Source organism: Anser anser (genome assembly GCF_964211835.1).
Source record: "Anser anser genome assembly, chromosome: 1".
Taxonomy (NCBI): domain Eukaryota; kingdom Metazoa; phylum Chordata; class Aves; order Anseriformes; family Anatidae; genus Anser; species Anser anser.
The window spans coordinates 177,640,344-177,712,432 of record NC_139720.1 but is presented as its reverse complement, the minus strand read 5'-3'; the positions used below and the strand labels follow the sequence as shown (position 1 = coordinate 177,712,432).

General features: G+C 36.1%; 2 long non-coding RNA genes across 2 annotated transcripts; one reads left to right on the top strand and one right to left on the bottom strand.

Annotated features, from left to right (window-relative positions):
• Positions 1-15,491: 15,491 nt before the first annotated feature.
• Positions 15,492-21,944, bottom strand: LOC310892828. The gene is made up of 4 exons (XR_014578500.1): positions 21,866-21,944; positions 20,827-20,913; positions 17,964-18,004; positions 15,492-15,953 (listed from the first exon to the last, which is right to left on the bottom strand). It is a non-coding gene; the product is annotated as an uncharacterized lncRNA (long non-coding RNA).
• A 15,512-nt stretch (positions 21,945-37,456) lies between these two features.
• LOC310892736 lies at positions 37,457-55,977 on the top strand. Its single transcript, XR_014578351.1, has 4 exons — positions 37,457-38,465; positions 38,823-39,048; positions 42,876-42,952; positions 52,787-55,977. It is a non-coding gene; the product is annotated as an uncharacterized lncRNA (long non-coding RNA).
• Positions 55,978-72,089: the final 16,112 nt, after the last annotated feature.

Sequence of the window (72,089 nt, the reverse complement as noted above, 5' to 3'; positions counted from 1 at the left end):
CCTTCCATCCATATAGCATCTTTTTCCTAGATCCATACCTTTACCCATTTACAGGCGGCTTTTGTCAGAGTCAGGACTCTAGAGTAAGTGTTTTGTTTTGTTTTGTTTTTCTCTTTATTGTCTAGCTTAGAAAGAGGTTTCAGTTTAGGAAAAGACTTTCTATAGAAAGATGATTTGCTAGAAGGTACATCAGGAGATATGACTGTAATGTAAGTTACTTTAAGTCTTATTATTGCAATAAATTTCTGCTTAGCTTCCCAAGTGGGTGCTTTGTTCCTGAATATTCCTTCCTGTTCCCTTTTATTCATAGAACAACAGAAGTGAATGAGTAAGTCAACAGAAGATCCTAAAGTGACAGGCTTAGTCATTGATGTTAGCCTTTATGAACCCTATAGACTCCTGTTTAAATAACAGTTCCTTAAGGAGACATGAGCCAAAGTTATGATCACTTTTAGAAGGGGCTATTTACTACAGATATTGGAACAGAAGAGCATTTTTCTTCAGTGTCTGGGAATGTTTCATGTAATACTTACATGTAAAACTTAGGCTGGTAGAAAAATAAACACATTCATTAATTTTATTGTCAAGTATGTCAACCTGGGTTGTTGGAGATAGTTATTTTAAATATGTATATAAATAAAGAATTCATTACTGCAATTCTTTTTTTAATTCCTTTTTTTTTTTTTGATGACCATTTATGCATGTAGAATATTCAGACTGGTGTGCTTATGTGTAGATAGCATGGATCCAGATTTCAGTCCATCACAAATACAGTCTACCTCCATTCATTTTTGTTTATATACCTGCACAATACCTGTGTATTTTTTTCTTGTCAAATACCAAGGACCTTTCTTTTTTAAATGAAAGTACTGTACAGATGGTATAAAACATATTCATAGCCATATAGATGGCAATAAACATGTTCAGAGAATCACATTTACAGTCTAAATCTAAGTTTAAATGTATCAAGCATTACTTAAACCTTAAAGTCAATAAAATAAATTTAATTCATGTGAGTATCCACCTCTAAAGTGGTAAACTATCGCTACTTCTTCATAGTTCATTGGAAGGATGTTTTTTCTCAGTGTGTGACAAGTTTCTTCGCACAAGTGTTGCACATTTGCAATTAATTTAGGTTTTAATGGGACCGTTGAAGATAGTTCATACAAAATTATTCGTGAATTTGAAATATAAACCTCTGAAACTATATATTAAGTTCAAAATCTCTGCCCTGGAGGATCTATAACTGGTGTTCTTCCTTCTGCACAAATTAACTGAACTCCCAGTTATATGTCTTAGTCAGTTCTTGCAGATTTTTTGTTAAACATCTTCATTTGAGGCAGTGACAATTTTCATCCTAGGCCCTCCTTTAAATCATAGAATCATAGAATCAATGAGGTTGAAAAAGACCTCTAAGATCATCTAGTCCAACCTTTAACCTAGCGCTGCAAATCCACCATCAAACCATGTCACTAAGCACTACATCTACATGTTTTTTGAAGACCTCCATGGGTGGTGTCTCAACTACTTCCTAGGCAGCCTGTGCCAATGCCTCACAAGCCTTTCAGTGAAGAAACTTTTCCTAATATCCAACCTAAACCTCCCCTGGCACAACTTAAGACCATTTCCTCTTGTCTTATCACTCAGTGCTTGGGAGAAAAGTCTGATTCCCACCTCACTATAGACTCCTTTAATGAAATTGTAATGCACAATAAAGTATCCCGCGAGCTTCCTTTTCTCCAGGTTAAACAACCCCAGCTCCCTCAGCCACTCCTCATAAGGCTTGTTCTCTAGACCCTTCACCAGCTTCGTTGCCCTACTTTGGACATGCTCCAGCACTTCAGTGTCCTTCTTGTAGTGAGGGGCCCAAACTGAACACAGTATTAAAGGTGTGGCCACACCAGAGCCAAATACAGAGGGACTGTCACTTCCCCGGTATTACTGGAAAAACTGTTTCTGATACCAGCCAGGATGCTGTTGGTCTTCTTGGCCACCTGAACATGCTGCTGACTCATATTCAGACAGCTATTGACCAGGGTCCTTTCCACCAGGCAGTTTTCCAGGCACTCTTTCTCCAACCTGTAGTGCTGCATGGGGTTGTTGCGCCCCAAGTGCAGGATCCAGAACCCAGGCCTTATTGAAGTCATATAGTTGTGCTCAGCCCATTGGTCCAGCCTATCCAGAGCCTTATGTAGAGCCCTCAAGCAGATCAACACTCGCTCCTAACTTGGTGTCATCAGCAAACTTACTGAGGATGCACTCTATCCCCTTGTCCAGAACACTGTTAAAGATATTGAAGAGAAGTTATATATATATTCTTATTTACTTATATATATATATATATATTCTTATATATTTTTCTTCATCACACTTTATTTCTTAGTTAGGGAGGGGGGCAATGCTCTAGGACAAAGTTTATTGTATTTCTGTGAGTAAAAATTTAAAATAAAATAAAATAAAATAAAATAAAATAAAATAAAATAAAATAAAATAAACTGCTACCAATATAACCATTTTCCCTCTTCACTAGAGGAAATTTCATTCAAAAGGATACAGGAGTTCTACCTGTTGACAATAAAGACCAAAGATGATATTAGGTAGAGAAAGCATGTAAAATTTGGCTTAAGATAAAATGAAGATATACAGAAAGAATTACATTCCAGGGGTATATGATCATTTCTATTTCTCCCATTGAACAATCTGTTCAGTTTTCTCAGCCATGAAGGTATTTTCTCCCACCTTTCTCTCACAATAGATAATAAGAAAAAATGTCAGGAAAACTCAAAATTATGGTTCTTTAAAAGAATCTTTAAAATCTTATGCTGTAACGAATCCATATTTGATGTATGCTTCCACTAAAGTTACTCAGGAATAACATCCTTTCCCCCCCACCCCCTTTTGTTCTCTACCTCTTGTTTTCCTATGTTTTGTGACTATATTTAGAAAAGCTAACATCCACTTATTCTTTTAATTACAGCTAGTAAAGGGTCTGCTGTCATTTTAAAAGGTGCTTTGTGCTATAGGAAACGTTCATTGAAAATGTTACATATGATGCAAAGAAATGTTCTAAGAATTATTTTCTATGATTAAATAAATAAATAAATCCATAGCTTCCGTAGCATCCTTTAAAGTCCATTATAAGTGCTATATTCAAATCCTTAAGGAGTGATATGCAACTTGTTGATATTCTTTGACTATCTTCTTTTCTCTGTTCTCCTCATTGCCCCATCAAGATTTACAAAGCAAATAAGAAAGTCAATAATTAAATAGAACAGGTTTCAAAGGCAGATTTCTGCATATTCTAACTGTATTTCTCTTGCAGGAATTTGTATAAAATTAAAATTTTAACCAACACTTTTATGAGCACAGTTAACTTTTAAAATGACATAAACCAGGACTATTTTGTTTCAGCTTCCTCATTTCATTGTGTTTTTCTCCATTCTTTAAATGTAAATATGTTAAAATTATATCGGTTATATGTTTCAATGTCATTGAAGTTTGTGGTTGTTTGTTTGTTCATTTGTTTTGTTTTGTTTTGTTCTCACCTAGGTCCCTGAATACCAGAATATTCTTTACATGAAAATATAGAAATTTCATGAGAAAATTATTCTACACTGATCTTCTTAAAACCATAGAAATTAAAACAGGAAGAGATCCACTGAGATAGATGTGAATTCCCACTACTGGAAAACTCCAGATGAGCTTAAAAAATACATTTGATTCTGCCATCCAGACTACATATTCTGTTTAAACATATTTCACAAAGAATGTGGAAAGTGGATGAAGGCTACTTTGTTCTCGAGCCCTTGCAACAGAGACATTTGCATATCATTCTTAAAGAAGTGATAAGAAAAAGGAAGGCTGGAAACTGTGCAGGTCAATATCTTCAACATGAGACAGTTTGCTCTGTTCCCCTGTACAGTCAGAAAGAACTGAACTTCCAAAAGATTAAAAGTCTTTCCTAAATTCTTTCTGGTACAGCACATGACTGTGCCTAAAGAGTTTAGCATAATCTACTCTTTCAGCTCACCTTAGTCATTACTCAGACAGGCTGTACAGATTTACCTCTTAATCTTCACTTTTAAATCAGTCCCTTCACTGGTTATTTTTTAAAAGCCATCCAGTTTGTCAATATCTTTCTGCTAATGTGGTAGCCAGAAATTAATACAATAACTTTAAATAACTTTCAAATAGCTGTAAGGGGCTTTATTGTTGTTCTTGTTGTTGTTATTTATTCTGACTGCTAGCACTTTATATCGCAAATATATGTCCATAGGGCCAAAATTTTAATATTGGAATTTAATTTGGCATTCACAATCAACTGCAAGATGAATCAGTTGTAGATACAGATGACATATTAATTTTTTAGTGCTGAATTACCTTTACCTAATTACCTGTCAATTATGTAATTAAGTACGCCGATATATGCATTAATTTTATCACAGGCAATCTCACAAGTTTTGTGTTTTGTTTTTGTTTGTTTGTTTGTTTGTTTTTTTGGTTTGGTTTGGTTTGGTTGTTTGTTTGCTTCCAACTCATACTTGTGAGTGCAAACACAAAGACCCAGGCAAAACCATAGAAAAAAGTAGACCATGCATCTATTCTGCAGCAAACTGCAGTCTCCAAGTGTGCCTAGGAATGCAATGCTTGTCCTACACATCCTCTATAAAGCCCTTGAGAATCATTTTAAGACATTTTTTGTATATTCAAGAAAATCATATTCTCATGAGTTACTAGTATATTGCAAAAACATATTCTGTCCTTCTGAAAACTGTTTTTGAAAACTTGATGTGTGGCACCCAAAAGGTTGGTTGAACGCTAGTTGGAAAGGACATTTATAAAATGGTGCTACTGTTACAGCCTTTTATTTCTAAGATTTAAGCAGAAGATTCAGCTGATTAGCTTTCTCCTCTCAGGAACTGTTTGTGGTACTTGTATTCTAACAGTTTGGGAAAGTGTCACAGCACACAGATGGTAAATGGGTAAATACTACATATGAGGGAGAGTCCTACAGGTCAATATGATATACAGCAATTCTCAGCAAACAGTTAGCATGAAAAGTATTGCTATATAAGCACAGCAAACACAGCAACGAAGCTCAACACCACCTAAACTGCTGGATGCTGCAATAAGTCTTGAAAATGTTTCTATGAGCATATAAGCTGACAAATCATGAAGAAAGACTTGTTGTGAGGCAGTGAAGGTATATACTGAATGAGTCTGCAGAATTGAGGTATAAAATAACACTACTTTGTCAGAACAGTAGATATAGGTAGTCTTGGCATTACTAAGCACTAAACAGAGGCCTCAAGATAGAGAACCTTCAAACCATGTTACTACAAAATTAGTGTTAGTTGGAGAGTTTCAAATAGATCATAGTGTGGTTATAGATCCACAAACATTCATGTTTCAGAGGACAAGAAAATTGGTTTGGACATTATTCAATATCACTGATTACTGTAAAGAAATCTCTTTTTTTATTTTTATATTTTTTTTATTAGTAGCGGACAAAACATTTGCAGGACTTTTCAAAATAATTAGTCATAACAGGCAAAAAAAGTTTCTATTTACAGGATGAACACACCCTAATAAACCTTAAAAAATGTTGATTACTGCTTATTTTGTGCAGCAGACCACTCAGAATGCTTGTGCTGCCAAAAGATGTTATTCTTTGAGGAATTCTAGTTTATTTTATATGTTCCTTGGAGACTTACTGAGTAAAGGAAATAGAAGACATTATGTGTCTCGTGATCCTGTAAAGAGAAATCTTTCTTGAAAGATGTGTAGATAGCACATTAGCAAGCTAAAAGCATGGTATGAAGGTTTCATTCGGTTCTTTTTGCAAACAGTTGTAAATCAGAAACACACTTAAAGCTGATGAAGTTAAACACTGATGAAAAAAAAACTAAAACTATTTAATGAGAATCCAGCTGAAAGTGTTGAAATTTTACAGAATGTTTACTGTATGTCAGTATGTAGAAAATATGAACAAATTTAACTGTACTAAACTCAGTGACAGGAGAGCAAGAGCTTATGGAGTGTGTGGTACAAAAAGGTTATGGCATTCCAGTCTGTTGATATAAACTGCAAATAAAACTGAAGTGAGAGCTTTTACAACTGGCATTTTCCTCAGGGTTTAATGCAAATCTGAATCTCAGAGATGAATCAATCAATCAATCAATCAAACAAACATCACTTATCAAGATGTCCATTTCTTCTGAATTTAAACTGATCCCATTCCCAATAATCTAGATCAATGAATATAGATACAGTTCCTGGAATTACAGATGGGGGTTTCAGTGAGCCTTTTCATTGAAAGAACACAGCTGGAAGATTACATGATCTGATATTAATTAATCTGAAATGTAATTAGCATTTACTTGTAATCAAGTGCATATGTCAGCATATGGTTCCAACTTTGATTACTGTACATGAAGAGTTATGATTACATGTGGCTATTTACCATTATTTTCTGATGTGATGCATGAGGAATGTCCATAAAAGAATGTTATCCATAAGCGTATTCCTTCCTGCCCTATAAACTTGCATAAAAAATATGTAGACAAAGCACACAAAGCAAGAATGACTGCATTGACAAAGAAATAGCAATTTAAGATATTTCAGTATGTTGAAATTACCTCACAATCAACTAAGAACTTCTTCCCACACTAGCTACTGATAAGGCTGTTCTTTTTCAGGGTGCCAATATTTGTAAAACAAAAAGATTGTCAAAGTTGTCACAAGCAAGCTTGATGGGGTCAAAATCTGAAGATGTTTATTCTTTTTATTTAATGAATACTTCAAATTTTACTCTTAATTATTCAAAAGTCAAGACAGACACAATTTAACTTGAAGCATGTGAATACTACCTTGGATGTGAGCACATGAAGGTAATCACATGCTCTGGTGGATTAGGTCGTGAATATATATTGACTTCAGTGGATTTCCAGGAAAGGAAAGTCAAAGCCAGGTAGTATAGTCTTATACTGAGTCTTAGTTTTTTGTTGAAATATATATTGCAGATAAACAGTGATGAAACAAGAAAACAGTGACACAGAGGGTAACATTCAAAAATGCGTACATCTCTTCTCAGTTTTGCCAACAGCAAGAATATCTGTAACAACATTAAGAATCATTAAATCATTAAAATGGGCTTAACCAAAGACTTCTGAACGAAGTCTCTGCATGTCAGTGATTTTCTTGTTCTAGATCCACTGTTATTTAAATAAGAGTTTCATATCCTTTTACCTTTGCTTGTGGAATTTAACATCAATCCTCAATAAACCAAATCCATAAGTTAAGTTATACCTCCTTTTAAGTACGACTTAAGGTTAGATGGTATTTAGGACCTTATCATTTTCTGCTGTCTTGTTCTTAAAAATACATCTTTCTGACCCTGTGGTTTGGTTTATAGTGATCTCATCAAAATAATACCTTTGTCTTACCCAAATGCAGCCAAGAGAAAATGATTTCTAAAAACAACCCTATTATTGGATAAACTCATTTACATTTATATGAAAATAGAAGTATAGGATTTTTTTTCCACATTTTATCTACTCATTTTCTTGTCACTCTTTGAAATTTCTCAAGCAATTTATTTTTAAATTTTCTTGTAGTACAAGTCATCTCCTGTACTGTAGTTAAAAAAATGTATATCTCAGGATTAGTATTTGCAGATTTAACAGTTGATAACATGCTAGTACAGTTGTGGAAGTTAAACTTTTAGTCTCAGAGACAAAATCCACAGTGTGGATTTAATCTGTTCCTAGAAAATGATACTTATTTCTCATCTATTTTCCTGTAAATTATGTCACTCATAGAAGAGACCAAACAACAAAAAAGTAAATTTAGTTTCTTAATGTGGTCTGGAGAGTGTTACACCCTATCTATAGTGTCTCCAATGATGTAAAGGAAGGAAGGAAGGAAGGAAGGAAGGAAGGAAGGAAGGAAGGAAGGAAGGAAGGAAGGAAGGAAGGAAGGAAGGAAGGAAAAGAAAGAAAGAAAGAAAGAAAGAAAGAAAGAAAGAAAGAAAGAAAGAAAGAAAGAAAGAAAGAAAGAAAGAAAGAAAGAAAGAAAAAGAAAGAAAGAAAGAAAGAAAGAAAGAAAGAAAGAAAGAAAGAAAGAAAGAAAGAAAGAAAGAAAGAAAGAAAGAAAGAAAGAAAGAAAAGAGAAAGAGAAAGCTTTGTATAAGATTATGAAGAAAGATATCCCAGATGAAGAAGCATGTTGTTGTTCCAATAGAGGAAGAATGAAGCAAGTAGGATTTTTGCTAAACAGTTTAACCAACCAACAAAACAAGCAAAAGCAGTTTTCTTCTTTTACAGTTTTGATCTAATACAGTCTCTGTGGCTTTGTTTTCTTCTGGAAAGAAGCAGACGTTTCTGTGTGCTCCTTCTTTTTGTCATCAGGAAGCAACTGACAGATGAAAGGCTTGGCATTAAAAGCTGAAGTTACACGGTACCTCTGCTTCACAAATAAATATACACATACATAAAAAGAATATATATCCATGTTCATAAACTGGATTTCACTGATAAGTGCAACATTGTTACTGATAGCAGGAAGCTTTGCTGCAAGGAGCTGCACACATTTGTAGAGAGATACAGACAAGATAAGAAAGCCCAGGAGATAAAGAATATACTTGATATGTTTTAAAAGAGAATAGTAAACAAGAAGCAAACAATTTCTAAATTGCACTATGCTGTCCTTTAACGCTTTCTTCTGCCTACAAAGAATTCCAGTCTCTTATGTACAACAACTTGCAGCCAATGGTAAATGGTCATTGCAATGTTTCTTCTTAATCTACCCTTCTTACAGTACTGCAAAGTGCTGCTGAGGTTAGCAAAGTAAAAACTCTGACACTAGATACATCAGTGACATAAGCATAATCCCAGGGAGTAGACTTTCCTGTGGCACATGCCCAGTACAGATAATTATAGATTCATTTGAAGAAAACATGGTGGGTACTTACATAGTCTACCTTTTCCCAACAATTAGAACTGAACTGAACAGAAAACAATAGCTTTCATATAGACTTTTAATTTATTTATTTATTTTAATCTTCCTTTAGAATTTATCATGAACTGCTTACAATCTCTAGGAAGACTGTAACTCCTTATTAATTTCTGTAACTTCTAAATAGATTTCATAAAAAAGTGTACTAAATTGTGTTTAAGTGGTGCCTGCTTTGTCTGCAAATGTGCTCCAAAATATGCACATTTCTGGTACTGTAGTCTAGAGTGAGAAATGACATGAGGTAAAAAGTGTATCAGAATAAGAAACTGGATCAGCTTTTAAAAGCTACACTTTTTGTTATCAAATGATTAATAATTAGCACCAGAAATGTTACATAGTCAGATTGTGTATTGTATAATTTCAGTGCTCCTTCAATCAAGAGATGATATGAGGGATTTTTAAAACAGAAAATTATACAAACACAACTACAAAGTCTGTAGCAGCCCTTATTGACTACTTTCCTCCAAATACACTCTCTGGCCACTCTGGAGAGTGGCATGACCAAGCTAATAGGGACTTATCAGAGTGATTTTTATGTTGCACCTGAAAATGAGAATTCTGGTCCTGTGTGAGAACTCTTACAAAAATTAGCGGTCACCTCTTACACTCCAGAATGGAGTCAGTCTGGGTTTCAGATATAGATATGCTAAGCTGCTAATAAATTTCATGGCCCTCCGCCACCCATATTTGCATTTTTTTTAATTTTTTTTTTTTTTTTTTTTTGCTGTTGTTAAATATGTAGTGACACCCTGCCTATATTTTACTGTGTCTTTCCTATCCTCTGCTGGAAGTCTTTGAAAAAAATTACTCATCGAGAATTTATGTTCTCTCTTACATAGGAAATGGGCTTCAGTGACAAATTAATTACCTAGACACAAGACTTATATTTGCAAATGTTAGGGTTTTTGCTTTGTTTTCTGGAATCATTTCATTAATTATTCTGACTTTATGCTATAGCATGTCAAGAAAGCAAGTAATAAAGGAGGAAGAGATAGAGAAAATAAGATATAGAAGTTTGAACCTTTTAGATGGCTCATTCTAGAGCCTGTTCAGCACTTTTCCTCATAATGAGTGCACCACGTTTGCTTTGGCATATTATGTCTCATCACCTCTGTAATGTTTAGTGCAGTCATTTATTTAAAGGCACTTTTTATATTGGAATTCATATTTGGGTTTCATTTCATATGGCTGACTCATGCGATGTATACTGTGCATGTTTAAAATTGCTGTAGAATATTTCATGTTCAGAGATGGTACTACAAGTCTGTCCTTTTGTATGCTACTTTGAGTTCCTCTTGAAAAGGTCTCCATGGTTCTCTAGAGACCAAATTTTCTACAATGGATTCAGTTTATAATGACAGTTTTGCACTGGCAAATAAGCATATCTGATTTTTCCACCTTTACAAAATTATCCTGTTTTCTAAAATTCATATGATAAAAACACACCTGTAAACTCAAATATTAAATACACATTATTATTGAAGTTGTAAAAATACATGTCATTGCTTGAAGTAAAGGAGCAAATTTTCTAAGAAATGATAAACCATTTCTTCAAAGAAAAAATACATTGAATAGTTTAAAGAGGAAGATCATGGTCCACAAAATTCTATCTGGAAAAGGAGGAAAAAAGAATGGATTTTGTTATAATTAGGCTATATTTTTTAAATTTAACTCTAATTTTTATAGAGCTGTTTCATTAAATTTAGCTCCTACCTTCAGATTAAACACCATAGCAAGCATTTCAATCTTTGTTTTTCATTCTTCAAAAGCTTTAGTCAGTATGTAGAAGTGTGTAGAGCTAATTGAGCTAATTGTAGAGCTAAATGATGAATTACATCAGTTGAGTTTCTTGCCCTTTTTAATTTTGTTGATTATTATTGCTGAGATCGTTTTATTTATATATTTATTTATTTATATATTTATTTTTTATTTATTTTATCTAGAACAGTAGAGCTTATGTGTTGGCAATAACTTAAAGGAGCTACAAAGAGCCTTAGATACTTTGGATTTGTTTTGACGTGATTCTACGTGGGGCTGACTAAGGATTTAAATACCTTTTTTTTACATTTTTTCTGTAGTGGCTGGTCCTGTGATTCAGAAAAAAACTTGATGTTGTAAATATGTAGTAAATATGGCAGTCTTTCATCTGCTCTCAGTATACAATTTATTCTGAAGACTTTAGGCTGACTCTTCCATTATTTATTCATTTATGATTCTTTGACTTTTATTAAATAGAAAAAAAATACAATCATCAAACAAAACAAGCAAGAGAGATGGGAAATAAGAGAAGATAAAGTGGCTTGGAGCATTGAGACTTCACTTCAGGTGAAAACTGCAAAGTGGGTGTTCACCCACCCCTCTGACCCCCAAGACAATGCTACTTCTTACAGCAGCTTACAACCAGGCATAACGTTACAAACCATGTCTTGCAATGTACCTCCTTGTAACCACATTCCCTCCTTCTTTTCCTATTCCTCTTTTCTCTCTCCTTTGATTCAGAATTCACATTCTTATTCCCTTCCCCCTGAACTCTGTGCTGCTGAGCTGTATTACCAAAGAATGGTAGCTCCAGCCATACCCCATGACAATACCAAACTTTGACTTTTTGGAAGTTATGCCTTCCAGTCATTTCTTTTTTCATGTAGTCATTTTCAACAGTTTTTGTTGTTGTTGTTTTCCTATTTATGCTACTTCTCTTTTCTAGAAATATTTCCATCAAAAATAACCATATTTATATAATCTTACTTAAATTAGAAAGTACCTTTTGTATAATTCTAGAAACACTCTCCAATTGTCATATTTCTGTCATATGATTTAAGACGTCTCTCATTCTGTGCTACATTATCGTTCCTATTTCCACAATTTCCTTTTATGGGTCTCAGTAATTCTTGATCTATCCCTCTGTCATCATTTTATAAAAAGGCTAGCACAAGTATTATGAAATTACCTGTGGGTATGCTTATGTTGTAGTTCTCTTACATACTTCTGAAATACATAAGTAGCCTGTATGACAGTATCAGCCACCCACTGTCCAAACTGGCAATCCAGAAGTCTGCATAACTACTTTTCTAATCAATTAATAAATACACAGACAATTTCCTTGTGCCTAAACAGCATCAACAATTCAAATGTTGGTTTCAATCCTAAAGCTAAAGCATTTCCTAAAACGGGAAAAATATTCAGTCATACTCCTGCTTTCACTTGCAGGCGTCTGTGTTGCTCTTTCCTCAGGCAGCTCTTGAAAGCCTTCCATTTCTTTTTTTTCTTCCAACAGACTTTCTAGATTACTTTTTGGGTTGTATTACTCCCTCATGTCACTGCTTCTTTTTCTGGAGAAATAAAAAAAGAAAAAATGGCCATGAGATATTGTAACTTTGAAACTGTTTTTTTGTAACAATAAAGTTGCGTTACATAGAATAATAGTCTCGAGGATCAGTTATAGTACATATGAGTACAAAACAAAAGCACTCTGCTCCCCTTCTCTCTAGAACACATAGACAGGGTAGCAAAAGGCAGACTGCCACATACAGCGTAGCCAGACAAATGATTGACAGTGCTCAGGAGCCTCAACATTTTTAAGCTGATCACCTCAAGCACTAGAGCAAAGCAACATTTTTTTTAATATTATTTTTTTTCCTCTCCTTGCATTCCTCTCCCACAGAGTACTTTGGAAGTAGCATTTGGGGCTTTCCATAAAATCAACCAACAGGAATTTCTGTTCAAACTGTGGCTGCTTATAAGCTTCTCTGAATACTAAAGCAGTTAGCATAGTTTGGATGGCAAATTAGAATAGAGAGCAAAGAGATACCAGCTGCTAACTGAGAAAAGTGCAAGAAGCTGGAACTGGCACTTAATTATCTTTGAGACCTCTACTGCTCTGTCAAATCTAGCTAAAATCAATAGATTCAAAAAGCTACAGGAACAGAGAAGAGACATCCACATGCACAGTCAAATGCACACACGAACCTTGCTTCCATAACAAACATTGCTACAAAGCCAATTTGGCTTGTGTGTGCAAGAGATGTTCCATTCTGGTTAAAGGGACAGCACATACAGCAATGAGTGGCCGCATCTGCGTGAATCCCTAAGGATGCGTACTTGGGTTGCACGAAGTCGTACCTCATTTGTAGTCTGTATGCTGCAACGCTGCTTTGCTGTCCTTCCAGAAGCACACACAGTCACAAAGAGATTAAGGAAACAAAGTCAAAGGTTATTGCATCCAAATGTTCCCCTGTTTATTGGGCTGCTCATAAGGAAATATGGGTCCATAAGGCACACCTACTTTCCCAATACTCAATAGACTGGAACAGATGGATAATACCAATCTCTGCTTGAATCAGAAGGTAGATAATGTCAGTTTGTTCTCTATGATGCCTCTGAGAATGGCATCTCAGCAGGTTATGTTTTGCCTTGGACAGACCTCAGAAAGAAAAAATAAACAACCAACCAAACAAAAAAAAAAGTCAGTGGACTAGATGAAACTGGGAACAAGAAGCAGACATAGAAATGAGTAAGAAGAAGTGAACAATGTAAATTTAATGCATAAGGCAGGAAAGTTACAAAGGCAAATAAAGGGAGAAAGACATATGCTAAGAATCTTTGTCGAACAGTTGACTGAATGCTTGATCAAGAATTGGACTTATACTTCCAGACTTCTTAAATCATATCTAACAGGTCAAAATCTGTCAAATTACCATTCCTCTAGTGAAATCCTTTTCTATCACATCTACATATATATTTATATATGTATGTATGTATGCATGTGTACGTATGCATATTTTGCCAGTTTAAGTTTTGTCAGAGTTTAAAATAATCCTTTTATGGCATTCAACTTTATCTAACTTCATACATAAAGGATTAGATTGACCTGAGTCTAAATCTTCAGAGACTTTTATTTTGCATTTTAACCTACACCAAGGTGAAAGCAAGTACTATTTTCTCTTTCCTGGTGTATTCTCTCATCTATTTATGTTAAAAAGATTTCCCCTCCTGAATATTTATTCCTTGACATTTAAGGAAAAAAGCGTCACTTAAGCATGTCTCACTAACCCCAGCAATGTAATAATAAAGAAATAACTTGATGGATTGTATTTTATTTGTCTGCATGTGTGTCAAAACTGAAATGCTATTTATTATGTGAACATTTATTATTACTGCTACTACTACTATCGTTGTTTTTGTTGTTACAGCATTCTTTCATGCTTATCTCTGTCCATTTTCATGTATGAGAATGGGGTTTCTAGAAAATATCTACAGAGTGTTAAAAAGGCACCTCAAGTCTCATATTCAAAACAAGACTGTATCATGGGCAATGAGCTACTAACATCCATTTTGAGAGTTCATGCAGTAACCACACAATTGATCACTTCAAATTATTTATTTTGAATTACCACCATGACTCCTGACTGTATTTTTGTAAAGCAAGAGTCTTTCATGAGCTTACTCGAGGACAGACTGGCCAATTTGTCTAACTACTCATCCATGGGAAAAATCCTGAAATGAAAAATAAAGTATGTAATATGGCAAAAGAAGCAGAATCTTTGAACTGAGAAAGGCACTGAGGATATTTCAAAGGGCTCTTCAAAAAATGAATTTTTTATTTATAAAAATATTATAAATTATAAAAATATTTATAAAATATTTATATATTTATAAATTATAAAATATTTATAATATTTATAATAATATATATATTATATATATAATAACATTTATAAAAATATTTTTTATTTATCCAAAGACTTCTGCTTAAAATCAAAGTTTGTTTTGGTTTGTTTGTTTGTTTGTTTCCCCTGAATTTTGTATACCCTGCTTTGCTTTCACTGTGACAGATACCATAAGCTAGATGTGGAAGTGTGCAGAGTGATGATAAATGTTCCTAAAAATGCAAAATTTTTCAAGAGATGGCAAGAGACTAAAACTAGGACAAGCTCTAGAGTGAGGGCAACAGACAGAAACAAGGTGATGCCTAAACCTTACCCTGATGCAGCTCTTAAGGGAGTCATGGATCCAACAAAAACCGTCTGGTGACTCTTCATCAAAGCCAAGTGATCTATAGTTGCAAAGAACATATTTTAATAAATAATTTATACACTTATAGATTCACATACATAATGGATTCATATTTCTTTACCTATAACTCTGGGTTCCTGTGGTCCTTAATGTTACTTACTTATTTACTCATTTTGTATTGAAAACCCACTTATGTTCCAGAGGAAGCATTTTTAAGGCAACAGCATACCCTGGAACAGACAGCACAATCTGATGGTCATGAAAATGTGAGTGTCAACATATTTTCTTCATGTAAAAGAAAACATTATTTCAAATGATTATTTCTCAGTGTTGTGACTGTGCACCTTTAGAACAAATAATAAATGTTAAACATTACTTACTAATGTGTGCTTATAAAATGCATGTGTGCACCTCTGTGAGTTACAAGACACTGATGGCCTAGAAAAAAGGAGGCTCAGGGGAGATCTTATTACTCTTTACAACTACTTCAAAGGAGGTTGTAGTGAGGTGGGGGTTGGTCTTTTCTCCTAAGCAACAAGTGATAGGACAAGTGGAAATGATCTCAAGATGCACCAGGGAAGTCAGGCTGGATGTTAGAAAACTTCTTTATTGAAAGTGTTGTGAGGCATTGGATCAGGCTGCCATGGGAAGTAGTTGAGTCACCATCACTGGAGGTACTCAAAAGATATGCAGTGGTGGTGCTTAGGGACATGGTTTAGTGGTAGACTTGGCAGTGCTAGGTTAACAGTTGGACTTGATATCTTGGAGGTCTCTTCCAACCTATGTGATTCTATGATACCTACTTTAACTAGTGTAACTCTATTAATTGCTTGGTTCTGAGATGGTCTGTGATGGTTTAGCCATGGCTAACAACCAAAGTGCCCCCTCTAGCTGCTCACTCCTTCCACACACCTCCAATGGGACACCTGGAGAAAATAAGGACAGGAATGAGAAAGTTCATGAATCAAGAAAAAGACAGAGCAATTGTACTAGTCACAGTTGCAGTCAAAAGAGACTTGACTTGGGAAAAATTAACCTAGTGTATTATGTGTTAAAATAAATATATCATTAGTAATTAATGTAGGGGGAAACAAAAAGACAAACACAAAAACAATACTTTGCCTTCTTCCCCTTTCCCAGGCTCAACTTCAGTTGTTCACTCCACTCTTGTACTCTCAGCCTGAGAGGTGCAGGGGATGGAGAATTTCATTTCTCCTTCCTCCACTTTTCCCCTGTTCTGGCACAAGTCTTTCCCACAGACTATAGACAATCTCTGGTTTGGTGCCCAGATCACCTTCTTCTTCTCTGACCTCAGTGTTTCCTCTGACCCTTATTTCACCACTCCACCCCACAACCTCCCCCCACCCCCAGCCCCCTTCTCCTCCTCTCCAGCATTTTCTACCTTTTCTTTAAGACATTTTCCCCAAGGTGCCACCATCTTGGCTGCTAGGCCCAGCCATGGCCTGTAGTGGAGTTGTTGGAGCCAGCTGGAACCAACTGTGTCCAGCATGGGGCAGCCCTGGCCTCTCCTCACAGAGGAGCCCTGCAGCCACCTGCTGCTGGCACCTTGACAGGTACATAAATGTACTACATAGAATCACTGACTGAATCATAGAATGGTTCGAAGGGATCATCTAGTTCCAACACCCCTGACATGGGCGCAGATGCCATCCACTAGATCAGGTTGTCCAGGGTTTCATCCAGCCTGGTCTTGAACACCTCCAGGGATGGGACATCCACAGCTTCTCTGGGCAACCTGTTCCACTGCCTCACCACTCTCTGAGTGAAGAATCTCCTCCTAACCTCTATTCAAACTCTCTGCACTTTTAGTTTAAAACTATTCCCCCTTGTCCTATCACTATCTGCCTGGGCAAAAAAGTTGCTCTCCATCTTTTTCATAAGCCCTCTTTAAGTATTTAAAAGTTTCAATGAGGTCTAGTGAATAGCATCTATGGCAGCACATAAAATGTTATTTTTTCAGGTCTGACACACATAAAATACAGTCCTCAGAAAGCTCTGTAAATATATGATTTTCACTATAACCTACTCAAGTTTGTTGTTTTTGTTTTGTTTGTTTTGTTTGTTTAAACGGGAAAAATATACTAAAACATGTAAAAGCGTAGTCTTTTGTCTAAGCTCTCTCCTCATAAAGTACACTTTGTTGCTGACAAGATATGCATGCTTATTTTGGTTGTCTACCTTACCACAAACACACCTGATGTGCTGGATGTAACACATCACTTCTGACTACTATGGCGTGGCTGTGCAGTGCCCTGACTGCAGAGTTTCCACTGGCAGCACTTGGCTATTACATATGTATAGTTTTTGAGCTGCTTGGCTAGCCCTAATCATTTCCTGTGTGATCACTGCATTACAAACTGTTTTTCTAGCTACCAGCACGCTATCATTTTTTTGTTTGCCTTTCTTTTACTGTTTATATACTTTTGATGCATGAAGATAAGTAGGTGTGGTTTGATGGAAGGAAGCAGGTGGAGTTGTCATTTCTGAAACATACACTCATAGAATGATTTGGATTGGAAGGAACCTTAAAGATCATGTAGTTCCAACCCCCCTGACATTGGCGGGGACACCTCCCACTAGACCAGGTTGCTCAAAGCCCCATCTAACCTGGCCTTAAGCACTTCCAGGCTCAGGACATCCACAACTTCACTTGGCAACCTGTTCCCATGCCTCACCACCCTCACAGTGAAGAATTTATTCCTTATATCTAATCTAAACCTACCCTCTTTTAGTTTAAAGCCATTACCCCTTGTCCTATCACTCCACTCCCTGACAAAGAGTCCCTCCCCAGCTTTTCTGTAGGCCCCCTTTAGGTACTGGAAGGCCACTATAAGGTCTCGCCAGAGCCTTCTCTTCTCCAGGCTGAACAAGCCCAACTCCCTCAGCCTGTCTTCATAGAAGAGGTGTTCCAGTACCTTTATTGTCTTTCTGGCCCTCCTTCGGACTTGTTCTAATACTTCCATGAGGGGAAAAAAAAAAAAGAGAGAGAGAGAGAAACATGAGATAAGATGCTTGTAAAGATTCTTTTCTGTAGAGACAAGACTTAAACAGGACTATTCAGGATGACAAACCATATCTATCATCATCATGAATTTTTTGTCCAAAGCACTGCTTCAAGCAATTTATGAGGAGGTAGCTTCTCATTTTAACATATTGACATGAGGTTACATAACCAAAACCAAATAATTTAATCTTTGTGTATTTAGGGAACTATTTGAGATAAAAGATGTGAATATTATAGAATATTTATTCTCCTTCTGGAAGGAAGGAAAAAAAAAGAGGAGGAAAAAAGAGAAGGGGAGAAAGAGAGGGTGAGAAAGAGAGGAAAAAGGGAAATTGTAAAACATTGATCTGTTATCATTGCTGAAGGATAATGGCAGTGTAAATACTGTAACTGATTGTTTTTGTAAATAAAATATATCTCCAATAGAAAGTTGTAATTTACCTTTTAGTTGTGTCTGCATTTTTTTTTCAGTTGTGTCATCAAGCAAAAATCCCCAACTAACAAATGTTAGGTACTGAAATTCCAGCATTAGGAATTTAAATGTTGATTTAAATACTTGGTAATAATTGTACATGTCTACATATAGGCAATCTTTAACTTGTCTGTTGTGTACAATATTTCATTGACTCAGCTGCATAATTTTTTTGCCTCAAGAATTTAACAGAAGAAGGAAAAGGTGAAAGGCAGAGGAGAAAAGGGAGAGAAGGAAAGATGTCCTCTACATCTTAGGTATCTAGTTGCAATCCTGTGCAAGCACTAGCCAATCTACATCTATTCAGAAGTACAGATATCTCTAATCCTATATTAACGTGACAGTACTGGCTTCCTTTGCATGGAAGACTCTTTGGCTGATATAAAATCATCAGAACACATTCCTAGAAAAAGATATTTTCCCTCTTTCACCAACCATCAATATAGAGGCACTGTCTGTCAAGCTCAGAGATCCCAACATACTGAGATAAGTTATCACAGTCTTAAGCATGCACACCATTAGGGAGATCAAGCTTTGGTGCACTGTAATTATGTGTATGTTAGCAAGAAGCAAGGACCAATAGAAGACAAGCTCTAAAGCAAGAAAAACAGTGCTGAGAAACTAATAGTTGCATGATGCACATACAGGGTAGCTTTTTGTTTTTTGTTTTCTTTTTTTTTTTTCTGGGGGGGGGGGCAAAGTGTGTGGGACATTTTCCTTCAGTAAACACTAGTTTTAGTCTGCTCTCTGTAATGGAATGCTCATTTGCAGGAGGAAGGCATTAGGTGTGTCTCTGAAGGACATCCTTCAACTGAGTCTCATCTGGAAGAAATCCATCTGTGTGCTCCAACAGTTTACTTGATATAAAACCAAACCATTTCAGTGGGAACCATGGAACGATTAAATGAAAAGCAGACTTCTAATCCAAACTAAAACACTAATGCAGGTTTGGCCTCTTGTCTCGTAAAATAATTCTATTTGCTTGCATTAAATAAAAGTAATTTACTCACCAACAGGCATAATCATGTTATGGTGACTTAAATATTACAAAAACGGGCAAGACAAAAAAAAAAAGTCTGCTTTATAACATTTTATCTAGCTAAAAATTCTATTTCTTTGCAAATTTTGATTATTATTTCTGAGTACATAAACAATTCTTCATTGGTATTAACACTGTCCATTCATGTTAACACTGTGACACTTCTGAAGCCCACTCATATGTATAATGATATCTGGGATATAATCCAAAAATTCTAACCTAATTATTATAATTATGAAAAAGAAAAGAAAAGAAAAGAAAAGAAAAGAAAAGAAAAGAAAAGAAAAGAAAAGAAAAGAAAAGAAAAGAAAAGAAAAGAAAAGAAAAGAAAAGAAAAGAAAAGAAAAGAAAAGAAAAGAAAAGAAAAGAAAAGAAAAGAAAAGAAAAGAAAAGAAAAGAAAAGAAAAGAAAAGAAAAGAAAAGAAAAGAAAAGAAAAGAAAAGAAAAGAAAAGATAAAATGGAGAGAATAATAATTCCTCCCCCCCCCCCCCTTTCCCCCCTTGTCTCCTTGTCTCTCTAGGTTGCTAGTCTTCCAGAGGCTGACACTTTTTGTATCTATGAACTGTAATTACCACAACTGAGCCCTGAGGTCTCTACTTCCATAGTATCAGCAAGAGAAGGTGAGCAGAGGACTTCTATAACACTACTCCTACACTTAAAGTTATGCATGTACTTAAGTGCTTTGCTGATTTTGATGTAGGTGAAGATCTGGGAGGGAACTTGTTACTTGAGCCGTGTACAGTAGTTGTTGAGTATCTGTAAATTCCACCTCATTGATCGGCATTTTTCAAGTAGTCGTATTATCTCACCACTGACTGATTGATATTCATCCTCCAGTGATGGAGAAGAAAGCTTCAGATGCAGTTTTGTTGTTGTTGCTGTCATCAATTTTCACCAATTCTGCTAATAATTCACATTACATTCTAATGTAATAGCTAAATTAAAATAATTGTTGATCAGTCCTCACATTTGACTGATAAACCTTTTTAACTGTTTCCTCCAGCAACTGTATTTCCTGAAGTTTAGTAAATTGGGTGTATATTTAAGACGGCCAACACTCAAACACTTCACTAATAGAGTTGCATGCTTTACTGATCTTAACAGTTGGATGGTATATTTCATTTGTGTTCATTTGCATAATTTGCTGATTAAACTACGTATTTAATCTGTTGACCTTTACTCTGTACTTATCCCACATTTACGGAGATGTAATCAATGTGCAGACTTTACTGAATGCAGCTGACATCTCAAAGTTTACTTACCCGTTGCAAATTCTATTTAAAGCTATCAGCACACTGTCTCATTGGTGTTTGCTGGTGGTCTTTCTCTTCATCCTGAGGGTGCACTGACTGGAAAATCAAAATAGTGCATGTAGATAATAAAGAAATAATACCCATTTATTACCTCACAGAATATATCTACCCCTGGAATTCTCATAGATGAAAGAAGCACATTATGAAAGGGAGATGTGCTGGCTCTTTCCAGTCCACTACAGCATAACTACAAATACATACTACCCTGCACAAACAAGAAGATATTCATAAGTACTTCACCCTTCTTCCCTCTTGATCCTGTCATAATATCCATTTATGTGCAGAAATAGCTGTGGAAATAGTATAATTTCTGCTTTTGATCTAGAACAGCCCAGTTCAGTTTTGGTGCCCAGGTCCTTCTTTGCAATGGTATATGCAGAGCACGTGATCTTAGTCGTATCTTTCCCAGCTCTTCCAGAAACAGACAGCTGTTGTTCCACCTGAGTAATGGTGGAATGTAAACAACAGACTGACAGGCAGACAAACATACAGCTAGTAATATTCAAGGAGCACAGATTTCAAATACTAATTTGATTGTAGTCAGTTTAAATGAAACATCTAAGGAAGTTTATGTTAAGATGATCTGCCCTGATCTGAGTTTAAACTAATGATGAAGGAAACTTTTGGACACCACAAACAATGAAAGGGGAGGAGTGGTTAGCTAACCCTGTCCTTGGCCTAACCTAGCAAAACAGCAGTGGGATAGACTTTCAGATATTGGAAAGAGAAAAAGAAGGAATTCCCCTTAGGGATGTAAAAGACTTACTGTAATCCCAAATTGGTAAGTAATGTTCAAAAATCAGCAAAAATAGACCCAACGAGAAAAGAGTAAACAGTCACAGATTACTTGGGGGAGAATGGGGGGGGGGGGGGGGAAGGAATGGAAGTTAAAACCAATCACATGATCAGGGCTTTTGGAGTAGCTACTGAGCAGACCTTCATCTGATCAAACCAGTCTAGAGCAGGAAAATAAACATGCTGTTCTTACCACACCATGCATGTCTGAATTGCTTCTAGGTCGTGGAGTGCTTCCACTAATATTGAGCAAGTGACATCTTGGAGAGTCTTGGAGTGGATAGGGGTTGCATGAAGTACCCCTTACAATTTATTGGCTGAGAAAGAACTAGACAGGAAACACCTGCAAACTGAGTCCTGGCAGAAAGCCCAGTGTCAATTGCACACACATACACACACACACTCTTCATTTTGGTCTCCATCTGGGACCAAAATACAAGAGTGAGAAATAATTTTTTGGCAAGAGCTATATATAAACCACTGTTTATGGATCAGTCAGTGGGCAACAATTGTTCTAAAATAACTATTCCATCTTCAGCACACTTCATTATCTACATTTGTTATCTTCTCATAATCAAAGTTTGAAGTTTTCAAAAGTCCCCATTCTCCACACCAGAAAAGCCATTTTATTTTTTTTCTATTTGCCACTTATTAGGTTAGGAATCACTTCCTAGTGCTGAAGACCAGGTTAATTCAGAGAGAAAACAGCATGTGGGAACGGCCTGGTGTCTAAGGAGAGAAGTATGAATCACACTCTTTTTACATCTGAGACCAAGCCATATTCTACACATCTCAGAGCAGCTCCAGCTGCAGCTGTAACATCTCTTTAAGGATGTCATTGACTGCCTAAGGACTGAGTCATAGAGCTGGGTCCAAGACAAGATTGTGGTGTCTTCTTCAGAACATCATCTGACAATCTCCTGGCCAATCCTATTCTGCTGCAAGTTGTCTAATGAGATCTTATGTGGGAGTCATAAATTCTGTTTATCTGCCTGCAGCTGGAAAGCCACACCACTTCTACCACATCTACCACTAAGTACAAAATGAAACTTTTTGTCAGTTATGGTGGGCAGCATGATATTGTTGATGACATTTATCCATTTTATTAGTCAATTTGAATCATAGCTTGTCACTGACACTGGTGAGAATTTGTTCTTCTATTTAAGTAGAGGAAAATAAAAGCTTTCAGAAAATGAGGTGGAAATTTTCAAAAGAAGGCCATGGAAAAGGTTTCAATTTTTTCAGCTGGAGAATCCGGTTTGGTTTTGCACATCTGTATTTAATCTGAGAATAAAATTGTGTAGGGAATACTATAAACCAGGATGCAGAAATTGTAAGCCCATCTGAATAAGGCAAGGTGAGCCTGCGGTGATCTTTTTGGGGATTTAGTAAAAGTGAATGTGAAGAGCTTTGAGAGAAGAACATACAGTGTATCGAAGAAAACCTCAAGGAATTCCTATCATTGACAAAACAGCATAACCAGAGGGGAAAAAATGTTTCTGAAATAAATTCAGTCTCAGATGGGCAGCCCAAGGCTGGCCTAGTCAGTAGCCATGCGGATACCCAAAGGCTGCCAACACGGAACACAATGAAGGAACTGCAATTAAAGCTGAAGAAACAGAATCAGCAGGTGGCCCCCAAAATATCTGTAAAATGGAAACCCAGAGGCAGCTAGAATTAGTGACAATGGAGAATGTGCTTGAACTGCTAAAGAGGTAAGACAGTGAACAAGATCCCAGGGATCCCCACCAGCTGCAATGGCCATCTTTGACGATTACACCCACCCTTAAAAAAAGGTTAATATCTAAGGAACACTTACTGAAACTCTGCGGAATTAGCATAAGGCAGTAGGAGATTGCTCTCCTCCAGGCAGAAGGGAAAAGGCCTATAAGTTTACAGTGCTTATTTCCACATGAACTTTTTTTTTTTACTGTTTGCATAGAGATGCTGTATTTAGCAACTTCACTATGAGTCTGGTATTGTACCACTAATAGCTATGAAACTTGCAGAAGTATGGGGGAATAAGCTTTAGGAAAATATCTGTTAATTATATACTTTAATATGATAAAAAAAAAAAAAAACAGTGGTCAACAACATATTACTGAATCTTTCAGCCCTTAGGTACTTCTGTACTATGACAAAAATGAAAGAGAGTTGTTAATGGAACTAACAAAAATTAAGGAAATAAACACAAAGTCTGTTTTACCTATAAGCATATAGAAAATAGGTTTCAGGAATAGAAATCAGGAAAAAAAAAAAAAAACTTCTGTAAGCATAAAGAAAGAGAATAAATCTAAAATTTACCATATACAAGCAGCTTTCATCTCCAAAGTCATATAGTACCCAGAATTTGTGCAGCATTTGTGTGGATTAACAAAGCTTCTGGAGCCATAATGCCCTATGTTGGTAAAAAATGAATCTAAACTTCAGATTGTCCAGTGACATTCACAACAGAAATCACAGTAATTTATGTTTAAGGTGGAGGGAGCCAGATATTTCTTATCAAAAGAGACATAATCCCAGGTGAACCAATAAGAGTGAAAGAAAATAGACTGGGGAAAAAAAAAAAAAAGAGTGAAAGAAATAGAAACTCCAGTACTGACAGCAACACAGTAAGAAAGTATAAGAAGCCCCTTCAAAGTAAGAAAACTGATTGCCAACTAGGAGGTGTGGTTATAGTGAAAACTGTATGAATTTCATAAGCTACAGTGGCAGAAAAATTCAGTTAAAATTTTAGCACTAAGGATAAGGAGGAAATGTTTTATTTTTTGTTTGTTTGTTTTGGTTTGTTAGTTTTATTAAGAAAATAAAATTAAAGAAAAGGTTGATGCATTTCATCCATTTAGGGAGATCATGAGATAAGTGACTGCACCTGATGCATTCCACTTCACTATATTGTTCTTAATAATCAACCTGATAACCTTTGCCAAAAGTATCTTAAAGGAACTCTTCTTTGAAAGCAGGAGTCTGTAGAGGGATATCTGTATGACAATAACCAGATTGCTAGTGCAGATGAGCTGTATATGCTAAATACTGAGCTGAGCTAAAGCACATTCTGCTTTAACTGCCTTCTACAGGATCTCTAGGGTTATAGCAAATTTATGATTAGTTTAAGAAACATTTTCACTAGCCTGACAGGCAAAGTGAAGTAAAGGGCTATTGTAGGTTGTGATGTATTTCAGAAATGGAGAAGGAATGTAAAGCTTTGTTTCTTGTTATTAAGAAACCATTCACTGGAGCTGAAATAGGTATACTTGGTCAGTTCTTAAGTATGATCAAAGCCAGGATCATGTCTGTGATAATACGCTTTGATACTCAACATCCAAAATAAGTTGCACTGTGCAGTCTATGAGATAAAATAGCAGAAGTGTCACTAGCAGTACAGAGGGGTGGACTTCCTAAGGGAAATATTGTCAGAGCAAGGGACAAATTGCAGTTTTGTTGTTGAATGACTTGTGGAAAATGGGGAAGACTGAAGTACTTACAATCTGCTTCACTGTTGTCACCTAGAAGCAATTATTCACAGACACAAAAATATGATTGAGATATTGTCACCATTTTTATTCTGTTTGTACTTGGGTGTCACAGGACTCTTTGGGGTACACTTTCTTGTATCTTCTGCATGGTTAAAAGAGCAAATCACTTTTTGATCTAGCCATGTTTTTGGGAAAGCATAGCTGACAAATGGACTGTATAAGAATGTGTGGGTGACTGCTCCCTGGGCTGGGCAAGCATCCTGTAGGCTGAATAATGGACAAAGATCATAAACTCTTGTAAACTATTCAAAGATGAATTTAATCTAATTACCTCTTTTATCTTTATATATCTCTCTGAAATACTTATTGTCTGTATGTGAACTGTAAGCATTTTTTAATCTCCGTTACATTGTTATTTTCTGATGTTAAAAGTGAGCTGTGAATACATATTCAATTTCTAAGGTGTGTCAGTTCTTAAGATTGAAACCTTAGATCACTGTTGTAGTGCAACACATCCCAATACAGTAGAATTCCGAAGCATGAAAAGGAATTTTCTCCATCAGTGGAATACTTAAGAGAAACCTTTAATACACCCTGGATATTTTAAATAGCTCTTGTAATTTCTGTGCTTAAGAAAGAACTGAAATTCATCTGATAGCTGGAATTATCTACGAAAGATTTAGCAGAGAGCAGAACACTAGAAAGAATGCCAGAATCTAGATGACTCCTAACACATTTGTGACAAAATAATACTCTGTTATCATTGTATTTTCATTGGGGCTAAGAAAATTTGCTTAACCCAAGAAAATTCTGGGTGTACTACACTATATTATGAAAAAAATCCAAGTTTATTTTTAGGGGTTGTTTGGTTGGGTTTGTTTTCTTTTTTTTTTTTTTTGAGTTAATTTCTTCAAACTGATTATCAAAATATTGTAATCAATTTAATTAACATAGAACACAGTGTGATTTCCAATTTTACTGAAAATCAAGAATCCAACTGGATCATCAAAATGTGCAGCTGGATCCATAAAATATCTAATTGGAGCATCAAACTATGTACTGCAGCACATAGGCTATAGTTGTACATTTTGAGGCACTAAAATTTGCAGCTGAATCAATAAATACTGTTTATCAAGAGGGTATATAAAAAAAAAAGAAAGAAGAAAATATGCAACTATACAACTGAATCAGGGAGATGTTAAATGTGAGCCATAAAAAAGGTCAGACATTACATAAACACTGTAAGTACTATGGTGTAAGTAGAGCAACAAAATACATGAAAGCAGAACTAACAACACCTGCAAAATAGTCTTTCATAACACTATTCCAAGCCAAGAATCATCTCACAGGAATTTAACTTTGAATAGCATTTCTTTGCTGAATATCTATGAAGTGTGGCTCCAATGATGTTTTTATAGCTATTGCTGACAAAAATCATAAAAAGGAGATAAAGAAAGGATGACTTTTTTTTTAGTGGAACCTTTGGTGATGCCATGCATTATGATTGTTTTTCACGGCATAGCTCACCTTGTCTTGGCAGCTCATGAGGATAGTCATTATTCAGTTAAATAATGGCTAGAAGCGACAACTGTTTTTGAGTTATCTTCCAACTAGACACTGTTGTTAACTGTCATCACTACATCATCTCTATTTATAATTTCACAAACCAGGATCTGAGGGTAGATCTGAAATTGATATAAGTCATATGTAAGTTAGTCCAGCTTCACTGCACTCATGATTTACACTAGCAGAACATTTATGTCAACTGAGGGTCTGGTCTTCCCAATGTAAGTCTGAGATTTTCCTATGAAGCTTCTTGCTTCGATTTGCATCAGATAAGGGACAGATGTGCCAGAGTGCTCCAACTGCTGTGCAATGATGCAAAATAGTTATAAACCCAGCTTCACCTGCCAGGTTTATGGCTACTTTGGCATGCCAGAAGGGTGCAACACAAAGAGCGTGTATCTGTGAATGTAGACTCAAGCGTCCTACAGCTAAGTCATTCTGATTTAGAGGTGATTACCCATTCATGCCTTCAAGTTTGCTATGTAGATATAGTATGATTTCCTTCTGTCTCCCACAAATCCTTTTTTTTTTTTTTTCTGAACATGTGCAATGACTATAGAGATATCTTTAGATTATAGATGAAGAGAAATCGTACAGGCTTTACGGAATATATTTGTGTAGGAATAACTCTATTAAAGGAATAACTCCATTAAAGTCAATGGATTACAGCAATGAAACTGCAATACAACTACAGAACAGGTACGTAAACATCCGCAGAGAAATAAAAACATCTATCCACAAAACAGGAACTGCACAGACAAAAAAGGAAAGGTACTGAATCTTTTAGAGGGAGATTTACTGCAAATTGGCTGCTTCTATATGGTGGATCAGAATGTATGTTTAAAAATGTTTGTGTTCCCTCTTATATCTAGGTGACTAGAAAACATAAGCTTTATAAAATAAACTTTGGATTAATTGCTTTGGCAGTGTTCTGTCAGCATGCTCTTTTCTCTAAAAAAAAATAATAATAATAACATTTGTCTGGGCATTCTTGTAATTCACAAGATGTACTGTGCTTGATTATTTTTTTCTTGAACTATAATTAAAAGAGATTAAAATAATTTAGAAATATTTGTTTACCATCAAGAGACAGTAGTGTTATTTTTAACATATTTTCAGAATGAAAATTGTTGAAAAGAAAAATAAATGATTTTTTTTAATATATATAGTAATGTATGTAAGAAACGGGTTTATTTATTTCTGTTTTAAAAGTCTACTTAGGATGAAAGAAATCATGCCTTAAAAGCTTTGACTAGCTTCTTTGACTAGCTTCTGACAGGGGAACTAGAGTGACTAGCCATATTTATTATAAAGATCCAAGTTTAGGTGAGATTTGTGCCACTGCCCTAAAAAGACTAAGGTTCTTTCTGCCCTGTGATGTTTTGCTGGGATAGCCATTAAAAGTCTTTTTCTGACCAAGTTTCTATCTCTGAAAATTTTGTTCCCTTTTCCTTTGAGTACATATTTTTGTCCACACAGGTGGTTCATTGACACGAGGATTTCTGTAGGAAAAAGATCTGATGTTCTTACCTGATTGGTGCCTCTGACTACGTCTAGGTAGTGATATGAAGTGTCTTTTTAGAGAATTTTGTCTATCACTCCAAGACCACCTGCAGAAATCATCCTAGTCCACCTCGCAAAGGCATTCCTTGCTTTGTCTTCAACATCCTTCTCCAAAGCTCTATTTGGATAGAGCTTTCACTTAGCTGCATGTCCTAGAGGTACCATCCAGGGGGCTGGCAGTGCGCTGACATCTTGCTGACAAACAAATGTACTACTTGAGGGTTCATATCTCAAACTCATTACATTTTGTAAGTGTTCGGATCTAGCTGGAAACCATGTCAGTTATTAGAGCATGTTTTAGTCTTGTAAACACAAGACTAAATACTCACACTGGAGTAATTTCTCATTTCTAAATTTTTCATACTGGAAAAGTCATTAACTATTAACATTTTGTATTTTTTATGTTTTATGGTTGATGTTTAAGGACAATAGAGTTCCTAAAAAAAAAAAAAAATCTAGTACATTGCCTGTTTAAATCAAGAATAAGTTCTGTTTCACCAGCATCTATTCTTTTCCTGTCTTGACTGGCATGACAGCACTTCCTAGTGGTCACAGCCTCCATACACACCACCAGACTTTCTTAGCTATCCAACTAGAAAGTTTCTTTAACATATGCAGCCCATTACTATTCAAATTCTTTCTGTATCTCATTTATTATGCATCTCCACTTACCTATTTTTCCATTACAACATTCTTCCCACCTTGTCATCATCATACTGGTATTATAACATATATGTCTCATATCACCTCTCCTGTGTTCCCACTCTTAAGTTTTGCCTTTTTCTACTAATTCATAAATTCATGACAGTCCTCTTTCTATTAACTCCTGGATATATATATATATATATATATATATGTGTTTTTTGGTTTTTGGTTTTTTTTCCAGTTGTCTTTTGCTTTCATTCTTCATCCTTAGGAGTCTTCGATATTAATTACTATTTCAGTTGTCTTCCCATTTGATTCACTATTCTTTCAAAACGCTTACTCAGCCACTCCATTTCTATCCCAAACTATCATGGATTCATGGGTGTAATTCTAGCCAGAAAAAAAAAAAAAAAAAAGAGAGATGTTATATTCTGTGATATACATATATCTTAATGCCATGCCATTTTGCTGCAATATGGACTAAATAATGTGTTTGGAAACTGGAAATAATATGATGCTTTCAAAAAGGAAAAAAAAAAACCACAAAAACTCTTTCATGATGACCACTTAAATATCAAAAGGGTATCAAAATTCCAAAGACATGACTGTATCAGATTCAAAATGAAATCTTCAAAGCTCACGTTGTGTATTATTTTGTTAATAAAGTTCCTAAGGTGCCCCAAATATTTATCTGCAGGCATGACCAAAACTGCCTGAGTCTAGGCATAGCTGAGACAGCAGCATACATGCATTGGATGTTCCTGTCTACTTGATAAAGGACTACAAGTATGCCAGAAGCCCAATAACTAATTACTTTATGAAAAATACAACCACTTAAATAGGAATATTTGAGTGGTTGTTCCAAGATGTCTTTTTTAGATTGAGAGCAGTCTCTATGTGCAAAGTAGGATGAGCAAAAAGATGTAGAAGGCATTATTCATACAATAAGATTTTCTACCACAAAGGATTTTCCCATTATCAGAAGATACTGACCTTGACAGTGTTAGGACAACTGTGACCTCCCGTGCCAACTTTTATTTAATGAGAAGAGGGCAGTGTACTTACATTTAGGAGGAAGTTCTTCACTCAGAGGGTGGTGAGGCACTGAAACTGGTTGGCCAGAGAAATTGTGGATGCCCCATCCCTGGAATTGTTCAAGACTGGGTTATACAAGGCTCTGGGCAACCTGACCTGGTGGATGACATCCCTGCCTAAGGCGGGGGGGTTGAACTAAATGATCTTTAAAGTCCCTTCCAATCCAAGCTGCTCTGTGATTTTGTGATACAGGTGTAGGCTAAGAATTCTGAACTGAGGACTTCAGTTATAACCCTGTATTCAAAATTTCCTATCTTGAAAGAAATTGCCTAGTTTGTAAGAAATATTCAGTATTTTTGGATAGAATTTGTGAGCCACCTAGTTCTTTACAGACATGTAAAATTAAGAAAAATGAAAGCTTTAATTCACTAGGAAGTAAGGCATATAAAGCTGAGGCACTGCAACAACTTTAATATTTGGGGAGGAGAGAGAAAAGAATCTACCCTTCAGTCTTGATTTGAAGATTTGCAGATTAAGAGAAACAGAAAGGTATTTTGTTTTACATCAGAAGAAAGCCTTCTTTGTTATAATTAATTAATTGATAACAATAACAGTTTTATTAGTGAGTAAATGAAATTAATGGATAATGAAAAAGAACCTAGTTGCTATATATTTCTAAAATCTTTCACTAACACTTAATTAAAAGAAAAAAAAAAAAAAAAAAAAGATTGCCAGTATCAGTAGGTCTATCTGTACAGCTACTGATGAACTTTCTAAAGGGATATTAGAAAATGTATCCATACCACTAGGAGTGACTAGATCTAGGCACTAGCTCTGGTCCAGTTGTTACTGAAGCTGGTGGCAATACAGTGAAAAGTGCTAGTGATTTAGGTATTTAAAGCTGATGTGTCACCTTTCTGCAGAACCACCAGATTCTTCTGCTATGTTCCTCACTCTTGTGTTGTTTCTGTACCTTAGCTCTGTAATATTTACTGAGCTATCACATATCTTTACTACATCAACAGATTACTGCTCCGTGCATTCACTCGTTTCTGGGAGAAAATAAGTACATAGATCACATCATACTATACCAGGAAACTGAGTGGTGTAGTAGAAAAATATTCAAACAGTCGATGTTGCATAAAAAGAGTGTTTTACAGCAAAGAAATCACAACATGTAAGTGGCTGTCCAGATATGTAATAAAGTGATTTCCCACTTTTTGTTAGCCCAGTGCATGTTGTCTGTCAGCACTCAGCAAACAACACTAAGCAATAAAGCTTATCTGATAAAGGGGTTACAATATAAAGTGTAGTTGTTGTTGCTGTTATTGTTATTATTACTAATATTGTCATTCTTTGGTGAAAGACTGAATGGAGTTGGTACATGAAGAAGGTTGTCTGAATCAAAAGAATTGCCCCTATATTAGCAAGGGTGGAGTTTAAAGCAGAGTCTGGTGAAGGACAGTATTAACTTAGTGTATAAAAGATGAGTGCAATATATGAAACACATAAAGGACAAAGAAAGGAGAATACTAAAAATTATTAGATGAATGAATGCTGTAGGAGGAAGGAAATATCTAAGGAGGTATTATTTAACCCATTAGGCAATCTGAATCTTTCCAAGTAAGACTGTCATTTTTATTAAATTGTGTTAGATTAGTTTGATCTTTATGTTCTTCCATTACGTTATATCAGTACCTATAGTGTTGTCTGCAATCTCTAAACACAAATTCTTGCTTAAAGGTGGTTTACCTCAGCAATTTATTACTAAATCTCCCATTCAGAATGAGTAGCTGATCTCTCAGCACATCATGTAGGATAATCCAGTTTTTCTCCAAAATCACAAGTTTCTTTCATGGTAGACCATTACAAACTCCAGCCCTAGAGCAGACAACATGCAACAGGCAAACAGCATGCACAAAAGAATCTTCAGAAAAAGGGACTAAAACCCCATCCAACTCTTTCATTAATCATATTATATCCCAGTATGTGTAAGCATAAATGTCTACTTAAGAGCTACATTCTTCAGATCATATCTTAGAATAAATATTCTTTGGGTAAAAGCAAACATAAATAAATTTAAAAAGTAAGAAAATAAGATAGTATGACACCTTTCTTCAGAAAATTAATTCATCCAAAATAACAACTACATAACTTTTCTAAGTGAGTTTTCCTGAGTAATATACTCTTCCACTGATAAAAATAAAAATGGTACTGCTATCTTATTGTGGAAGCATTTGGAAATTCCCTATTCAATCCCAAAAGTACCCAGGAAAGCTTAGACAAGGACAGAAGTCTATTACATCAGGAAAGATGCAAATTTGAATATAAAACATACACATTTTTCTCCTCAAAAAAAACAACACAAAATAACCAACCAAGCTAACAAACCAACCAGCCAACCAACCAACCAACCAACTACACACACACACACACATATTATTTTGATTTCTATCCAAAACATCCAAGAAAATCACTTTTAAATAATTATAATTTAAAAGAAGAATATAAATAGGGAGCATTTTGAATTACTTTAACTTAAACTGACATGCTAAAATTAGTCCTGGAAAAGGATCCCAAGGAGAAATGGAGCACACAATTGAACATCATAAAGATAACCTTCAAAACCGATTTCTCATTTATGTCTTACTCTTTTTTTCTTTCCTTCATTTTTAGCCCTTCTTTCAGTAAAGCTGAAACTCTGAATTCAATAGGCGTTAAATTTTTTGATGTCTTTATGTGAAATTGGCTGGATGGTTGCACTTAAAAAGTTGGCGTCAATGACTCAATGTCCAAGTGGAGACCAGTGACGAGTGGTGGTCCTCAGGAGTCAGTACTGGGACCAGAGGTGTTTAACATCTTTGTCGGTGACATGAATAGTGGAATCAAAAGCACCCTCAGCAAGGTTGCCAATGACACCAAACTGTGTGGTGTGGTTAACACGTTGGAGGGAAGGGATGCCATCTGGAGGGACCTTGACAGGCTCGAGAGGTGGGACTGCACAAATCTCATGAAGTTTAACAAGGCTAAGTGTGAAGTCCTGCACCTGGGCTGGGGCAATCCCAAGCACAAATTCAGGCTGGGCAGAGAATAGATTGAGAACAGGCCTTAGGTGAAGACTTGTGGGTGCTGGTGGATGAAAATCTCAGCATGAGCTCGCAATGTGCGTGTGCAGTACAGAAAGCCAACCATATCCTGGGCTGCATCAAAAGCAGCGTGGCCAGTAGGGCGAGGGAGGTGATTGTCCCCTTCTACTCTGCTCTGGGGAGACCCCACCTGGAATGCTGCATTCAGCTCTGGGGACCCCAACATGAGAAGGACATGGACCTATTAGAATGAGTCCAGAGGAGGGCCGTGAAGATGATCAAAGGGCTGCAGCACCTCTCCTGTGAAGACAGGCTAAGGGAGTTGGGGGTATTCATCCTTTAGAAGACAAGGCTTTGGGGAGACCTTATAGCAGCCTTCCAGTACCTGAAGGGGGCCTACAAGAAAGCTGGTGGAGGGACCCTTTATTGCAAATTCTGGTGATAGGACATAGAGTAATGGTTTTAAACTCATAAAGGGTAGATTTAGATTACATATATTTAGAAAAAAAAAATCTTTACTGTGAGGGTGGTGAGGCACTGTAACACGTAGCCCAGAGAAGTTGTGGTTGCCCCATTCCTGGAGGTGTTGAAGACCAGGTTGGATGGGGCTTTGAGCAACTTGGTCTAGTGGGAGGTGTCTTTGCCCATGTCAGGGGTACATTGGGTGATCTTTATGGTCCCTTCCAACACAAAACATTCTGTGTTTCTATGATTCTAGGAATTGTCTAAACTAGAATGAGTTCTTAAATCAGTTCTTAGCCTTTAGTCTAAATGTAAGAGAACATAGGCCTTGCTTTTACATGATGATTTAATGTATTTTTTTACTTCATATTGTTAAACCTTTATTCTCTGTTTTTGACATCAAAATTATTTCTACGGAAGCTAATAGTTATGTCAAAATATTATATCCAGTAGTGAATAAATAAAATGACATCTGTTAGCTTTGGGGACCACCTGTTAGGCCAGGGAATATGGATGTGATGTTAAATTTAAATTATATTAATTATAAGCACAATGGGATGGTATAATGGCCATTATAAGGGACTAGTAGCTTTCTGATTTCTCTTGTGAAAAGCAGGAAGTGTGGCTGTAACCAAGGGAGTTGCAATGACAAACCTTAATGAAGAGATTATATTTGAGAAGCAGAGAAAAATAAAACAAACAAACAACAACAACAACAAAAAGCAGCTTTTGTGTATTCAGGGGTATTGGGTTATGTATATATTTGTAGATGTTCATTTATGAAGGCACTTAAGAACACAATGAGCTAGAAATATACATAAAAATGTCAGGTAAGTTACTGCGATCTAAGACAGATTTCAAGATATCAAAACCTGGTAGCACAAGCCTTTCCTTCAGGTAGCTTGTTTTTTCACAGTCTGGCACTGTCATTCATTAGTTGTTTTTGATGCCAGCATAATAACATAAATAAGCTTATCATAGCTAAAAATAGTGGACAGATTTATGCAGAATATAAATGCAGTGATCAAGAGTGTCGGGGACAGAATGTTCAAAGAAAATACTGCTGCAAAGTCACATTATGTATGATTGTATGTATTATAAAATATATATCATTATGTGCTATATATTATATATACTCACACATAATATATGTCTGAGATTGAAGTATATCAGTCCTGCATATTTTGAAGAGATCCAATTCTGAAGTAGTTTTATTCATGAAGATGACTTTCTCCTCTTCTTTAATTAATAGAAGTTTATACAGATAGCAAAATGTCAAATGGCAAAAAATTGTTAGTTGGTTAGTTATCTGAAATGTGGTTTAGTAGTCTCCCTCTTTCTTTCTGCTCTCTTGAAATTCATCATGTATGCTGGTTAAGCATTTTACTTGCTTTGGCTTAAGCTTTGTAAGATATGTGAGGTTCTGTATGGTTTTTGCACTTTGTGTTTTCCATGGTTTCTCTTTTTCCTGCCTCATATAAGCTCTCATATATTTTTCCCTATATTTATTTGCAGGTAATTATGTCAGTTAATTCCATTTTTATTCTCTCCAATGGCATTCTTCTTTATATACTCTTGTGTAAGAAATACACATTTATAACTCTTCCCTCTTTGCTATCTCTTTCCATGTTTCCTTCTACAAAACCCACTAAACTCTGTTGACTCTTTCTTTCTGTTGAATTTTGTAATGGTAAAAATAGCAAGAAAAATGGTGCTTGGGTTCAAATGCCTAACAAAAATCCCTTGGGTTAAGCAAGGTTAAAATGCCTAACAAAACATCACGTCTGTTGCTGTCTTGAATTCCATTCCATCCACACTTTCCTCATTCAGTCACAAATCCTCAGTCTGTCAAATCCTTTTGCAGATTCCTCTGAGCAGAATAACACTTTGCACTCTTTTTAAAGACATCTTAAACGTACTTAAAGTGCTCTGTAAACAATTATAAAAGATATTGGGAATACAATGATTTTATATGTATTGATTAAAAAAAGTCAGAATCTGGAGTAAAGATTCAACCTTACTGAAACCTAGACTGGTGACTTCATTTATTTTGTTTCATTGAGTTGAATGAGAGAGTTAGATAACACAGTTTCCTTTTTTTTTTTTTTAATATATATTATATATATATATTTTTTCAGATATTATAATGAAATACATTCATAACAAAAAGCAATTGAAAGGAAAGAAACCTGAATGGTTCCTCTACTAATATATTTATTTATTTATTTATTTGTTCTTTAAAGGAAACCAGATCCAACACAAAGCTTTTGCTTGAACAGGTGAGTAACATTTTTGAAAAGAAAAAGGACATTTTTGTATGAAGATTTTTACTTCTATTAAAAGCTTTCCAATAAATATTTGAATCTAGATTTAGTCCTGACACAGAAACTTAAAGAAAACCTATAAATACATGATTTAATCTTTGTGTCCCAGAACTTTTGGATCACCCCTGTTGTTTTTTTTGTTTGTTTTGGTTTTTTTTGTGTGTGTGTGTTTTTTCCTGTCCCTCTTAATATCAGAATTTCTGTATATCTTTCATTACTTTTTCAAATAATCTCTTGGAGTTTATTGTATGTAAAAGCTGAACAGACACTATTTTAAAGATATCTGAGATAACATCCAGTTGTACTTGCTAAGGAAATTTTACAGAAACTTGAACAACTGAGCAATAGAAGACAAGATCCTCCTTTCTTTCTTTGCATTTGCTTTTGAATCTTATTGAAAAAATAAGGAAGGAGTAGACTTAAATAATTCTGTGTTCTAAGTCTTCAGAATACTTCTAATAAAAAAAAAATAAAAAAAACTTTCATATTGCAACAACACCTTGTTTTTAGCAGTTCTAGCTGTACCCAAGTCTATCATGAAATATTACCAACTATAGACAGTGACACCAGTCCACAAGGCTGTGGTATGAATTAAAATGTGCTTATAGTAATCTACTTTTTAACAGCTTACAGAGGGTTCTTACAATTAGTTAAATCATCTAAAAGCCAAAACAAAACAAACAAAAATCTTCAGCCATCAGCATTATATGAATCATTCTGAGAAGCCTCTAGGCTAGGATAAAAGAACTTGACATAGGTAAAAAAAGACAGAAGCAAGTATTATTCTTAACTATACAGGAATGAATTAGAAATAATTCTAAATATCAATTGCAGCTCTTAACTAAATATACATTACATTTTAAATGAGTCCTATATTTTTAATTCCTAAACAGTATAAAAGGTGAGGACAAACAGTGTCACAGTTTTAAAGAAAATTACATGCTCTTCTGATTTTATTTTTGATGGGACATTTTTAGTTTAACAACACATTAAAGATTAAGCTGCATTGTCACTGGCAAACATATGCTTTATAGACAAAATGAAGCTCAAGAAGTGAGATAATAGCATGCTAATATAAAAGCAGAAGACACCTCTCAGGATTCCTGCTGCATCACAGCACTATTGTTTCTTAGCCCCTTTACTTTTCAGTGCACACTGTCGTGAAACTGTAAACTCCAACATGCTCCTGCTGTCCCATCAGTGTTTCCTCTTCTCTATATGACAGCTTCAAAGACAACTGAGCTTCACTGAGTATTCCACTGCAAAATTTCTTTTTCTATTATGTTTGATAGACTAACAACAGAAAGAAACTAGGATTTTCCAAAATTAATTCACTGCTCCTCTGCTGAAAATGAGACTGTCTGAAGCTTGAATATAACTTGGCATTAAGCAAGGCAAATCAAAGAATGGTGGTTTTTGAGAGCAAAGCTGTATATTTTTATTTATTTTAATTTCAACTCTTCTGTACACTTGACAATTGAAGCATGATTTCTCCCTTATCAAATATGAAAATTAAACGTACTCTTTGTTTCAAACTTTCCCAAAGAGAAGGTATGACAATCAGTTCTCCCTCCCAAAGCCACTTCTGTCTATATTCAGACAAAAATTGATGTTTCTTTCAGTTTGCTATTAGTTCGTATCATAGAAACACACAATGTTTTGGGTTGTAAGAGACCCTAAAAATCACCCAATGTCTCTAAACTTCATGAGATTTGTACAGGCCCACCTCTTGAGCCTGTCAAGGTCACTCTAGATAGGGAACTCTAGATAGGGACTTCTAGATATTCCTTCCCTCCAATGTGTTAACCACACCACACAGCTTGGTGCCATTGGCAACCTTGCTGAGAGTTCTCTTGATCCCACTGCTCATGTCACCGACAAAGATGTTAAACACCTCTGGTCCCAGTACTGACTCCTGAGGACCACCAGCCATCACTGGTCTCCACTTGGACATTGAAATATTGACGCCAACTTTTTAAGTGCAACCATCCAGCCAATTCCTTACACACCGAGTGGTCTGTCTGTCAAATCCATGTCTCTCCATTTTAGAGGCAAGGATATCATGGGGGACAATTTCAAATGCTTTGTACAAGTTCAGCTAGATGATGCCAGTTGCTCTTCCCCTATCCACCAGAAGTCCACCAGATTTGTCAGGCATGAACTGCCTTAATTTAAGCCATGTTAGCTGTCACCAATCACCTCCTTATTTTCCATGCTCCTTAGCATAGTTTCCAGGAAGATCTGCTCCATGATCTTTCCATGCACAGAGGTGAAACTGACTGGCCTGCAGTTCCCCAGGTTTTCCTTTCTTCCCTTTTTAAAAATGGCGGGTTATGTTTCCCCTCTTCCAGTCAGTGGACTGCCATGACTTCTCAAATATGATTGATAGTGTCTTAGCAACTACATCCACCTGTTCCCTCAGGATCCACAGATGTATCTCATCAGGTCCAATGGGCTTGTGAACCTTTAGGTTCCTTAGCTGGTTCAGAATCTGATTTTCTCTTACAGTGGGCATGTCATGATTCTCCCAGTCCCTGCCTTTGCCTTCTGGGACTTGATCCATGTGGCTAGAGCTCTTGCCAGTGAAGACTGAGGCAAAAAATTCACTGAGTACCTCTGCTGTCCCCATATGCTGGGTAACCAGTTCTTCATTTTAAAAAAGTTTTTAAAATTCTTTTAGGCCTGGATTAGGATTAGGCTTCCATTTTCTGCACAATACTACCCTTCCCTCAAAAAAAAAAAAAAAAAAAAAAGTCTAGAAGATTTCTTTTTGATGTAAGTTAAATAATTAAAAAGGTTAAGGACATATTTAAGTATTTAAGTGTAGCTATGCAAAAGCTGATTATGTGTACAAATGTGCAAGAAAGAGAGAGAACAGTAACAATTAACAACAACAAACTGTGCTTAATGACATGCTTTTGGAAGGACTTCTTTTACTAAGGAAAAGTACACCAACACTGAATGGTGCATTTTTTAACTCTGCATGTTAGCAGTTCTGGCAGAAAGTGTTACAGAAACCCTGCCTTTGTTATCACTGTGCCAAGGCAACTGTCTCAAGGAAATTTCCATCAGAAGTTGCTGGGAGGTAATCAACTACAGAAACATTAAAACCAGCTAAGTACCTTCCCAAGAAAATGATTACATGAAAAATTGTAATGCCAGAATGCACAATATGAATGGACTCTAGCATTCATCCTGAAAGAATTAGCTGTTCAAAAGGTATGTAATGCATTTATTATGGTTTAAATTTTCTCAAACAGTATTTTAACAGTACCAAAAGTTACACGACTATGCTATTAAAAAAAAAGTAATATGACTATATTCTATACTTTGTTCATTGTCGAGGTTTTATGACCATATCAAATTAATTTCTTACTGGTTGGTTAAATTAGGTTATCACTTCCAGGGGGGGAAAAGAAAAAAAAAAAAAAAAAAGACATTTTCCCATAAGGTCTATGAATCAGGAATGGATTCAGCAGTCTTAATTTGTTGTGACTGAAGTGTGTCAATAAGAAATGTAGGCATAAAAAGAGGAAAGGGCCATTTTCATATGTTTCATTTTATGTACAGCCACCACATTTGTGGTTTTTTTTTTTGTTTGGTTGGTTGTTTTGTTTTTTAAATCTGTAATACTGTCCATAATAAGCAAAACTTCCAAGATCTCCCATTCTTAGTATTCTCTGAGACAACTGTACAAAAATAGTTTGAAATGGAAAATGTTCAATCTATTTTTTTTCTCCCCTGGGGTTTCTCAACTGTTTGGTTAGAGAATGACTGCATTCAAACATACTACCATTCTGTCAGCAGTACTCAAAGATTTGTACTTTCACTGCATGATAAATGAAGTTTACACAGTTTATGTTGTGTGAGGACAAAGTCTAGTGATTCAGTGACATGAATGTGATTTGTAAGTGTCTGATTTGGTTAATCATTAAACCTCATGTAGTCTTAAGGTTTCAGGAATTCTGCACAAACATGGAAATGAGACAGGCAAAATCCTTGGGTGGTCTAAATCAATGTGTAGTTCCAGGGAAGTAAAGAAAAACATACCAGCTTCTACCGCCAAATGATTTGTCTGGTGAATATTTTTTCCACTTATACATGGTAAAGAACAGATTACTGTTTAAAATGAATCCAGTGTTTAAAAAAGTTTAATTGTTGACACATCAGTCATATACACTTTCCCTTGCGATGTTGCTCAGCATGCAGTATGCATGCAAGATATATATACAAAGTAGATGATTACATCATATTAACTACAGTTTACAGATATGTAAACTTTTTTTTAAAATATATACAAACAGTTCATCTGTTCTAAAAGTTGATTAGTCAGTGTAGTGACAGTTACAGAAGGTCTGCATCAGAGTAAAGAAATATAGAAGTTTGGTCTTCTCAGTTTCTTAACAGGATATTAAGAGATAACTCATTCACTGTCTATAAAAATGCCGTACAAGCAAGATAGTCCTGAAAGAAAAATGTTATTTCCTTTACCACATAAGAAACATCACCAGCCAATGACTGGACATTGACATTAGAAACCTGAGAACTATAATGTAGTAAAAAGCTAAAATTTCATCCAACTTATATCAAAATTGGATGTTTCTAAATATTTTGTTATGACTCAAATAACGATGACTTGATAGCTTGTTTTGTCTTACAAAAAAATACAGAATAGATGATCTAAATAGTCCCTCCTAGTGTTAAATGCACAAATATGAACTGCATTTGGAAGATGGAGAAAAAAGAGATGGAATGTCCTCATGCTTAGGGACATAAGCTAAACTTAACTACTGTAGTCATTAGAAATAATGTTAAAGTGGAGTAACTATTTTCCACTAGATTGTCTGCTGCACTTTTCCATAGTGTTTTTCACAGACATAGTTAAGGTACCACCTTCCTCTGTAATTTTTTGGTATCAGCACCCATCCTATAGTCTCAAAGCTCCAAACTGCCCATGACCTGTCAAACAAAGGCTCAATGTCCCTATGCCCTTAACTTTATGGGAATACGCATTTATTGACTGAAGGTATAAAAACATGTAGCTTGCTCTATTGGTATGTTTATCTTAATATGAGATCTACCCTCAGGCAAATATTCTAAGTCTCCAAATACCATTTTCAGTTATATAAATATCTCTTACACAGAAAACAATCCATGTTTTCAGACAGTCAATGTCATAAATAAGTGTAATAGGTCACCCTGACAGGAAACTTCTTTACTGAAAGGGTTGTTAGGCATTGGAATGGACTGCCCAGGGAGGTGGTTGAGTCGCCATCCCTGGAGGTCTTTAAAAGACGTTTAGATGTAGCCCTTAGTGATATGGTTTAGTGGAGGTCTTGTTAGTGTTAGGACAGAGGTTGGACTAGATGATCTTGGAGGTCTCTTCCAACCTAGACGATTCTGTGATTCTGTGATTCTGTGAAACATACCCAAGAAACTCTGCTTTTCTGCTTGAGTGCAAGACATAGAATCATACAATGGCTTTGGTTGGAAGGGACCTTAGAGATCATCTAGTTCCAATATTCCTGCCATGGGCAGGGATGCCATCCACTAGATCAGGTTGCCCAGGGCCTCATCTAACCTGGTCTGGAACACTTCCAGGGATGGGACATCCACAACTTCTCTGGGCAACCTGTTCCAGTGCCTCACCATCCTCTCTGAGTGAAGAATTTCCTCCTAATCTAAATCGCCCCTCTTTTAGTTTAAAAGCATTCCATGTCATTATCTGAGTGAGCAAAAAGTTGCTCTACATCGTTTTTAAAAGACCATTTTAAGTACTGAAAGGCTGCAATGTGGTCCCCCCAGAGCTTTCTCTTCTTCAGGCTGTACAGCCCTGGCTCTCTCAGCTTTTCTTCATAGCAGAGGTGCTCCAGCCCCCTGTTCATCTTGGTGGCCCTCCTCTGGACCCGTTCTAACAGATCAACACCCTTCTTGTGCTGATTGCCCCTGACCTGGACCCAGTACTCCAAGTGGAGCCTCACAAGAGCAGAGCAGAGGGGGACAATCCCCTCGCTTGACCTGCTGGTCACTCCTCTGCTGATGCAGCCCGGGATGAAGTTGGCCTTCTGTGCTGCATGTGTGCACTGCTGGTGCATGTTGAGCTTTTCATCTATGAGAACTCCCAAGTCCTTCTCTGCAGGGCTGCTCTCAATGAGTTCTTCTCCCAGTCTGTACTCATGTCCAGGATTGTTCTGGCCCAGGTGCAGCACCTTGCACTTTGACTTGTCGAACCTGGTTCACATGGGCCCAATTCTCAAGCATGTCCGTGTCCCTTTGGATGGCATCCCTTCCTTCTGGTGTATCAAGTGCACCGCTCAGCTAGGTGTCGTCTGCAAACTTGCTGAGGGTGCACTTGATCCCACTGTTTATGTCACTGATAAAGATATTAAATAGTAGCAGTCTCAGGACAGACCCCAGCAGGACACCGCACATCACAGACCTCAACCTGGACATGGAGCCATTGATCACCACTCTCTGGGTGTAGCCTTCAAGCCAATTCCTTATCCACTGAATGGCACACCCATCAAATCCATATCTCTCCAATCTGGAGATCAGGATGTCACGTGGGACTGTGTCAAAGTCCTTATAGAAGTCCAGGTGGATGACAACATTGGTCAGTCTTCCTTTGTCAACTGATGCAGCCACTCCATCATAGAAAGCCACTGGATTGGTCAGGCATGATTTGCCCTTGGTGAAGCTGTGCTGGCTGTCTTAGATCAGCTCTTTGTCTTGCATGTGCCTTGACATTGCTTCCAGGAGTATCTTTTCCATGATCTTCCCTGGCACAGCGGTGAGCCTCACCAGTCTATAGTTTCCCAGGTCCTCCTCTTATCTGTAGGTTCGTGCCCAGTGCACCCCACCAATAAGCACACAGAGTCAGAATCCCATGAAAGCTTAGGGGTCCTAAACCAGTTATAAAAATAACCTTAGCAAATATGTCATGAATACTCTTCCTTTTTATGCCATGACTAGCATTCCTATTTCTGGACAAATTACTATTTATTTTTTGTTTGTTTGTTTGTTTGTTTCTATATCAAGAAAAATAGAAGACGAAGAAGAAGACGAAGAAGAAGAAGAAGAAGAGGAAAAAGAAGAAGAAAGAAAAAAAAAAAACAGCCTTATGGTATCCACAAGATATTTTCCTTTATATATTTGTTTATATTTAGTTCTGGAATAATTTTCACATATGTGTTTTAAAATGTCTTATCAACAAAAAGTTAACATTTAATCTCGTGCCTTCTAACCTCTCACTCACACTTGTTAACATTCTCTCAGTTTCTCAGCAAACAAATGTGTCAAGTTTGATCACTGCAACTGTTCTGTAGAAGTTTCTTTTGTACCTTGAGCTGCTAATAAGAAGTGTTGATATGCGGGGTTTATAGTTTGTCCCTTGCTTAGAACATCCTGATTACACAAAGAAGAATCTTCAGATGAATACAGATTCAAAGGAATAAATGAACATCTTAAATGATGGCAGTCCAGATGTCAGTATTACCTTCACGTAAATAAAATTGTACTAAATGGAAAGAAATTTATTTGAATGAAATTAAAGTTATCCATACAGAATTCCCATATTAGAGTTTACTGTTCTCAGTCATCAAGCGTATTCCCTTTCCCCAGAACTGCTGTGTTCTTGTCCTCCATGTGCCCCTCTATGCATTCACTTCTTATGTCACATTTTCTTTTATTCACTTTTATAGGTAATGTTATATTTTTGTCCCACTCTATCTGTACTATTGTTTTCTCGCTCTAATAATTTTAGAATTTATATTGAAAAATCTTACCAAAAATAATGAAGAGCTAATCTCTGCTTTGCCACCTTGCAAAATTGTTTTTTTTTTTTTTTTTTTTTTTTCATTCATTGCAATTGTTTCCTTATTTCCTTACCCTCCTGGATATTTAAGAACTGATCTAGAAAACTTAATTTTATTACTCTTTCAGTAAAATCAGTGGGCCTTACACTAACAGCAAAATAGCTTTAAGGTTTTAAAAAGCATTATTGCCTTGATGAAAAACTGTAGAAGTAAGCATATATTTAAATAAATGTATTGCTGACTTAGGTCCATAGTTTCCAAATCAACTAATTTGCTAGAGTCATAAATAATAATAAAGAAAAAAAAATATTGCTTAAAGAATTATGTGCTCTCCTACCCGGTGGATAAGCAACTAGTAGTAACCTTAATGTGTTGCTCACTGTAACAGGAAGAGGCAGCATGTGCAGAATACTTTATTTAAATGTATTGAACTTTTGACATATGTTTTTTTTTAGAAATGATGGAAAAAAACTTAAATCATATTTTACAGTATCTTTGCATATTACTGACTGGCAATACTAAAACAAATCTTTTTACAAATGCTTGAAGTACTCCTCTATCATACAAGGCTTAGGCAAGATTCATAAGACTCATTCATGTATCGTTGATGAAGGGCTACAGAAAGGAAAAGTTTAAAGTGACCTTCTATCTATCTAAATTACTGCAATGAAACTGTAAAATGAACATGTGAAAAATACCATATGATATTCAGTGGCATACACTCCTAGTAAGTGATCCTTTCACATCAGTTGCAGTACCAGATGCTTAAACTGTAACTGGGCAACACTGTCCTAGGTTGTTCTGTCCTTACATTTCTTATCCTGCAATGATGAGGCAGAAAATGGTTCTACTGTATCTTGTTATAAGACTTCCACAAGGTAAAGTAGTTGGGTGTTCAGCATTTAGGGGGTCTTTAAAGAGCAGCAGTTGGTGTAATAATTATTGATTGCAAGGAAATAGGGTCTCCTCTCTGCCTCATCCTATTAAACATTTTGCTGGGAGCCTGAAACCTATGATACTGCACCTTATGGTGTCTGTTGACTTAGACCTTGCACCAATCGATAACACAGATGACCATACTGAGAAACCTGATGCTCCAAAGAAAAGACTGTGCCAAGTGGTTATCCCAGAAGCTATATGGTTGCATCTGGACAGTCACACTTATACTGACTGTATATTAAGAAGGCAGTGACTAAATATTTCTACTGTTTTTACTCTGATCCTGAGTAGAGTAGAGTAGAATAGAATAGAATAGAATAGAATAGAATAGAATAGAATAGAATAGAATAGAATAGAATAGAATAGAATAGAATAGAATAGAATAGAATAGAATAGAATAGAATAGATCAATTTGAAGGGACCTTCAAAGATCATTGTGTCCAACTGTCTGAGCTCTTCAGGCCTAACCAAAAGTTAAAGCATATTAATGAGGGCATAGTAAAAATGGCTCTTGAACACTGACAGGCATGGGGCACCAACCACCTCACTAGGAAGCCTGTTTCAGTGTTTGACCAGCCTCACAGTAAAGAAATTTTTCCTAAACCCCAGTCTGAACCTCCCCTGGTGCAGCTTTATGCATTTCCCATGTATACTGTCATTGGTTACCAGGGAGAAGAGATGGGCACCTTCCTCTCCAGTTCCTTTCCTCAGGAAGTTGTAAAGAGCAATGAGATTACTTCTTAGCCTTCTTTTTTTCCAGACTAGACAGCCCAAGTGTCCTCATCCTCTCCTTATAGGACATGCCTTCCAGTCCTTCTACTATTTTTCAACTTTCTCATACTGAATTGAAACTCCTTGAACAAACTAGGAGACCGCTAGCATATGAGAACAGAATAACAATTCCCTTGAATTCTAAGTTTTCATAATTAAAGTTTTCATAACTTTATTAAAAACATGACTGTTTGACAGAGAACTTCCATCTCTGCCTTGAAAAGGAAGTTGCTATGTTTCTTGTGTATCTTCCATGTCACCTTCTCAAATACTTGTTTAAAGTTGCAAGCTGTCATGCCTATCCTCTGCAAAGCAGTGATCCTCTTACCTAGGATTTATGCACAATTGCTTTTGCAGTTTTGAGCATGAGAAGCATAAAATGTTAATGCCACTTTTCTCACGAAACAGCAAATAACATTTACAGTCATGAGTCACAGCTTCAAGAAGACTGAACAGGGAGAAAAAGATAAACAAGGAAATATTCTTATTGGAACTGTCCACTATCTAAATTCAGGAACCTCAGTTTCTCCTCCTCCTCTGCACCCTCCTTCTCCCTTTGCATGCTCCATTGCTTGGACATCATGTGTCCATTCAGCAGCAGAGAGAACTGCATAGCAGTTGTTGTAAGAATTGTGAGCTGAAAGGCCAAAGTGTGAAATGAAAGCTTGGCTGCATAATTAATAAGCTTTTTATATAGGACAGTTCTATCTTGTTGGACATAACTGAGCTAACAGTTATTGTTGAAATGAAGAATTATAAAATAATAAATAAATAAATTGAGAGAAAAATAATAACATGCCCGGTTTAACAACTGAAGCTCTAGTACCTGAACATCGGTATGGAACTGAGACTTAAAGGGGAGTTGCAGTAAAGTTATGACAAGAAATTCTCAGATATTTATCATCTTTCTTATTTAGTGTTCTCATATTTCTGGCTAGTTGGGTACAAATTCATGACTGATTCATGTAGTATATCAACTGTTTTCAGAGTGTATTTATAAAATATTTCTAATGGCTCATCATGGAATATTTTGCTTTTTGATTAAAAAAAAAATCAATGCAGCAGTGAGAATGAAAATGAGAGAAAAAAGTTGTCACTTGTTCAGAAAGCTTTTAAATTGTGTTTTGTGTTCATGTTCATGTTAGCTTTTTTATTTTTGTTTTTTTTTTTTCCTGTCACTGTGTCTACCCTTCTTCCAGGAGGACCAAATCTAGCAATTACATTGCAAAAAATAATACACTGCCTCACAGTTCACATATTACCAGGGGAACTGGCAGGATATGATTTGCAAAAGTGCTGAGCTCATGTAACAACAAGCAAAGTCCACAACTGCTGTACCTTGAACACATCATAAGTTCTGCTGTAGCAAAGATTCTGAAAAAGGGTTTGTCAATATACCAAATAAGGCATCAAAATTAGAAACTTTTGTCCTTTTTCCACTTCAACTTCCTATTTGTGAAATGGTGATAAAACAGCCAAATATTTTACAAGAATACTGTGAAAATACATGCATTATTGTCTAAGGGGCACTTGGTTACTGTACTGACAATGGCAATAATTCTCCATAACAAAATTAATAATTCTCCAGGACAGGACAAGTTTTAAAATAACATGCAGAAACTGACATGGTTGCCAGAATACATCACAACTTCTCACTGATATTCATTCATCTATTCAGGAGGCAAGAGATATGGAAAAAATGGTCAGTGGACACATTTTTGCATTTACATAACTAAAAGTTGGCTTAAAACACAAATGTTTCTGCAGTAACTAATGATGGAAGACTAATAACAGAAGATGGCAGTAACTAATGAAGGAAATAGCAAAGGGATCTTACAAAGTGTATAGAATGAGCAGGAAAATAGAAAAAAAAAAAGGAGAAAATCTGTATTGATACTTGGTGCTTTGTAGCAAGTTAAAATTGCTCAGTACAAATAATCGTGAACATTTCAGAGTTTTCCATATATACTTCTAACATCAAAATAAAATGGGGCCCAGAAAACACATCTTTAAAATACCAATTACATATATATATACTTTTAGGCAATTGTCTATCTCTCTTTACAAGTAAAAAGTGACCAGTTATACACACTATGGTATGGCTTTGTGAATTTATTATTTACTAAAATGGTATAGGAGCGAAATTTTAAAATGAAATATGTACAACAGCCTACCCATCCTTAATTGGCCTATGAACTTATCAGTACAAAACCAAAACCATCTGTTTTTAAGAGCACAGAGGTGATTGAGTTAGACAACACCTGGACATCTTTAATTCTCAAAGTTAGATTTATTAATTTATTTTTTTCTGAACAATATTCAAATACTTGCACCTGGATTCCAAAGAATATCAAGTTATTGTGTCAGCTTGACATCTTTTTTTTTTTACTATTTCCTTCTTAAAGAACCACGAAAACATTATTTTATATTAATGAAAGTATGCAGTATTTTTATACATATGCCCTAAAGTATAGTATTTGCCTTTTACTCTTTAGAAACACTCTGCCCTATGGACAGATGTGACCATCAAATTCAATGCCTGCAGCACATTTGCTGACCTTCAGCAAGCTCTGACTTTTTTATGTTGCAACATTATTTTGTTTTATTATTTTAGCCAAAGAGAGCAGTCTGTGATCAGCAAAGAGAGGCTTTTATCTTAATCATTGGTCCCATATTGATAAATATTCAGATTTTCAGTCTCCCAGGAACACTGTTCAGTATTTCTTGGTATTGAAATAAAGCAATGAAATCATTTCAACCAAAACTCGATACACTAAAGCTCATAGTCCCATTACATTAGTAGCATAAGATCTTTTTTGTTTGTGCTTGTTTAATGTTTGTCCAATTCTAAGCTTGCAAGCTACAAAGCTTTCACATTAAATGTAGCTCCATTTAATTCATGAGGAATATTTAAAAGGTATCAGACCTTGAATTTGCTGTATCTGGAGGGAAACATTTTCTTTATTCTTACTACCACATTCTGGTAGTGTTGGCTAGTGATTAAACATGTCAGGGACCAAGAAACAAGTCGATACATAAAATAAATAAATAAATAAATAAACAAATCAGTCTGACACTATTTATTAGTGTCAGTGAAACCTGACACTAATATAAAACTGGAATAATGTCATTATTGACATTATTACATAATTGTCATTATGTAATATATTAAAACTGGTACTTAAAAACAATTTGCCCATAGTGTCTTGGAAGTGAAGAGAGGAAATTAAAGCACTTCTCAAATAATCTCCGTAGAAAACATGAGTATGGAAATGGAATTCTTTATGATGCAGCCAATACAGCAAGTTATCTTAATTCCTTCACATCACAGACATTCAATTTATCATGCTCAGTTCATAGAAGAAGCTATGTATTTTTTGTAAATATATATGCATTAGAATGAGAATGCTTAAAACATAATGATGACTGTGACTTTGATAATCTCTTGCAGGAAAATCAAATTACACATTTTTACAATTTCTTTCTTTGTACATCAATTTCACACAAATATTAAGAAGAAAATCAAGTAAAATGTAAACTAACACAAAACAACCTGATTGTTCTTATAATAATAGATAAAGAGGCAAAGAGAAAAGGAACATTTGCATTCTTAAACTCTGGTGTTTCGGGTTATGCAGTTAATTCAATATCAGGACGCTGCCTGAAGTAAGAATTTTTTCTCTGCTTATTTCTTATCTTGTTTAAGATAGAAAACTACTATAGAGTATCCAAAGAAGGGATGTGAAAATGGTGAAGGGTCTAAAGGGGAAGATGTATGAGGAGCGGCTGAGGTCCCTTGGTTTGTTCAGCCCCGAGCAGAGCAGGCTGAGGGGAGGCCTCATGGCGGCCTGCAGCTCCCTCACGAGGGGAGCGGAGGGGCAGGCGCTGAGCTCTGCTCTCTGGGGACAGCGACAGGACCCGAGGGAACGGCATGGAGCTGGGACAGGGGAGGGTCAGGCTGGGTGTTAGGGAAAGGTTCTGCGCCCAGAGGGTGATCGGGCACTGGGACAGGCTCCCCAGGGACGTGGTCACATCACTGAGCCTGCTGGAGTTCAAGAAGTGTTTGAACAACACTGTCAGACACATGGTCTGATTTTTGGGTGGCCCTATGTGGAGCCAGGGGTTTGCCTCGATGATCCTTGTAGGTTCTTTCCAACTCAGGATAGGAGTGATGATTCTACGTAAGATTTTAGATCAGGATGAACCTACAAAATATCTGTCCAAGTCACATTGTCTTAATAAATATAAATTGTTTGAAGCTGGGAGAGAGAAAGAAAGGACACACTATACATATTTTTAATTTTTCATATTATATTTCAATATACAAAATCGTATAGGTATGTTATAGGCATATGTAATACTTTCTCCTCTACTAAAATTTGTGTGAGAATAAGATTTGAAATATTAAGGTCATAAGTACCTTAAATATCAGAAGTAAAGGAATTGTGCACTCTGAATTTTATACACATAAATGATCTCTTTATTTTCCATGTGCCTCAGCATATTTTCCGTGATGTTCTGCTCCATGTTCTTACCAGGCACAGAGGTGAGAGTGTCTGGCACAATCCAAGAAAATGAAGTTTTCTTTTCATGAAGAAAATGGCAACAGAATGATAATATCATTAATCAAATTAAGTTGTTTCTGATCACTTTACTTCTCACCAGCAGGATTTATCAAATGTCCACGTACTAAATGTGGTTTATTTTCATTTGTTGGGCCTTTTTTTACAAAATTCCTAGGAATTGGTAAGACAAAGAGAATAACTACAGATACCTCAGCTTTCCCAAACTATGTTAATATTCTCATGAACGAAATTTGTTACACTGTTCACATATAGTTAGTATAAATTAATGCTTATGTATGAGACAAAAACTGAGTGCTAATGACTTTCTAAAACTAAAAAGTACATATTTATAAATTGTATAGATACCTCTTTCTAGAAATTATAGATAGCAAGTCATAATGTCTCTTAAAATAGAGTTTTCACTGGATAACCGGACATACAGGATTTTAAAGTGAAAAATAACTTATGTGAAATTGTGCTTTACCTATCTAATCTTATAGCATATATAATTGTCGGCATAATATCTGAAAGTTATATAACCATTATGGATTTTTTTATCCTCATAATGTCTGTTCGATGCAATATGCATGGAGAGCATTAAATCCCCCATTTTACACATGAAAAAAGAGGAGCACAAAGAAGATTACCACTTGCCTAAACTGACATGGCTGATCTGTGGGTACACTGGGAACTATAAAATTCTTAACAGTATGGTCCCTTTTATGGATAAAAACTTCTATAGATTACTTTTCCTATTTCATAAGTATGGCATATGAAAATAAATTACGATATTGCAAATAGAGCTAAATAAACACAGCAAGAAAGGAAGCAAATATAAATGCTTGATTCGTGCATAGTGCAGATTTTATACAATTTCATTATCATATAAATAGCTCACATATATAATCTTTCGTGTGTTAATTCTGATAAATGTTACAGTAAAAATTAAGATTAATTGAGACTGCTTTGAAAGATTTGCTAGGAGTTATATCTGCAGTACTTTTTAGCCTAGTTACATTATGTTCTGAAAAGTTTCAGTATTCTATTAGTGATTTACGATATCTACTTACTTGTATTTTTATAGACTGCTAAACTGTGTAAAATTGCTTTTTTTCAGTCAACTTTTGATGCTTAGAATTTTTTATTTTTTGTTAAGGCTGAGTCTTCAGAATATACAGTGATCTGCTAGACTGAATTGCTAAGTGTTTTGGAAATTAATACATGATTGCTGAGAAGAAGCATTAAATCTGCAAATCTGCATAAACCTACAAAGGTTCACAGCTAAAATGGGTTACAAAAAGAAATTGAAGGTCAAACATTATTTGTTGTCATTGAAGGACAGTAAGTTTTCTCACAGTCACAAAGGTAACTAGGGATATTTTAATTCTTCCTTTGGATCTTACGCATGCTGATGTACTGCACACCTTTCTATGTAGATTCAAATAAGGTAGCTGAGAGCAGGAAAGAACTTTATCTAGCATATTTAATGAAATATGAAGTGATACACTAGGAGTCTGACTTACACCTGGTGAAGATATTTTGTCTTTGAACAGTGAAGGAAAGATGGTTTTAAAATATAACTAAAAGAAAATGTTATCATTTTATTCTTACTTTGCACAGATTTACAAAAATAACTGTTATATGAGATAAACTATGAAAAGCACATTTCAGTACTAGAACCTTTAATTTCACATCTGTACCAAGCATAGCCTTTCATAGCCCATAAAAAGCTTTTTGCCATGCTACTGCATCATGAAAAACTGTGACCCAAAGTGACTTTTTTGGGTATCTTCATTTACATCAGTAGATTGTATCAGAATCTTATTGAATCCTATTGTCTTTCAGCTGCAGTTCAGCATTTGCAAATTTTCACAACAGGAATTAAATAAACTTAGATATACTGTCTTCTGCATTTACCTCTTCTTCTCCTACATACTGCTAATTTTCTTTTGAAAGTCATTCACCCAGTTATGTTAGATTACTACAAGCAAATCAGATTTTCTTGTATTGCATTAACTGCTCTGCTGCCTTGGTGCTCTCTCTGAAAGAAATGGGCACAGTGTATCTTCAGCCAAGAGTGCCAAATTCAACAATGCTCATCAATGAAATTCCCCAGAAAACTTAATAAAATATGAAAAACATTTATCACATTTTCAGTGAATAAATGCCATGTCCCAAAATTAGCGTCATACTTTAAAATCACAAAATAACATATTAATGAATAGAGCTATTCTTTGTTGTTACTTTGCACTCTTTAGAATTCTATAATGCATATCATGCAAGTGTTCCTCTGGGATGAAACAGCAATAAATCTTTAATAAACTATGAACAACATTTCAGTCTGAGTGACAAACACTTTGCTGCAAAAGTATTACTGGATAAATTATATTAAAAATAAACAAACGATGAAATATTATTAAAAGTTTGCCTCTTTTTCCAGATAAGTCTCGTATTAGAGTTTGCTTAGAATTAAACACCAATAAATCTTTAATAAGGTGTGAATGAATATACCAATCGCTTGAGAGTTATTGACACATCAATATCCATAGAATAGTATCTTATTAAACTATTGCAGTTCCTTCCTTGATAGACATTATATATTCAGTATTAATAATGCATAAGCATTTTTAATTCATTTCTCTTGTTACACCCCGTCCTTACTCCTGCAGCAACATTATTAAAACTGATTTTTTAAATATCATTTTCTCAAGATACATATGTTAAATGTGACTGGTACCGAAGAGTTGTAAATGTAGCTGAGCTTAAAATTCCCAATTTATTACTGATAAATAATACATGGCTTAACAAACAGAAGCATGTTGCACTTAAACTGTTTTTTATTTATTTATTTATTTATTTTTTTACCAGATTGACCCAGAAGGAAGGAGAAAGCTCTGTCTTTTACAAGTCTGACCTGTATTTATACATTACTAATTTGCAAAGATCAGGGAGCTATGCAGGTGTGGATGCTGATCTTTTCGCTTTGACATTTGGTTTCTGAGGGTTCTCATGGCAGTAGCATCCACATCTTTCTTACATTCCCACATGTCAATTGCTGTTATATTAAAGTCATGCTCCTAATCTAATTTAGAGTACCACATCCCTCTAAAGACAGGGAAAACTCTGTTCCATTTGGTTTTTGTCTTCACCTGACACAATGCCACTCACAATTGTTTTCTACCAGACCAAAACACTGAAAGGTTCTGCAGTGACTTTGCCCTGCTGTCCTCCCAAGTCAGTCGGACAAGCACAGAAAGCAGCTGTGGTTAGAAATGTGGCAGTGAAAGAACTGTATTTTTAAATTAGAGATTTACACCACTTTGCAGAATTAAAATTCCACAAAATGAGGGAAGAGCTGTATCTACAACCTGCACTGTTACACTGCACAACAGTGAATCCAAGCAATTTTTGTTAATCACTTGATGTTTTTAATTCATAAATGTCAAATCATTTTACTGTTATTAGTGAATGATTTCTTTTGAGACTTGAGCCCAAGTAAAAGGTAACCATCATTTCCTGAAATCACTGATAAGGACACTGAAACTTGGTGATATGCTGTGATTGGCTTGTATAACCCCTGTAGTCTCTGGCAGGGCTGGACCACTTGAAAGTATTACAGTGCTTTTTTGAAAATGTACCTTTTATTTCATGTTTCTGTAGATGATTTAACACTCTTTTAGTGATGTACTTAAATTGGAGGATCAATATTATGAGATTGTGTTGTCACTAATACTGGTTTTGGTAATCACAGAATGACAGAATCACAGTATGGCCGAGGTTGGAAGGGACCTCTGAAGATCATCTAGTCCAACCCCCCTGCTGAGCAGGATCACCTAAAGCACATTGCTCAGGATGACATCCAGGCAGGTTTTGAATGTCTCCAGAGAAGGAGACTCCACAACCTCTCTGGGCAACCTGTTCCAGTGCTCTGTCACCCTCACAGTAAAGAAGTGCCCCCTCATGCTCAGATGTAACATCCTGTCTTCAGTGGTGATATTTAGGTGTTCAACTGGAGTCCTTCTAAACAGATGGATTCCTATTGACTTCCAAACTTTGAACACATGACAAAAGGACAATTTTAGGGTGGAAGGTAAGTATAAGTACAGATACGACAGGAAGGCTTCTGAACAGTGGCCTAAAGTCCAGCTGGAGTCTGGTCACCCACGGTGTGCCCCAGGAGGAAATACTGGGGCTATTGCTCCTTAAAATCTTTACTAATGACATGGATGATGGGACCAAGTGAACCCTAAACAATTTTACAGAGCAAAAGTGGGAGAAATAGTTTATATAGCAAATAGTTATTCAGAAACATTCAGAGAGACCTCAACAGGCTGACAAAATGGGCTAACAGGAACCTCATGAAGTTCAGCAGTGGGAAACACCAAGTCCTGCACCTCTGGAAGAGTAACATGAAACACTAACACAGGCTAGTAGGTGACTGTGGTAAGCAGCTTTGTAGAGAAAGACCTTGGGATACTGGGAGATAACAATCTGACCATGAGTCATTGATGTACCTTTGCAGTAAAAAAGGCCAATGACTACCTTGGCTACATTAAGAGGATTGTTGCCACCAGGCCAGGTGAGGTAATCCTTCCTTTCCCTTCAGAAATGGTGAGACACATCTGGAGTGTTGGGTCCAGTGCAGGGGTCTGTAGTGAAAAGAGACATAGACATAATGGAGCAAGTCCAGCAAAGGGCCGTGCAAGTGATTACAGGAATGGAGAATGAGAGTTGAGAGTTTTCAACATGGATAAGAGTGTGCTCAAGGGGATCTTATCTATCTGTATAGATCCCTGATGGCAGGGAGCAAGAAAGATGGAGTCACATTCTTAGTGGTGCTCAGTGAGAGGACAAGAGGCAGTTGTCTCAAATAGAAATACAAGAAATTCTATTTAAACATCAGAAAAAAAAAATTTTGCTTTTTGTTTGTTTGGTTGGTTGGTTGGTTGGTTGGTTTGGTTTGGTTTGCTGTGAAGTTGCTCAAACATTAGAACAGTTTGCCAGGAGAAGTTGTAGAGTCTCCATTGCTGGAGATATTCAAAGTCCCCCTGGACATAGTCTTGAACAATCTTCTCTAGCTGACCCTGTTTTGAGCAAGAGGTTGGATTAGATGTCCTCCAGAGGTGCCTTCCAATTTCAACCATTTTGTGATTCTGTGACATAGCAAGCAAGTTGTAATGAGACTACTTTTAATAGTGTGATATGTGTTATGTATAGTATATATTCTTTTCTTAACTGTGTAAACACAGGGACAACTGAAAAATATATTTATTCAGTTTACAGTCAAAACGTATAATTAGAACAAGCAACCCAGATCCATCAGCAACCGTTAGCAAAGATACCTCAGAAGAGCAAGAGAAATGAAGAGACTGCTTTGTTATCTCTCTTCTGCAATCATTGAGAGATTCTATTGGCACTTCAACCCTTTAATTCAGATTATTTCTGAAATCAAAGAACACTGTAAAGTCACTAAAATCTGTTTTATTCTTCTAATGACATTCCTCGGCTGTCTGAAGATGCCTTATATTTACACTATTGTATAATGCTTAAGCTCTGCAAGCCCTGGTGAATTAAATAAAAATTTGTAAGACACAATGCTGCCCATGATACTTTTTACATGATTAAATCACATTCAGGTCTAGTAAAGTATTATGAAGATCACTTCAGTAGCACCATCGACATAGGAATAAACTGAAAATCAAAGGGATGGCAAGCTGAGCAGTGAGAAGTATACATGGCGATCAAAAGAACAGTTATGACCTGTGTAGTACTCTCCTCAGTTAGCTCTGAGATGTTCTTTCAAAATTTTAAGATTCCTGAAAATTCCTCTATTACAGACAGCTCAAATGCAAAACAAGTTCACTGATTTACATTAAATCTCAAACTATAGTCTATCCATTGCCTTTTCTATTTCTGTCATAGAAATATCTGAGTAATGGATTAAATATATATGTATTAATTGAGCTTTTAAGAAAAATAAGAAAACAAACAAAAACGGAAAAACAGTACTTGCAAACTGAAATGGAGATGGTACGTTGGAAGAATGCTTACCATCTGCTGAAGAGACAATGTTTTTGATTTTTCTCTAGAATGATGAAGGAAAGAAACTAAAACTTCAGCAGATGCCAAGTGTTTCTGGTTGATCCACTTTACATCTAAGAAGTCTGGTTTACTTTCCAAAAATATGTCACTATTAAGATGCATTTTAATATATCATTAAATTTGTTGTTTATTGATGTAAAATCTTGGTTTGAGGGGAATAGCCTTTTCATAGCATTAAGGCTATGTGTTATGTCTGATCAATAAGTGAGACAAGCAACAGTAATAATTTTCATTTTATATTATGTGTTTTAAAAAATGCTTGCTAAATGATTTTATTTTCAAGAGCTATGAGTATTCAGTGAAGACTGCTTGAAGTAAACAAGAGTTTCAAAAAGCCCAGCTTTCTGAAAGTAACAGACAAAATGTGAGGGTCTTTTCTACCGTAATTACACCAAATCCTGTTCTGTGGGGCACTTATCCTGCACTTCATATTGAATGATAAAATACTTACTGAATCAGTTTAGAGTCTTCATACTCACAAGAGAGGACTGGGCCTATATTTAGAAGATACTGAACTGTAGTATTAAGAGGACTACTTCTGTGATCCACTTCTGAGAAACTTCATCTGCAAGTAAATATGACTAAATAGTCATGCCACCCACTGAACAGGAACAGAGCACATGAATGTTTTGATGTCTGAACAAGACAGCTATAAGAAGAAGATGTTCTACTATGAACAATTGAAAGATGAATCAATTAGACAAAAAAAAATAATTGTTGCTAAGGCATCTGAAGATACATATTTTTATTCTATTACATGTAGATTTACAGACTGTCCTGGTTCCAGTTAGGACAGAGTTAATTTTTCCTCATAGTAGCTGGTAGGGTGCTATGTTTTGGATTAGGATGAGAAGAGCGCTGATAACATGCTGATGTTTTAATTGTTGCAGAGCAGTGCTTACACCAAGCCAAGGACTTTTCGGCGTCTCGCTCTGTCCTGCCAGCGAGCAGGCTAGGGGTGCAGCAGGAGCTGGGAGGGGACAGACCCAGGACAGCTGACCCAAACTGGCCAAAGGGGTATTCCATACCATCTGACGTCATGCTAAACAATATATAGGGGTGGCTGGCCGGGGTAGGGGGCCGGCTGCTCGGGGATAGGCTGGGCATCGGTCAGCGGGTGGTGAGCAATTGCATTGTGCATCACTTGTTTTCTTACACATTATTATTAGTAGTACTATTATCATTATCACTATTATTATTATTATTGTTATTATTATATTCCTGTCTTAATAAACTGTCTTTATCTCAACTCACAGGCTTCACTTTCCCGTTTCTTTCCCCCATCCCAGAGAGGGAGGGGGGAGGGTGAGCGAACGGCTGTGTGGTGTTTAGCTGCCAGCCGGGTTAAACCACAACACAGACACAATAGGTGAAATAACAAGAGGAAAGTCTCAAGAAATGAGAAAGAAGGAAACAGAAAACTGTAGAAATTTCACTCTGTGCCTTTTTTTAGCCATAATGACTTTGACCTAATGAATATGAGGAGGTGTTAAGGGAAAAAAAAAAAAAAAGAAAAAAAACTTAGATTTTTGAATAGATATGAGTAGTATGGGATCCATCTGAGCAAATATAGCTGTCAACCTCAGAGCTAGTGTTCTCAGTTTTCTGAGAAACATCACTCCCATTTTGAAAAATGGTAGAAAGGAGGACCTGGGGAAGTAAATACCAGTGAGCCTCACCACTGTGCCAGGGAAGATCATGGAAAAGATACTCCTGGAAGCAATGTCAAGGCACATGCAAGACAAAGAGCTGATCTAAGACAGCCAGCGCAGCTTCACCAAGGGCAAATCATGCCTGACCAATCCAGTGGCTTTCTATGATGGAGTGGCTGCATCAGTTGACAAAGGAAGACTGACCAATGTTGTCATCCACCTGGACTTCTGTAAGGACTTTGACACAGTCCCACGTGACATCCTGATCTCCAGATTGGAGAGATATGGATTTGATGGGTGGACCCAGAGAGTGGTGATCAATGGCTCCATGTCCAGGTTGAGGTCGGTGACGTGCGGTGTCCTGCTGGGGTCTGTCCTGAGACTGCTACTATTTAATATCTTTATCAGTGACATAAACAGTGGGATCAAGTGCACCCTCAGCAAGTTTGCAGATGACACCTAGCTGAGCGGTGCACTTGATACACCAGAAGGAAGGGATGCCATCCAAAGGGACACGGACATGCTTGAGAATTGGGCCCATGTGAACCAGGTTCGACAAGTCAAAGTGCAAGGTGCTGCACCTGGGCCAGAGCAATCCCGGACATGAGTACAGACTGGGAGAAGAACTCACTGAGAGCAGCCCTGAAGAGCAGGACTTGTTTACTCCCTGTAGGCACACACACATATGTATAAAACACTTTGTATACATCTGCATACACACACACACACATCAACACAGACACGCAGAGCACTCACACAAACAGCACCAGTGGTCTCATCCCTCTCCCTTCTTTAGCTAAGCAGGATAGCGGTTAGCTGATGAGAATATATATATACTTAAGTACAAGGTGCATCCCTCCAGCCACTGTGTTCATCGTTCCAGCCACTGCCCTGGCCCTGGATTCCAGTCTCCCCAGTTGCTGGCATCTGTACATAAGAGCCTTCCAGGCTCTCAACAGGTTGCCCCTTCCTCTGAGTCCCTCATTTGTGTTCCCTCCACTGCCATTGTGCCTCTGCAGTCCTCTGGGTTTGTGGAGATGGGCTTTTGATGGGCTAATGGTTACTACGATGGGCCTGAGAGTAGTCAGGGCAGGGTATTATCTGGGATCAATCACCTGCCGTTATCTCTCTGGGTTCTTTTGTGGGTGTATAAATAAGCTTTTTATCACACAACCTAACACAAAACATGGCAGATAAATCATGTTCTAAAACAGCCTTTTACTATTAAGGGAATCTAGAAAAAATATCAGACATAAGCATGTTGTAGACCTCATATATAAACTCTTTGTATTTGAGACATGGCTAAGCTTGCAGTGAGTCCTGGTATAATAGACATCTTTGCCTCTCTCAGGTAGTATTTCTAACATTTGTTCCTTGAATTTCAAATACTATGGTCATTTAATGAAGTCATCTAAAGCTTTGGTTTCATTGTGAGAATAGCTTTTCTAGCATTTTTAATTAGAACCAAGAACGTTCATTTCTAGTGTCTTTCTGCCCAGCAGAGAGCATTTTTACACCTTTGTTTCAAGTTATGGTATCTGCAGAAGAAGTGAAATGATATGAGACACGTATACCTTCCCTAAAACAGACCAGAGTAAAAGACGATAATTCAGTGTATTTGGTGCATGTTTACTTGAAAGTGTATTCATATGAGGAGTTACAGTTCCAAATGGGAAGCTTCCTAAAGGGTATATATTTAACATTTTTATTATTCTGGGAACAGTTTTAGTGGCTTCTTTCTTCTTTATTACTATTAGGGGCACAGGTGAGTCCATTGAATTTGCTTTGTAGTGCTGTATCTGTCAGATACAGTACTTCAACTTATATTTTAACAGATTTTGTTTGATCAGTTCCAAGTGCTGAGTAGTTACTTTTGTACGTCTTTCAGTGCTTGGCAAAGTCATTTTAAATACTCATGTGTATCATAAAGCATCAGTATATGTTTAGAAGAAATAAGTGTTTTTCTTTCAAGTGTGATATAATATTTAATAGCAATTCACCCTCTTTAGTGGGAAATATAAAAGTGCATTAATTAAGCTTCCCAACCCATATGTGACGTTACAAGTTTCTGTAATATTTTGTTTTACTGAAATAATGAGAGGAAAAATTGAAAGAATTTAAAAAAAAAATAGGAAAAAAGCAAAGAACAACTAATTATTTACCCATGTATTTGGTCAACCCAAGAATATAAGATGGAATTCTAAGAGAATATAAAACAAAATACTCTTTTCTAAGTACTTATGACACAGTGGAAAACTGGGCCATCATTGTTTCTCTCCATAATGAAAGGAGATAATAAAGTTCATCAAAATGTGTACTCTTCAGAATAATGCTATTTTAATTAAGCTGATTCATTTTTCTATTGGACACAGTAAATACTATTGCTATCTAAATTATAGAGGTCAGCAGTGTCTATAATGAATTTAGTACCTCAAAACCCAGAAAAGGATTTCTCATTGTGTTCATTAGTAGGCGCAGCCAATCTAGTCCTCAGTTAGAAAAGCAGATTCGTAATGATACAATGATTCAGTGGTTTCACTGCATGAGTTTATGAACATCCACAACTGTCGCATTAACACAGGGTCACAAGAATGGAATTTTCTGTGAACTGACACCCTACAGAAACAGTGAAGACAGACCCTGCAAGCCAAGGAGGCAAATTAAACAGTAGCCATAAATTTAAGGCCCTGTATCAACAGGAGACTGGACTTTAGTTTAGAAAGTTCAGTGAAAGATATAGTAATATTTGAGTAGAACAGAATTCTAGAACAGAGTATTACTTTCCATTTCTGTCTACTGTAGGTATTATGCATCATATAATAAATTTCATAAACTCTTCAACCTCAATTTTAAGACTACGATTTCTCACCCATCTGTTCTAAAATGTCACAATTCAGATAGTAAAATCATTTCTATTTTCCAGCCTGAATGTACTCACAAGCTAAAACTGCATGTTCTTAGTGTTCTCTTTCCCTGACAAGTATATTGAAAGGTTTTTGTTTGTTTATCTGTCTTTCTCAAAGTGATTTCATAGATTGTTACTCATTGTTTTAACACCTTTATCTTCTTATGATAGAAATTTGCAGAAAGAATGTATGATTTACATTATGATCTGAATACAGCAAAGACATAATTGTCTTCAGTATCTTTTGAGATCTGTTTTAATGGTTTAGGACTGACTATTAACCAATAGCTATATATATATATATAAGTAAATGCAACAGATATTACATTCTGCTCCATTTCTTCAGCTTAGTTACGTCCAGTCTTTTCAAGCACTCTCTGGTACATGTTAGAAGAATTTCTACAGCTATAAAGCAAATAAAACGCAATTTCTCTCAACAGTAATAGCATTCCTTGCTGTTCATTTTTTAAAAATATTTCATAATTAATATGCATACAATCATTATTTAAATGTAATTTGCCAATTGATTGACTGCATGTCAAGTCCACATCTATAAGTATATTCATTACTGTCACCAAAGAACTTGAGTTAGTTAAGTAATGGATGTTGTATACCCTCAAGTGTATAGGCACTGAAAGTATAACATGTACACAAACACAAGCAGAAAGAGTAGTGTGGTTGATACTTCCTAAGCTTTTGCTTTTACTTTAAGGTATTTCTAAGGTATGCCTCACATACCACATGATTAAATTAACATTCTGTCTTTAAATGGGTTTATTCATGGGGCATGTATATGTGATGAAATAAAAGTAATATTGTTCACTGTAATGGCATCTTTCCCTTTCTACTGTCTCTGGTTGACTCTGGTGCTTTACTTTCAAAGACAATCTAACTTTTCAAGAAGCCTTCAAACTTTTGTTTAAAGTCACTTGAAATCTTCCCAGATAAAAGAGGAGATTTGACACTGCAAGAAAATATTGTATGCTAATTCTAACAGTGGATGATTAAAAATGTATGTATGCTTTTGCATGTAAACTAGTTGTGCATTTTCCCACCTGCTGTCTTTGCTTCCCAGTGTGCATTTACCTGTACTACATTTTGTTGTAAAGACTTCAGAGCATGTTTCAGTAAAACCACAATAAAATGACAGTACTAGGAGAGCTCATATTGACTTCAGATCCAATTTTGTAAGGTTGTGCAGACACATACACAGATACTAAAGCTCCCTAGTCCATATTATTTGTTTAAAACAATAAAGAAAAAATAATATTAATTATAACAATCACTACTGATTTACTTTAAAACTGTCTATCCTGACCTACTGTTCAGCCAAGCCACCATTTTTCCATTGATGTATTATGGGTATCAGAACAAACAGTGGTCATTGAAAAGGAGTGTAAAGCCATAAAAAGTATAGAATGGCTGTAGAAAAATTTGGGAAAGACGTTACATGCCTTGCCTTAAGGCAGTGTGAGCAGAAGCGGAATCTAAAGAATTAGGTAAGTATTTTTACAAGGCCAAAATTATAGATGGACAGAAGATAAAAGAAAAAATAAAAAGGGTCAGAGTTGTGATTGATGTTAGGCAGAAATGTGAAAAATGATTGCTCTGAAACACGGGAAGCAAGTACAATGATTGAAAGGTTGAAAAGGTGACAATGGACAGACTGATGGGCAAGGAAGACAATCCTAGCAGCTATGCCTTTTACAGGCTGGAACAGGGCCATGAGGATGTCATGGACGGCAGAACAGAAGAAGTTGCAACAGTTAAGACAAGTGTCGGGGCACAAGGAGTGAGTAAAAACGAAAAGGTCAGGCACCGGAAATGTTATACAAGGAAGGTGAATGGATTAGGAAAGGGCTACAGTCTGTGAGCTGTGAAAGATGAACAAGCTGAAGATGAATACCAGGTTATGAGACTGAGTGACAAGGAGGGGGATGGGGTTGTCAACATTGACAAGAAATGGGGAGGAAGAATGGCTTGAAAGGAAAAACGAACAGCTGAGTTTTGTTGTATGTGTAAAGTCTAGCTTGCAGGCAAGATGTAATCCAGGAATAGATGTCAGAAAGGCTGAAAGACAGGTTGAGGTAGAGAGACGAAGGGAAGGGAAGGGAAGGGAAGGGAAGGGAAGGGAAGGGAAGGGAAGGGAAGGGAAGGGAAGGGAAGGGAAGGGAAGGGAAGGGAAGGGAAGGGAAGGGAAGGGAAGGGAAGGGAAGGGAAGGGAAGGGAAGGGAAGGGAAGGGAAGGGAAGGGAAGGGAAGGGAAGGGAAGGGAAGGGAAGGGAAGGGAAGGGAAGGGAAGGGAAGGGAAGGGAAGGGAAGGGAAGGGAAGGGAAGGGAAGGGAAGGGAAAAGCCTCCCTGCTTGGAGACCACTGAATTATTTTTTTTCTCCATTTTTTTCTATTCCAATTGTCCTGGTTTTCTTACTGTGTCAAAATATCACCTGCCTTTCTCACCTCTCATTTTTCTAGTATCATAATTTCACTACCAACAGTTTCATCATCTATTTGCTTCTTTCTTTTTCATTCTCTCTTGGTTACCTAAATTTGAATATTTGTTTTTCAATATTTCTTTCCCTTTCTTGTTTTGATTATTTGCTTCCCTGGACAAGTATCAATTAAAACTGAACTGGTGATTTGCTCACTTTGTTATCATTGTTCTCTCTATATATCTCTATATCACAATTATACTATCTTGCCTTAGTATCAGGACCTGGGTTTACAATCACATTGTTTTACATCAGAAGACATTTTATTCGTATAACAAATTACCATTAGGAATAATTTACTTCACCACGTGACATCACATTAGCAATGAAAACAAAATGACTATACAGTGCTTTACCAAACCACCTCTTAGGTCTAGCTGAGAAGACCTAGACCTTGCCTTCATGTGGGATATTTTAAGAGATACCAAGTTATGCTTTTGACTGCATCATGTGGGTTAAGGGCTTTGATAGGCAAAATAGTGGTGTATACTCAAGGGAACATAAGACAAAGGGGAAGGAAGGGGGTGGGAGGGTGGCTCTTGTTATAAAGATGTCTGTCCTTCCAAAAAACCACTATGTATCTTGAGGCCCTGCTTCTCAGGAAATGGACGAACATTGCTCATTGATGGAAAACAGAATATTTTTTTCCTTCCCTCTGTGCTTCCACACAGCCTTTGTTTGTTTTTCCCTCTGTCTTTTCCCTTCAATTATATGATCCTTATCTCAACCCATGTGTCTTTTTTCCTTTCCGGCATACTTTTTCTATCCCCCTTCAGTTGCCCAGCAGGGTAAAATCAGGAAAAAGAAGAAAAAAAAAGTGGAAGAAGAAAGGATGAAAGGGAAATCATTGTCTTAGCTTGTACTGTTTTGATGCAGAGGACGAGGGGCAAGTTGAACAGAATGACGCATGTAAAGAAAGTGAGTGACACTATGTTAGTGGTTAATCATGTGCAGCTCCTGACCCTCCCTCAATCAAAGCTGGCTTGGGTCTGCTCTTCCTGAGCATGATGAGGGGGCCAGAAGTAGTAATGAAGCTTGTGGCCTGCAGGCTGGGTCTCAGCTGGCTGAGCAGCAACAATATGAAGCAACATATACAGAGAGAGGCAAACATTTATTTATTCGTTTGTTTGTCTTAAGTTCTTTTAAATGAAAAACAGATTTAAATTAGGAAGCACTAGGGTCATGAAAATATCCCTAGGGGGAAAAAAAAAAAAAAAAAGACAGCTTTGAGATTTTCTAGTTTTCTCAGAGTTAGCACTTATTCAGCATTACATTCCATCCTGTTATGTGATGACAGCATAGAACAAGTTTAAATTCATTATCTGTCAGATTAAGATAAATAAGACACAAAAAAAATTAGTGAACCAGACAATTGTATTGAATTTATTTGTTGCAAGCACAATTGGCAGGCAGCATGTTGTACAATTGTATTTGGTAGCTCATAAGGGAGAAAGGAGAGGAAGAATTAACTCATGCTTTGATCTTTTCCTTATCCTCCTCCGGCACCAGAAGCCTCCAATTGTGAGAGACATTCCTGCTAGTTCTGATACTTTGAAGGATTATGTCCTTTCCTTTTGTCAGTTCAAAACTGACTTTCTTCTGGAAGGTTTGGACAAAGATTAATCCTTGCTAGGAGAAAGACTGCATATGTTTTGGGCAAGCCACTTGACTCTAGAAAAGATCTTGGTCTTGGCTTTTCCTCCCCATTAAAAAGGATCAGGCTCAGCTGGGTGAGCTCCAAGAGCTCTGATACGACTGCTCTGGTTGCCTGCAACAGATCATCTGTGGCTACTTAAATTTGTTAGGTCTCTAGAAACATCGAGGGTTTTAAAATTCCCCTATAACAGATCAAAACAGAGCATGGATTTCAGGAGTCTTGGCACCATTACACTGTACAACTGCTGTCTTAGATAATATGTATTCTTTCTGTGTTTATACACTTTTTCCTGGTTTATTAAGCTTCTTCACAGATGGCTTGAATACTCAGCCAGTCTTCTGGTGCATTTGGGACCCCTCTCACCACCCACACACTCAGAAGCCTGTAAATAGCCTGTGGGGAACAACAAGAGCTCTGACCTTACAGTTCCCTTTGGACACTAACTAATATTATATAAATAATCTACCGCAACAGCAGGGTAAGTATTTATGAGTCCTGTGTGGGAGTCATACTCAACACAGAGAACAGTATTTCAGTGAAACACTTCAGATCACACATACTTTGTTTTATTTCCTTCTTAATCTTACAAATAAGCAAATCTTTTTCTGTTACGTTCACACTGTATCACAGTTTGAAAAACACTGACATAACTTGGGGAAAGCTCAAGCTGCTTCTGAAACATTTCTTTTGGTCTAAAGTTTGGATATTCTCTCATTTGTATAATCAAATGTCTATCAGTAAAACCTCTCACAGCTTCATTTATCTTATTCAAAATATGTCTCAACTTTTGTTTTCACTCTGCCTGCATTAAGCCTCATGTAGTATTCTGATAGCCTGATTGCAATATACATGTCTTATTTCAAGTCTGTTCTTTATTCCCAGCAGCTGTCATAGTTTTCCATTTCTATTAGAGTAATATTTGTCTTACTTTAGTGACTTGTTTTATTATATTCAGTCAGCATACCTATACTTTATTATATTCCTATTCCCTCACTACTTTCTTTGTTATTTTGCCTTCTCCCCAATATTTACCATATTCACTTAATATCTTTCTTCTGTTAATATGTGCTTCCACCAGAACTTCTCTTCGTTTTTGTTTTCTTATATTTTTTCTCCTCTGCGATTTACCTTATTACCCTTGCCAGATATTTATATCGCACTCACTATTTGTCTCTTTTATGTGTTGGTTTTAATATTTATTTTGGCTTCTCTTTTCCCTTCATGATAAATCCAATATAGTCTTTCTCTGCTTCTCAGATTGAAATGTATCTCACCACAGTACATAGGAAGTTTATAGCAATGACGTGGCAACTAGTAACTCAAACTCATTGCTCCTTTCAAACCAGTGACAAAAGTTTCAGATCCAACAGAGCAAATATCTTTACCTCAACCTTGCTGTCTTCAGTGCTATTGTTTTTAAGTATATCTGGATCCCAAGAGCTTACAATAGTGACCTCCTTGTATGTCAGTACATGCGGTAAAGGCACCGGATGAGGCATTCAGTAAAGAGAAAAACTACCTCCCTTAGAAACTAAGAGGATCTCCTTTTGATACCAGGTTCCCTCACAATCTCTTCTCCTGTCATCCCAATTCCCTTGCAGACCCAAAAGAACAGAAAACTTGTCTTTCTAAATGAACAATGTGGCAGGTTCTGCAGACCTAGTTCTGAATGGAGAAAGGAGTCTTATGCTTTCTCTTGACTACTTTCTCCCCAGTTAAATGAATGCAGTAATTAACTACTAAAGATTAGTGATTGCTCAAGGAAATTTTAATTTACTGACAGTGGGGAAAAAAAAAATTAATAACTTGAACTATGTCCTGTCCCAAGTCCAGTGTCCATTCCTCTTTTGAAAGTATAGTTTAATTTTTATTTTACAGGTGTCAGAAGGATGTGGTCCTGAAAACATTAGTAATGTTTCACAAAAAAAGCTTGCCAAATTTTGCCCTAACTCTCAAGTGCGTACTTGACACCTCTGTGCCTTAGCATTGCCTCCTACTTAAGCTGCATTACGCTGTGACAGCTGATATCCAAAGAGCGTGATTCAAGGACCTTACTGCTATTTCAAGTCAAATCAAAGTAGTCCAATTTTGTTTTACACTACAAGAGGATGAAATAGCGGAACAAAAGCAACTTGGAATTACTATACTTTGAATTTGAAGAGAAAGATAGTGCCAAGATTAACAGAACGTGGAACGGGATTCTACAATCTATCACTACCTTTCCCTCAGCTGGAGGTGGTGTCATCAAGAAGATGTGTCAGGATTTCTGCAGAAAAAGGAAAAAGAATGTGGATGTGGACAAACACAAAAGGAAAGCACATTTCACTGAAGGCTATCTTGAGAAAGGAGGTGCTGAGAAGGACCCTTATATGCCACTCAAACGATCCCCAGTCAGTCAGTCCCTAGGACATTACCTACTCATGGTTTTCACTTTGGCACAAGGTACAAAGTATCTGAGGAAAGCATCAGAACAGAAATCATTTTATCCATGTACCAACTCTGTTTACAAAGCAGAAGAACAGTCTGATTCCCTTTATTTTAAGAAGTTTTCATCTCTGATCTTAATGTATGATACACAGCCTTCACAATGATTGTAGATTTCTGTTTAGTCCTGTGTATATAAGAAAGCCAACAAGGTTTTATGGTTTGTGACCATACGTTCAGAAAGGAGCTACTTACATAGAATGTATAGAACCAGCTCACAGAAACATCTCAAGGCTTCCTCTGACAAGCCTGAGGATGGATTTTTTTATTTATTTATTTTTTATAATTTTCCTGAAGACAGCCTGCTTTCAGAATGAAAGAACTTAATAAGAAGTAGCAGGTCAAGGATAGCATTGCAAGACACTGCTAAAGGATTAAAAGACTAAATTCCAATGTATTGGATAAATCGGTAAGGTAGGTTTCATATATTGATTACATATATTTCTATGTCTGGAGTCAAAGATTATTCGGGAAGTTGATTAGAAAATGTACCTTTCAGCCATATTGCTTTCAGCTTATCTAAACCTGACACTTCAAGCCATGGCTATGCATAATGAGACAGAAAGGTATTTCTAGTGAATTTTATTAATTTGCTTCAGACAGATGAGTTTGACTAAAAAGTTAAATATTCAAATATACACCATCTTGTTCTTTGTTGTTTGCACTTTTAAGACACTTTGTATGCCTTTCCTTTCAGAGGCCTGGTATTTCTGGACATGACAGAAATATGAGCTTATAAAATCTTGTGAAAAAATGTGAATAATTATTAGTAGAGGAATTTAGGAAGGGGGGATTTAATATCACCTCTGCATTTTTTTCTCAGGTTACAAAAGGAATAAACAACAGCAAATTAAACCGGCCTTCTTGCTGTAGCAGTAGTAACCATCCCAGTAGGGCACAAGTTCAGCAACTTGAAAACTCAAAAAAAGCAGAGTCCCAAATCCATATATTAACATACCTCAGTTTAAGCTCTTCATTACCTGTCTGAAAGTCAGTATTTCTTTCTGCCTGGCTCCTTGTTGAAGAGTTCTTTCCAAATAGTATCCATCTGATTAAAGGTAGGATTTTTTTCACCAATGTGAATAATAACCAAATTAATTGCTAAAGCAGCATCGTTGTTATCTTCAGGTAAGAATGGAATTGGATATATTACTATTTGCACATCTCTAGAACCAATTCCATTATGTATAAATTGGAATTTGATTTAAGCATCTAATTTATAAATATAAGACTTTAAACCAAGACTTTGGTTTAAATTTCCAAGCCATGATTAATAAATCTGCCTAGTAAATCAGTCTTTTTTTTTTTTTTAACAAATAAACTCTGCTTCATAAAATAGATCTTAATACCCACAGTATATGAAGTCCTGACTTATAAATCACAGATATGACTTAAAAATCAGTCATATTGCTTATAAATCAGCAATGCTACTTTAAAAAGTGCCATGCTTCTGAAAAAGGTGTGAGACAAATGTTCCTTACTTTATATATGTATATTTAATTTAGGTATTTAAAGTGAAAGCAATTATAAAGTTGCTTCTAAAATGGTTATTTGAAAAACAGCACCTCAACGGGATGATAGAGCAGAGGGGGAACTTTATTGGTATTCATAAATGTGCACCTTGCCATTTGTAACTGTCTTTGTACTCTCCCCTCTGCACAGGCTGCCTATCAGAGTTGTATATGCTGTCAAGATTGTTGCAGGTCTGATGCTTGTTTTTCTCCTGTTTGCTTTTTTCAAATATGCCCTTGCCAGTCTTAGGAGCAAGAGATGGACTGCTTTAGTTTATTCATTTCCAGACACTATTTTAGAGGTTGGGGTTAAACCACAGTTACAACCTCCAACTTGAAGTAGGCAGAAAAAAATCACAGGAAGAGATTAGCAGATTCTTAAAAATACTGGAAGCAAGAAAATTTTCTAATATTCTTCAGTGATTTTTTGCTTTTCTTATGTTTAGTGGCAGCATTTGTGAATGATCCCATATCCTCCAGTCAACTATTCAATACCAACAGACTTTTAGAGCTGATTTAAAAGTACATAGGAAAAATCAACCAGTTCTTTTCATAAAGTTCTTTAATGTTTTGCTTGGTCTTTATTTGGTTTTGCATTCTGAGTGCTGGCTTTTCTGTGTTTGTGTTTGTTTTGTTTTGTTCTGTTTTGTTTTGTTTTGTTTGAGAAATGAGTGCTTTTTATTAGTAGGAGAGAAATAACTATATAAAGTAATGTATAAAACTATAAAGTATAATTGCTTCAAATAAAATTTGTATGAGCTATATATATTCATTCAAGTGATTTCATCACTGTACCTTACAGTTGTTCACCAGTTTTCAGTGCTTAAGAGTGATAAAACTCTTTTCATATACAGAAATAGAGGATTTCTTTCTCCCCCATCTAAACCCAGAATGTTCCCCACACAGCTCAAAGCTGATGAAGTTTTCCTCTGAGATGGGAAAGACTCAGATTGTCACCATCTTGCACTTCTCCCATGTTGGACCAGCCCCCTTACCACAAGGCTGCTAGTGGGATGGACAGAACAGAGATAAATGTCTTTCAGTTTTCCCACCTTTGTTTGTGTATTATATCTGAATGAAAGCAGGGATTAAAATGCATCCCTTGATAAAAGTAGATCTTTTGGACAATCATATATTTTTTCTTGCCTTCTCTTTTTCTCATTTCAGTAAAAATCTCTAAGCACCATTTTTTTTTTTCTCCAGCCAGTATTCTCAATAGAATTTTTTTGGGGATTTTTTTTTTTTTACTGTATTAAATCTGACAGTTTTATTTATTTATTTATTTATTTATTTATTTATTTATTTATTTATTTATTATTACTGGGAATATCCTTACACCTGAGAAGTCTTAACAGCCAAATTCTCATCTTACCCTCATTAGTCACACATTTTTTGTGGGGACATGTGGTAGTGTAATATTTTTCCTGTAAACAGTATCCAGGAGACCTGATAAAGAGCTGATATCATCTTGGAGCTAAAGAAATGGAATTTAATAGATAAAATGTAACCACTTAACCATTTGTGTACTGACATATTATGGTCACTCTAATGATGTAGTACTGTCACTCTCGCTGTGACAATGCAAAGTAATAAACAAATTAAAATTTTCAAGAGAGCTCATTAACCTAGCAGAGATCTATACTGACAGAGCAATCATCTTTCCTGCAGAGACAAATATGATCCTGTCACTAAGGCATACACTAGGCAACACAAATCTCTTATCCTGTGTGCATGTGTGTGTGCCTGATCTGTGTTATTCTGGTTATTGCCCTTATCCTCCCTATGCCACAGTGTCGTTTCTGTAAAATGAAGCTTATTGAGGAATTCGGTGGATTTGTATTTATTTATTTATTTTTATTCTCTGATTCTGGCAAGATCCAAAATACAAGTAAATGCCTTGCCTGGCTCACAGTTATATTGGACACAATGCCTTATAAAGGCAATTCCTGGTCACAGCTGCATCTCTAGATTCTACAGGAAAGCCAATAAATAACAATAATCCTAAACTGTTTTGTTTTTTGTTTTTTAATCAATTTTGTGTTATTGTGGTCAGAAATCATTTCCTATATCAATACACCCTGTATAAGCATTGTGAACTTGGAAAGGGAGAGAGGAATGAATACAAAGCCAATAAAAAACAAGATCACTACTCTGTAGGGTATGTACATGATACAATACTGTGATGGTATGGGACAGAATCTGAAATTACTGAAGGAGCTGGGGGGGAAAACCTGACTTTTATGTTGTTTATGTTTCTGGGGTTTTACTTCTGACTAAAGGTAGCCTCTCCCATAGTCTGAATGAACATTAGGACATTAGGAGGCAGGGTCTGTTGGGTGCCTACCTGCCAGACAACTTCCACTGTACTTTCACCAAGAAGGAATGTGCTTCATGTGCACAACATTAATCCTCTGATGTTAACCAAAGCATAATATGTAGGCAACACGAGACACTCACTTTCAAAAGCAAATACAGACAAAACCAGATACCAGAACTCACTTTGGCATCATTTCAAGGAATGATACAAGTAAATATTTTCTAACAATAGGAATAATTCAATTCCCAAGTGAATGACGAAAAAGTTACTGAAAGTCAAATAGCTGATTCCACAAATGGAGCAATATTATTGTTTGGGGGAAAAAAAAAAATGTACTGTGGCATAAAAATGATAACAGTCATAACTCAGAAGACAGGTTTTGGATAAATCTTTGATATGCATGTATTTATGCTGTGAGAATGGCATAGAAGATAACACATGAATGAGATGGAATCAGAGGGCTTCAAGGTGAGTCACAAAAAAATCACAAATAATTCTGTTTAAAATGTAAATCCATAGAAAGTTTTAAGAAGAAGAAAGGACAAATAAAATATAATTTTCATTTTTTAATGCTTTTTGAGTTAATTCTCGCTTCATATTGATCATATTTTCATATTCATATTTTCATATTTTCATATTCATATTCTTTTTTTTTTTCCTGGAAGATTGATTGCTGACAAGAAAAAATATTTGTCATGTGCAGCAAGAAAAAAATTCTTTACCTAATGACTATGTTCCTTCATATCACAAACAGAGTAATATATACAAAATGTTTCTTTTGGTATTAAACTGAACATGAATTGCCCATACATACTTTTTGAAAACATCTGTTATTAATTTAATTATCAACCATAGTTGTTTTTAATATATGCAATGAGAAAGGGGATAGACTTTTTAAAATAGTGAAGATTACTTGTATTTGTTTTGGGATTTAATACAGCTCTAATTTTTCATCTACTGTTTTGTTGTTGTTTGTTTATGTTTGTTTTTCAATACAATCTCTTTGAATAGTAAGTAAGTCACACGCTGAGTCAGAAACTAATGGTTTTCTTGAA